The sequence below is a fragment of the Cucurbita moschata genome, unplaced genomic scaffold (genome assembly GCF_002738365.1).
Source record: "Cucurbita moschata cultivar Rifu unplaced genomic scaffold, Cmos_1.0 Cmo_Scf00082, whole genome shotgun sequence".
NCBI classification, from domain to species: domain Eukaryota; kingdom Viridiplantae; phylum Streptophyta; class Magnoliopsida; order Cucurbitales; family Cucurbitaceae; genus Cucurbita; species Cucurbita moschata.
In genome coordinates, this window is record NW_019268598.1 from 47,248 (window position 1) to 113,976 (window position 66,729).

Below are 66,729 nucleotides of genomic sequence, written 5' to 3' on the forward strand. Positions count from 1 at the left end.
TTACATCGTTCATCTTAAATATCATTGTTCCTCCAATGAACAATTTGTTATAATCCAACCATAAACTAAGTCTTCGTGAGGACGTAAGAGGGTGGAACTTCATTGTTCCACTTGTCACAATCGCACTTTGATGGCAGAAGACTTGCGATTGTGCGACACTCACTTCTCAGCAACGAGTGAGTTAAGCCTATTCGTTCTTGCGTCACCTACGGTCAAGCGACGTTTGCTCGAGCCTTTGGCTCCGGTTCAAGAAGAAGGTTTTAGAAAACAGGGTCAGAGAGATTTCGAAAGAGAGTTTTGAAAGCAAGATTTGAGAAATTGAAATTGGTGTTATATGAGAATATAAGCAGAAGACAACAACAACGACTTACTACATATAACTACCGGGGGTGGGGGATATGACTAAGTCACAAAATCAATATTTAAGAGAACTACCTATCTACTTTCCCTATAAGGGAAGAAGTGAATTTCATACGGATTATGTTTCCAACTCCCTGTTTGATCGAATCCTCAAAATGCTAGGCATATCGAATCAGATATAAAAGTTATTCTCACCCATGTTAATCACAGGACAAGCCTTCACAAGCAAGAGATCATAACTCACTTAGGATTAATATCGAGTCGTATATAATTATTGTGTGAAATACTAATTTTCTCACTTAACTAATTTATAAAGAGAGACTAAATATTTTATGGTCCAGTTTTATACAAACTCATTGCATAGAATTCCCAGCACATATGTCTCTATACAAACGATTTGAATTAAATCATTTTAACAAGTATAAGGTTGGCCATATCAATAGTGTTACAAGGATATGACACAAAACCTATCCATATATCATACCTCTTTAGGTTAATATTTGAATATGATTCTCCTATATGTCAGCTACATATTATTCAAAATTACACTAATAACGTTGAATTTTTCATACAATGAATAATTTTATACTGTCAATAAAATAATCAAAATGATTCTTAAAAATTAAATACTATATTGTAAAATTTTAAGGCATAAATTTCAACAAATCTAGACCCTTGACTCAACTGACTCTCCACGATAGTCTAAATTAGTGACTAGAAGGCCTCCTGCGTTGAACTTGTGGTGTCTCTACTAAAGAGTTTATGAAGTTCCTAAAGTTTGTTTCGTTTAATGTTGCCCTGTCACGGCTAGTACGACCAATAATCCTTAGTGTGATAATCTATCATTGTCAAGCCACAAGTCCATCCCCATCTTCCTCGTCATTGGCCAAGAGTCATCCCAACAGCACCTGCTTAAGCATCCACGTAACCTTTGTGTACTCGTGCATTGTCCTAGTCAAAGCAAACTAAAATTTTTCCTTTTCAAAATCAATAGACCCTTCTTCACATAGTATACTACACGATCACAATAAGTTTTGCATAATATCATGTGAGTGTCGTCATCATTCCAAAATTAATCTTAACATTGGCTATCATGTTTGTTATACAATGAAGGTAAGCTAAGGCATGGTTGTCAAGAGACATTGTTGGCTTTTGCATCAAAAGCACGGATTAATTGATAAAACTTTTGAGGTAGCAATATTATGTGAGAAAGATTTTCACCTGACAATTGAAGATCATTAAAGACAACATAAGCATAATATAGAGTAAAAAACTCAACCGATACGAATACAAAGACACGTATACGATGCAATATTAACGTTGCATGTATGTGTATGTTCACTCGATTATGACTATAGCCGACTTGCCTCTACTTTTCCTCTACTCTAGGCCAATGTCCTTCATATGTAATATCACATCTCATTTCGATGTTTTGCTTCTCAACGACACGGACCACATGCTTCATATGTCACCCCAAGTCTCGAGATGTCTTTTAACTTTTATTCCTCACGGGCATACTTATTAAGAATTGTCCCACAAGTTGTAATGCCCAAATGAAATGGAAAAGAAAGAGGAAAGTATGTAGTTTTCTTCCATTTTTAATGAACTTCTTGAATTTTTAATAAATTATAAAGAAAGAATCTCTAGGGCTCAAGAAATAAGAAGTGGCTAAAATAAGGGAAGAAATTTGTAGAAAAATATATTAAAATATTTAAAATAGGGATTTTGAAGACTAGCTTTGAAGGTTTTTTTTTTTTGGAAGAAATTGTTGTAAACCTATAAGGATGGGGCTGACTAATGACTCTAAAAAGACGGATAAATTTTTTCACGAAATAATACAAACTTTATTTTAAACATAACATTCGTTAAAACAAAATACTGCTCATATATGAATAATTAATACACGACATAACATTTAAAACATAAAATAAGGAACGGATACGAAACGTTTTAACACAAAAGGGTTGAAGATGACGGGTGAGGCTTGTCTATGACACCTGCTCTAGAGTCCACTCCCAATCTCGACTAGCTCCTTATTACCTGAAAAAAATGGAAAATAAGGAATGAGTACAAAGACTCAGCAAGTAGCCTACTTGTAGACTCTTAATCGTGTCATTGATATGCTAGGGCACCACACTCTTTCTTGTCTTGTTCTTGTTGTCAGTACTTAGACCCTCTAGTTCTTGTTCGTGACTTGTAGGAGGAAGTGGCACAGATTCAGTTGGCCACTCTCCAATAGTTCACAACCGGGGCAGTCAAAATTTCATCATTCTCTCTCTTCTTATTTTACGCATTTTATTTTCCTTCTAGCACTATCGGTGTATATCATTGCAGAGGAGCCAACCTATCAACAATCAAGTTGAATAGCTCAAGTGGCTAGAGCGTTGACCTAACAACACATAGGTCTCAGGTTCGAGTAGAAGAAAATGCAAAGTGCAAAAATAAAACACATCGTGGGGTCCATCTCGAGCAGGCTTGCTCACTCCTCCATGTCGCCAAGTGTCGGCATCTCCATCACCACCACGAAGAGGCTCCATCACCACCACGAAGAGGCTGTGGCCGATGCCGTGATGACGGGCGTCGAGTTGGCATCTCTCTCCACCAAGCGCACCGCGATCGGCCTGGGAGGGAATCAAATCCCCATCGGCAAGGGAGGCAATCATCACAAGCTGATCGGCGTCTACTTCATCCCGAGACTCAATGCTATTAGGAAGAGGTGAACCATGGAATAATTGGTTAATGGCTATTCTATTAAATATAATATTAATTATAATTCTATAATTAAATAATGCCGTGATGACGGGTCGAGTTGGCATCTCTCTCCACCAAGCGCACCGCGCAATCGGCCTGGGAGGGAATCAAATCCCCGTCGGCAAGGGAGGCAATCATCACAAGCTGACCGGCGTCTACTTCATCCCGAGACTCAATGCTATTAGGAAGAGGTGAACCATGGAATAATTGGTTAATGGCTATTCTATTAATATAATATTAATTATAATTCTATAATTAAATAATTTATCGAATAATCAAGTTATTTTTAGTTATGTTATAGAGGATCTGCCCTAAGGGTAAGAATAAATAAAGAAAAATGAAAAGGTGCAATCCAACCAACTAAATGCTAAATGCAATTCAGATGATAATGAAGCATTTCTCTGTTTTCATTCTGAAAGGTGGAAGCTAAGACGAAAAAAGGAATCGACCGTTTTATTCTAAATTGCACTATAAAAATAATAGAAAGAGGGGCAAATAGATATGTCTATATATCTATCTATATTGAATTGCAGATACAGAAATGATAGAATCATTTTGGATCGGACCAAATACGAATACGGGTCTCCGATAGAGATGAAAGAAGATAGACAAGAAAGAAAATAGGAGGAAACACTTTTCAATAGAGGAATCGGTATTCTAATGACTTCGGTTCCAGCATAATACAAATGAAAGAAAAAGGGGAACAACCACACACGCCGCCTGTGCGTGTATGTTCAATCATCTGCGACACATCCGACTTGCCTCTACGCTAGGCCAACTCATTCGGCTCGACCTTGCCTCTGCTCGGGCCAAGGTCTCTCAATACAACGTCGCATCTCATCTTGCCATCTCGATCCCCATCGACAGAGTCCATATGTCTTGACGCCATCCCGAGTCTCGGGATGTCGTCGCTCATCGTAACTCGTTCGGTCATGCCATCGAGAATGGGCCCGCGTGTCGTTCGTCTCATCGGGACTTCCCGAACATCCATCCATCCGGGTTCTATCGAGGCATAGGCCCTCCCGTGCCCATGCCGAGTCATTTGCGGATACCGTACCGGATAGCGGGTGTATGTAGCAATCTCCAACACGCGGGCTAGGGCGCAATACCGGCACACCCGTGCCGTCCGGTACTATCCTTCAAAAACCCATTTCAAAGGAAGTCGCCCCGAGACACTCGTCTCGGCACGCTCGGTAGATATACCACAGGTTTTAGGAGAAGATTGTTAGATAAAACCTGATTTTTCCTAATTTAGATTCACACGATTACCTTCATTCTCCGTTTTACACGATTACCTTCATTCTCGAAGTGGCTACGTTTTACCATTTGACAAACACTACGGCAATTTAGGAGGAAGTGGCACAGATTCAGTTGGCCACTCTCCAGCCATTTGTAGGATAGGTTCTATTTAAATAGGAAATCTGTTCCAATATTTTCACAACTGGGGCCGTCAAAATTTCATCATTCTCTCTCTTCTTATTTTACGCATTTTATTTTCCTTCTAACAACCTGTTGTCGACAATTTCCTCTCACCGAAAATAAAAGATTTCTCGGCCGATTATTTGAAATCCAACAGATGTTGACTAGCCCTACTATCCATGTCAGTAACTTGAAATGTTACTATATCGACCAAGAAGGCTGCAGGCACAAGGAGGTGGTATGACCTCATTAAACGAAGAAGAGTTGGACCAAAAATAATTTAGGAGAGACTAATAGATAACATGCGAAGAGTTGACGATTTGAGAGTTTGGTAGATTGGAAGAGACTCCTCAATGTGAGATTAGCTGGAAGCATGTTGAAAGACCTAGCCTCACCGAACATTGCTGAGTTCGTGAAGAGTCGATTGACAAAGATGTCAACCAATTGAGTGGGAAGGAAACAACGATCATGCTTGTCCAAGGTGTCTTGCCTATGTTTGTGTGTCGAATGTCTTAGTTATACTTGTCTAAGACATGTTGTCCATGTTGTCCATGTCGTATGCCCATTCTAAACTCATTTTACTTGCTTTTATGTATAGTTAGGTCCTTACTCTTCCTGTCAGGGAGCATATGGTTGTTTACCAAAATCATGTCTACATCTACTAAGACAAAACTGCCCCAAAATGTACATAGGGGATGTGGCTAATAGTCAATTTTTTTTTACCCTGGTTATATGTTATCAATCTTGTGGTTATTTCTTATTCGCTTTTACCCTATAACATTATTTTTTTTCAAATTATTTTCTCGCTCACGTTACATAAAATTTTTTCTACCAAATGTGACTTGAAGCTAGATCATATGTCAAAATTATTCTATAAGTTTGATTTTCACACAATTGACTTGTTCATCAAGCTAGAGCAAGTGTTACACAATCATTATCCCGTTGCCACATAAGTGTAATTGTGACAATACATGCGTGTGGTAAATGCGCGTAAGACCCCTTTTTGACGCGTGTGAGTCCCTTTTTTATCCATTTATCCGTTTAGAGGTTACTTCAGTAAAAAAAGAGCAATCTACAAGTTAGGGTACTTCATCAAACGTACCATCTCAACTAAAGAGGTCTAGAGGTAGAACTCTAAAGAAACAAGAATCCAATAATAATAGGGTTGAAAGTTCAGTAAATTTTGTTTGTATTATCTTTCTAATAAATACTCATCAAATGTATGCTCTATTCACGACAACATAAAAGAATTCTAGTGTTACTGTTCTTAGCCCAAGAAACTCTCCCCTCAAGTCGTTCTTTCTACTTCATTTCTTTTGTTTTAGTATATTACGATCGCCGGTCAAAACCAACATTATCTACATTTTTTATTGCTCTTTTTAGACCATTCAACATAGAAAACTTAAATAAATTAAACTTAAGAAAAAAACAACGAAAAATCCATTATTATTAGCCATAAGAACGGTGAACATGACAAGAAATTTTAGCTTAAATAAGCTAAGCTCAACTCATGTGCATCTTTTACCACATCAATAGTGTCACAGAAATTGGACTACTAACACGATGCTTCCCATCAGACCACACTAGTTTTCCGAATACATGATTTTCAGTTTGATTATTTGGCACCCTCTTCAACACAACTTTGAAATCCTTCTCTTCATCCGATTTAGTGAACTTCAAAGTACTTGGGTCTACTGAAACCAAAATTCCTGGCGGTGCCTCTACTTTAGCAACATACGTGCCTGGACTTCCTACATTTTTCACTCTTCTTTTGATGTTCACTTCCTTTGATCTCAGATCAAATATGGAGATTGATGGGTAGTTCAAATCTGTTACTTTGAATGATTTTGAACAAACAAATGAAGTATCATTAGTGAATAGTCTCATTTGTGTTTTATTATAGCCACGGGCGCATAAGAAGTTCAAGTAGTCTTGGGTGGAGAGGTCGTAAACAAGGCCAGGATTTGCTGCTTTGTTTGGTTGGACATGGCCTGCACCATATGCAAATGGGCCTGCTTTCTCCTCTATTGAGGTTAGTATTGGATTTAAGTCATTAGCTTTCGTTTCAGCTACAAAACAAAACCATAGTCAGCAAGATTTAAGTCAAATGTATCTTAATGCAAATATCATAAATAGCATCTTTTTACTATTCATAGTAATAAATAACTAGTTTAATTAGTTCGTTAACTTTTAAAATGATGAAAGAATTTTGAATAATTAACCTGTGGTCATGATTGCAGATCTGATAGCTGCTGGACTCCATTTTGGATAAAGGGTTTTGAGAAGGCCAACTATGCCAGAAATGTGGGGGCATGACATGGAAGTGCCCGATAAAACATTATATAGAACCCGACGTTTATCAAAATGTGAATGAGTCGGTGGTGCTATGTTAGAGAAAGCCGCTAGTATGTTCACACCTGGTGCTGTTATATCAGGCTGGAAATTAAAAAAAAAAAAATGCAGTACTTAAAATTTGTGATTGTTAGCGGTTGACATATTGAACTTTATACCATAAAATTACTCAACACATCATTCTTAACCAACCTTCAGTATTGTGGGCTCAATTACGTTGGGACCTCTTGACGAGAATGAAGCCATAATTGGTGCTGGTTTGATTCCCAACTCAGTCCTCACGCTAGTCATATAAGCCATTGGAGTTCTGATTCAACCACAAAACATGACATATAAGTTGCAACTTTTGAGAATAAACGTTGGGACTTCTAAATTCATGTTAAGTTTATGTTTAATAGATCATAAAGTTTAAAATACTTCGAGAATAAACGTGGAAGTTGATGGAATAAGATAGAGTAATTACTTAGTAGACTGGATGTATTTGTAGACTGATTCACCATCGGTATAACTTATATGTGAAGCAGGAAGTATGTGTGCTTCAGACAAAAGTGCACGCCCACCAAGCAAATCATTAGCAAGAATCATCCCTACACCACCTGCTTGAGCAACCACGTAACCTTTGTCCACTCTTGAATTGTCTCCTCTGAGGCAAACTACAATTTTTCCTTCTACCTTTTTAGGATCAAGAGTCCCTTCAAGACACAGTCCGCTGCAAGATCACAATAACTTTTGCTTAATATCATGTGCTACTGTCAATTTATTCTAATTATTAGGGTGAAAACATATGATTAAAGTTTATTGTTTATTTCAACTCAAAATGTATCTCGCTTACAAATTTACATTATATGGTTTTAAAAGAAAATTCCTTAAAGGCTCGTTTTTGGATCTATTTCAAAATTCAAGTGTTAATTTTAAAGACTAGGGCGTGATTGAAATGTATCCAACATTTAGAGATGTTTTGTATAATGTAAATAAAAATATACTCACGTTTCATAATCAGAGACATTGTTGAATTTTGCATCTAAAGCACGAATCAACGGATAGAACTTCTTAGCTGGCAATATTTTACCTGAAAGACTTTCACCCTGGTATTGACAATGAAAAATCATTGAAGTCAACATAAACGTAGTACAGAGCCTTAAGTTCAATCGATAAAAATATAGAAACACGTATACGATACAATTTTATATGTCCAATAAAATTTACTATGTTTAAAAATGGTTCGATACTTACCTAACTATTTGTATAAATAGTGTCAAGAACATAACTATATGATACTAACAAGTGTCGAATAGAGTACCTTGAAGTGCCTCTTGTCTCCCAATGTCACGTTTGTGGTAAAAAGCCTATCAATTGTGCTAGCTCCTACCGTTAACATCCATGGTGCAACATTTGAGGCAGTGCCTTCATATGGTCCTGAATTTCCAGCAGAACAAACAACAGTGATGCCGTTCTTCACTGCATGGAAGGACCCTATAGCTAGTATATCGTCATAAAATTCTTGAACACGTCCACCGAGTGAAACCGACAGCACGTCAACTCCATCACTAATGGCAGCTTCAAAGCCAGCTAAAATATCGGCCACAAAACATCCACCATCCTCCACGGGAGGCCAACATACTTTATAGGCAGCAACAAGGGATTTAGGGGAACCCCCTTTTGCAGTGCCATAACCATTCCCAAAAATGCTTACTCCTTCAACAAAATTGCCTCCCGCCGTGGATAAGGTGTGTGTTCCATGCCCATTGTCGTCCCTTGCTGTTTCGTAGCTTGAGTTGAGAGGTCCCGCAACAGATGCATAGCCTTTGTTGAAATACCGTGCTCCAATCAGCTTCCTGCATTTCAAATTGTCATACGTACTGATACAAGCATTTGATACAAAGATTAACGAGAATACAAACACTGGAAAAAGATAAATCTATATCATTTTATGTAAGAAGAAAACTAAAAAGTCTATGAATTTATGCAATTGTATGCTTAAAAAACATGGATTAAACGACAAGTTCCTAATTTTTTTTTATTTGTATTTTTTTTTTATATATGAACTAAAAGAAACCTCTAATAAGTCTCTTAACTTTTATGTATCTACTAAACTATATACCCATTTGACATTTATTTAAAATTCAGAACCTACTAAAAATAAATTGTATATTAAGAGTTTTATTAGAGATAAAATTCAATTTTATACGTAATAGATCAATTAGTTTTTAAATATCTAAATAGATGGAGGAAGTATTAGAATGTTTCATACCTATTACATATTTGAAAGCTTTTTTTAGACGCAAAAACTTAAAGTTCAAATCCTTCTTAGATACTTTTTAAAATACTTTTTAAAGTTCAAAAGATATCTTAAATATAAATCTGAAATTTTGAAACTATACATGTAATTTAACCAAGCAAATGAATTTGATGTAATTTTGCCTTAAAAATTTATGCATTTGCGTGCCTATTTAGTATCATTAACCATGATTTAATATGCTTCTAACAAATTTTAGATTAGCATTCATTATGAACAACTATTCCAAGTGTTTGGTAACGAAAGTGTCCGATCTGTGCTTAACATATTAGTCAAATGAAAGTGTGTGTATTTTTTAGCATAAAAGAATTAAATAGAGGTGAAGTAACAATAAGAAATTTGATGTTAGGGACCTGTTGCAGTTAAAGTTGGATCCACCTTCACAACTTCCCTTCCATCTTGTTGGAATAGGTCCATATTCTTTATCACTAAAGCTTTTTGATTCTGGCCAAACACCTGTATTGATCCCAATTACAAGAAGAATAAGAGGTGCCCAAATTATTACAAAAGCTACCGAATGTCCAAGAACTTATAAAAGGAAAACAAGACCGACCTGTGTCAAGGTTGCCAATGATTGTAGATTCACCAAATCTTGAAAGGTTCCAAAGTGAGTTCGAAGGAATTCCGCCATCATTTTCAACTCCAAGAAAGTTCCATGATCGTGTCGTGTGCAGTTTTAGTCCTTTGTTTTCATATACTGATACAACATCAGGACGCTCTAAAAAAAGAATAAAAACAACATCATTATTAAATTAAAAAAAATGAGTCACACTTGATAACTATTTGACTTTTGAAAATTAAGCTTGTGAATACTTCCTACCTACAAAGTTTTGGAATTTTTATGTCAGAACGTTCCCATAAAAGCATGCAACCCAATAAATTAGGACCAAACGAGTATGATTTTATTAGAAAGAAAATCATTATCAAACAAAAGGATAGCCATAGCCATAGAAACGGATGAATTATTTTACTTGCTACATCTTCTGCAACTTTCTGATCAAGAACAGCTGCAAAACCATTGATATGTCTATTGTACGAGTAAAAGATTGCTTCTTTGGCTGCTTCATTACTGTACTCGGAAACAAAAACATAAGAGCGTAAATGAAGAGTGAGAGTTCAACAAATCTACACTACATGATTTGAAACGAAAAGCTTCACCTTCCTAACACGGATCCAAGTAGATTATAGTGAGTTTGTGTTGCAAGTTGGAGATCAACCGCAGAAGGATTCAAACCATGTGAATGTGATCCCAAGTAAACAATATAAGACTGCACAACATAAACGTTTGAATATGAAAGCCCACTTAATATAAACATTAAAAAGCATTTATAAGTGACGATTGAGTAACCTTCTTGGCTGCAATGGTGGATGTTTGCAAAAGAGCAAAAAGAAAGAATGAGAGAAGTAAAGGAGGAAGATTGAAGGCCTCCATTTCTTTTCCTCTTTGAGAATAATGATTCCTTCCTCATCCTTCTTACTGTATTTATAACGTTGATGAGTGTTTTGTTTGAAGAAATTATTAGAATAATTATGGTAAGAAAATGAAAATTATTTAACAACTCATCCTCCTCCAAAAACATGGAATCAAGAATGAATACGTTATGGTTATATGGTCATGTCCCATTTGACAGCCAAGATCATCCTCTTTAATTTTGTTCATACTACCTTCCAAAATAGATACAACTTTTTAAGCAATGGAATCTCTCCATTTTAAACCCTTTTAATTTTATTACAAATTTTAACTTGACATAAATAATAATATAAAAATATTTTAATTCTATAGAACTTTTGAACATAGTTCAACTGATTCTAATATGTATAACTGAGTACGAACGGGACTCAAATTTTAGTAATCTTATTAAACTCAAAAAAAAATAATAAATTTGTTTTATATATATCTTAGGTTTAAATTTTAGCCGACCTTAAATGACGTCTTATGTTTGAATATATAGTCTTAAATGACTTAAGTTAATTGAACAAAGTACATTGTTTTGTTTGTAAGTTTTCAAGCTCGATATTATAATGTCTTAAGTTTGAATTTGGTAACATGTTAGTCCATGTCGTGACCTGCCTTTAATTCCCGGTTAGTTAATTAATGAAAATTAACTCAAATTTTTACAAAAGTAAAATTTACTATTGAAAAAAATAAAGAAATTTATATTAATTTCATCAATTATGTTTGGTTTTAATTTAATAAAATTAAGACGTTAAGCCTAAATTTGATTGACTAGGCTAGCGTAGAGTAAAAATGAATTATTATTTTTTTAATTATTAGTTTAAATTTTAATAGATTATATGTATATAAAGGAATTTTTTTTTCTAAAAAATTGAGATTTTAAAATAATAATGCAAAAAAAAAAAAAAGGACTTTTATAATCAATTTCATTTCTTTTCATCTATACAATACTATTTATTTTCAACTACTTAATTGAAAATTAACTAATTAATTAAAAATTTGAGAGACATTTAATATTGTGATTATCAATTATTTTATTTAAAAAATAAATAATAATTGTTTTCTTCAAAAGGTTGAATCCAAGAAAGGATCATATTAGATTTGAACAGCAAATTAAGAAGATAAGGTTATATGGAATCTCTCCATCTTTAAACTTTTGGATTTTATTTGATATGTTTTAATTCTTTGTTAATTAATAAATCAGATCAAATTTAACTTTTAGAAACCAAAAAAAGTAATTTAGTTAAAGTTAATTTTAACATGAATACACACTTGAAAAGGAAAAAGTGTTTGAGATCATACCAATCTAATTCATATTAGGAGGTGGAAACTCGACTCGACTTTCTATCAAGTACTCAATTTCTTATTTCTTTAGTATGGCTTGTGCCACCAAGATACATACGACAATGTTAAAGTAATACTAAATGAGTAATCACTTTCATGAGACTCTTAGTTAAACCTTCTTGTGCGGTTGGAAATCAATTGTTGCGACTCTAGACATCCTTGGTAGGTATGTAATGACCCTAGATTTCTATTTACCTAGAGTCACTACCGTCATCATAGCGTAATAATTTCTATGCAGAAATAAGCTTTAAACTTCTTACTTCATCTTAAACACTGTCATAGACTTACGTGATTGAAAACATCTTTAAAATGGCATAATGAAAGACTAAATAAAATAAATAAACATTTAAATTAAAAATATCATATTCTAGTCTAAGTCTTGGAATATAAATGCATCTACCCTAGAGTCCTATCCGATCTCGACCAGCTTCTTATTACGTGAAAAACATGGAAAATAAGGAATGAGTACAAAAATTTAGTAAGTAGCCTACTTGTAGGCTCTTAATCATGTTCTTGATATGCTAGGGTACCACACTCTTTCTTGTCTTGTTATGGTTATTATTGCAAGTATTTAGGCTCCTTAGTTATGTTCTTGATTTGGAGTTCTTTTCATGATCTATCTCGAGGACATTGGTCCTTGGATTCTAAAACCTTAGTTATTCTTTGAGGGCCTAAGTACTATGGTTCCTGTCCTTAAAACTTGGATCTTGATTCATGTTCTAGTCCTTCATCTTTATCTTGTTCTTGGTTATTTTCTAGGTTCTTGTTATGTTCTTGGTTCTTTCTCCAAAACACTCCCCTAGAGTTTATGATATCAGTCATGAACCTAACAACTTGTGTTATAGGGTTCATGTGTACCAAGCAACACAATCTTAACCTACGTCCAAGGTTTCATGTGTTTCAAGTGACGTAGTCTGAACTCGCACCTTAGGGCTTACTTCTTAGGATATAGAAATGACTTTCTTAAGACTCTTGCCCATGCTTAAATCCCTTCATTTCTTTTCTTTAATCCTTTGACATGAGCGGCTTATTCTTATTGAAGCTAAGTTTCTTCATTATAGGGTGTTACAACTTGATTAATGAACCAAGGAGAAGAAGATTGAGTTGTTCGACTTATAGGGACATGAGTGGTTGTCTCGTCTAAAGGAACAAACTTAAAGTTGAGAATAAGATAGAAAGCACAACTTTTGAAGCATAAAAGTGATTGCAAAATGAGAATATTTGCTAGAACGCCACCTAAAGGGTGATGAATGTTCTTTTAGGCTTTAAATGTATATCACTTTTATACATACAACCCTATGTGCCCCACTTTTGTACGCACATAACCAACGGTCTCATTTCTTTTATTAGATATACACATATTTTATATCACTTTCATATAATATCGATCCTATACATACTACATGTAGGAAGGTATCCCATAAGAGTCATGAAAAGAAGGAAACGTTAATAATATTATTTTTGATACTTTCATGAATCACACACATCAATCAGTTCCCATAATTTGAAAGCATCAATTTTAGTACACGATGCAACATCACAAGCATTTCCTTTCAACAATAATTTTCATGATTCACATTAGCATAACATGACATTCAAAAAACATACATAGATAGGCATAATTGACATTATAACCTGATATTCATTGTAAGCATCATGCAAAATAACATACCTCATACAATTTTTAACGACCCTAAATTTTGTACTTAACCTAAAGTTGCTACGGTATACATATCATGAATATTTAATGCAGAAATACTTCATTTTAATGGTTATATATTATCAATATTATGTTATTGTTTATTTTCTTTTACCCTATAAAATTCTTTTCTTTCAAATTGTTTTCAACACATTTTTTCGCTCATGTTTCATAAAAAAAAATTCTACTAAATGTGACTTAAAAGCTCGATCATACGTCAAGATTATCCTCAAGGTTTGATTTTCAAACAATTGACTTGTTCATCGAGCTAGAACAAGTGTTGCATAATCGTTATCTTGTTGATACAAGAGTGCAATTGTGACAATACATACGTGTGTAAACGCGTGTAAGACCCCTCTTTAATACATATGTTGCGCGTGTGAGTCCCTTTTTTATCTGTTCAGCCTCCGTATATCAGTCTTTTATCCCGATTTTGATACTAACCTTATCTTAAAGTGAATTAGGTTCCATAAGAAGAAATTCAAACATTTTGGATACCTCATTTGGGAGAAATCATATTCAAGAAGGCACGCGCAACCAGGTAAGTAACCACATAGATTCTTTGTAAGACTTATAGGGATTGCTTGGAAATGCATTCATGTTAGTAAATCCTACCCTTGGTGGATAGATTCAGTATGATTAGAGCCTAGAGAGATCGATTAAGCACGAGATTTGCCACACATATTGTAGAAATTTAAGAAATGCTCCTTAATTACTGTTATGGATTGTTTACTACTAATATGTTCATAGATATGTTGAAAGGATGATGAGAACTTGTGATCTGTGCTCTAGTTATTTGATGGATGTTATCATTCCGTTGAGCATATGTGGTTGAATTGCATGTCTTATTGTACATTAGCTTCCGGTGCATGAGTGTGTGTTCTCCCTGATAGAAATAATGTAGCTATTAAGAGATAAGACTAGGACATTAGAGATAGGTTGGCTAGACGATTTCTAGAGACCGGACGACTCAAACAGACTGAACACCTTAGGATCATGAGTGGCGATCAATGGGTCTAGACCCTAGTACTCTCAAATCAAGTAAGGGTTAAAGAGCCCGAACAAAGAAACTTGGAGAGGAGAGTCCAAGTCAAAGCCATCAACCCGCCCCAGTAACCTAGAGGACTGACACAACAAACTAAAAAGACTAAGGAAGTGTCCAAGCTTATAACAGTGGGTATGGCATCAAATAGACTTCCACTTTCCTCCATACCAGTACCAGTACTGTTAAATCAGGCCTAGAATTGTTAGGGCTGTGTGACCGACAGGTTAGTTGCTAGGAAGTATAGAGGGGTCACTCCACCAATCTTGGGTGACATGATGGTCCTACGTAGAGTTTGCCAGCTAACCTCTCATGGATAATTAGACTAGGCTAGCACATACCAAGATGTCCCCACTAGGAAGAGAGTTCTATGGGGTAGCGTCTCAACTTAGGAGTTTCCGCTACATTGGCTAAGATAGTTACCTAAGTCCAAGAGAAGCAAAGGTTGCATACCAACAGCCTAGAGAAAACTTCGTGGACACCTACTAGGACATGGATGCGATAAGAGCCTAGAAGTAGATTGCTTACTTAGTATAATTTTATACTCACCACTTGCATCATTTATTTTTTTCAAGTGACTGATTTCATTAGTTGAGGCGAGGGGTGCTCGGGAGCTTTGAAGCCACAGAGGGTATCGACCCAGGGCATCTAGTGTGTCTGCATGTTATAGGATGTCATACTTTATAACTCTTGTATCCCAATCTCGTTCCCAACTTCGTAAACAATCTCATACATTTTCACCTTTAAACGTTCTTATTTCTGTTTTAATGTGAGTTCATTTATTTATGTTAAACCACATAAAATTTTAATTTTCAAATTAATCTTTCATACATGTTTTTTATTGCGTAATTTGCGTAATCCACTTTTCTTGACCTAGCTCAAATTTCATAGTAAATTTGATTTAATTTGTCCCTCTTTGCCACTCTTTGTTATGAAAATATTAATGTACAAATTGATTTCAAGGAAAGGGGGAAACAGAATAATTTTGAGAGAGAAAATATAGTGGCAGTGACCCAAATGACTATTTAATGACAATTGTTTTAATTTATATAAAAATAAGGCATATCTCATCTTCCCTCAGACAAATATGTTGAATGCAGTTGAAGATAGTTGTGATTTATGTCATAAAAACTCGTAATTTATTATTTAATTTTTGTATAGGATGCGTTTTTGATAGCTGTCACCTACCTTAGATCCTTGTGTGAGTCAATAAACTTGACTTAGTAAAAGAACTGTGGGTAGTAAAACAACTTTTAGTAGTTGACAAATTGTGGAGCTAAGTTTGAGAAAATATTTAGTAATTTATTTAGGAGAATTATTAGACGTTTTAACATGAGGAGAATGTTTCGAAAATTTGTTAGTGCTTCCTCCCACATATAAATACTCGTTAAATGTACCCTCTATTCACAACAAAAGAGAACTAAAAAGCATAGGGCTTAAGGTTAGTCCAAGAAACTCTCTCCTCAAGTTGTTTTTTCTCTTCATTTATTTGTTTTTTGTTTTGGTATATTTTGATCGTAGGTCAAAACCAATAATTGTACGATCAAAGGCAAAGGATCCATCTGATTCCAGTGTAAGAACGACGATCAATGTCTATTTTTATTGACCAAGGAATATTACATCCCAAGTTTGAAAAAAAATATTATTAGCTTTGGTCAAATAACAAAAAGTAGAATAATTGAGTTAGTTGACTCGTTCCTCAAGATATTCGACAGAAATGGAGCTCTGTTGAAAAAGGTAAAACAGTTGCAAAATCGCCAGTATAAGATATTAATAAAATACCATCAACATCTTCCAAAAACCTCCCTTAGCATTGAGAGCAAGAAAGAGAAGAAGAAATCAGATAGTCGTGAGAAGAAAGAACGAAAGAACAGAGCTAAGAAGAGGCCACTTTAGTCCGAAATAGCAATCTACAAGTCAAGGTGTTTCATAAAACATATCGTCTTAACCAAAGAGGCCTACTGGCCGACCTAAAAAACAAAAATTCAATAATAATAAGGTTGAAAAAGATGAGTAACTTACCATATGATGTAGTGTAAAAGAGAGGTTGAAGAATTATCCGTAGTTGACAAATTGTGAAGTAACTATTACAGTCAGTGGTTTATTTAGGAGATGGAAAATAGTTAGTGATTTATTTAGGAGGACTTTTTGCCCTAAAAAGTTTAGAAAATTTTGTTAGTACTTCCTCCCAATAAATGTAAAAGGGATTACTTCCTCCCAATAAATATAAAAGGGATCAACCCTCTATTTACAACAATAGATGAGAATTGAAAAACATAGCGTTAAGGTTCTTAGTCTAAGAAACTCTCCCTCATATTGTTATTTCTACTTCATTTATTTTGTTTTAGTATATTTAGATTGTGCGTAACAATCAACTCCCTTTATATTTTTTGACGGCTCTTTTTAAGCCATTCAACATAGAAAACTTAAATAAATTAAACTAAAAAAAAAGCAACTAAAAATTCATTATTAACCGACATGAGAACTGTGAACAAGAAAATAATTTTTCAAAAGATTGAGCTAAAACAAGCTAAACTCAATCCAACTCATGTGCTTGTTTTACTAAATCCCTAATATCACAAAAATCGGGCTACTAACACGATGTTTCCCATCAGACCATACAAGTTTTCCAAACACATGCTCTTCAGTTTGATTATTTGATACCCTCTTTAACACAACTTTGAAATCCTTCTCTTCATCAGTTTTAGTGAACTTCAAAGTATTTGGGTCTACCGAAACAGAAACTCCTGGTGGTGCCTCGACTTGAGCAACATACGTGCCTGGACTTCCCACATTTTTTACTCTTCTTTTGATCTCTACTGCCTCTGATTTCAGATTATTCATTGAGATTGATGGGTAGTTCAAATCTGTTACTTTGAATGACTTTGAACAAACAAATGAAGTATCATTAGTGAATAGTTTCATTTGTGTTTTATTGTAGCCACGGGCACATAAGAAATTCAAGTAGTCTTGAGTGGAGAGGTCGTAAACAAGGCCTGGATTTGATGCTTTGTTTGGTTGGACATGACCTGCACCATATGCCAATGGGTTTGCTTTCTCCTTTTCTGAGCTTAGTATTGGATTTAAGTCATTGGCTTCGGTTCCAGCTACCAAACAAAACCGTTAGTCAACAAGATTTAAGTCAAAAGTTTCTTAATGCAAAATAATGCAAATACCATAAATAACATCTCTTACTATTTATAAATTACTACTTTAATTAGTCCCTTAACTTTTAAAATGATAAAAGAATTTTGAATAACGAACCTGTCGTCATGATTGCAGATCTGATAGCTGCTGGACTCCAATTTGGATAAAGCGTTTTGAGAAGGCCGACGATTCCAGAAATATGGGGGCATGACATGGAAGTGCCCGATAATGTAATAAATTGAGTATGACGCTCATCATAAGGTAAATCAGTTATGGATGCTGCTTCAGAGAAAGCCGCTATTATATCCACCCCTGGTGCTGTTATATCAGGCTGAAATTTAAAAAAAAAAATGCATTACTTAAAATTTTGTGATTGTTAGGGGATGACACATTGAACTTTATACTATACAAGTACTCAACACATCATTCTTAACCAACCTTGAGTATGGAGGGTTCAACTGTGTTGGGACCTCTCGAAGAGAATGAAGCCATAATTGGTGCTGGTTTGATTCCCAACTCAGTCACCTGAGTCATGTAAGCTATTGAGGTTCTGTTTCAACCACAAAACATGAAATATATAACAAATTTTGAGTTTGATAAATTTTTTAACTTAAAAAATATATTTAATAGTCCTATGCTTCTAATTTTATGTTTATTAGATCAAAAAGATCAAAATACTTCGTGAATAAACATGGAAGTTGATGGGATAAGATGGAGTAATTACTTAGTAGATTGGATATATTGGTAGACTGATTCACCATCGGTATAGCTTATATGTGCAGCAGGAAGAAAGTGAGGACTAGCCGAAAGATCATCCCCATATTCCTTGTCATTAGCTAGAATCATCCCAACACCACCTGCTTGAGCAACCACATAACCTTTCTCTCCTCTTGAATTTTCTCCTCTAAGACAAACTACAATTTTTCCTTTTACCTTGTCTGGATTAAGAGACCCTTTACGACATAGTATGCTACAAGATCACAATAAATTTTTCTTAATATCATATGCTATAGTCAATTTATTCTAATTATTACCGTAAAGCTATAGGGATTAAATTATATAAAATACTCTTAAATTTGAAAACATATTTTACCTTTTGAAAAATTTTATTTTAAAACTTTAAAAAAGTGTGAAAGATGCAAATATTCTACAAATTAGAAAAAATTATGATCAACTGATAACTATATATACATAAAAAAAATATGATTAACGTTTATTGTTTATTTCAACTGAAAAGATATAGCTAACATCATTTATAAATTTACATTATAGGGTATAATAGAAAATTTCTTTTATGGAAAATTTTCTAATTTAAAATTCAAGCTTAGGACATGATTGAAATGTATCTAAAATTTAGAGATATTTTGTATAGTTTAGAGAAAAATATACTCACGCTTCGGTACTAGAGGTGTTGTTGGATTTTGCATCTAAAGCACGGATCAGTGGATAGAACTTCTTAGGTGGCAATAATTGACTAGAAAGACTTTCACCCTGGTATGAATAATGAAAAATCATTGAAGAGAATATAAACATAGTAGAGAGCCGTAAACTCAATCGATACAAATATAGATACGTATACATGCAATTTCATATCTAATGCAATTTACTATATTTAAAACTGGTTCCATACTTACCTAAATATGTATAAATAGTGTCAAGAACATAACTATATACTACTAACAAGTGTCGGAAAGAGTACCTTGAATTGCCTCTTGTCTCCCAACACCACGTAACTTGTAAAAAGCCTGTCAATTGTGCTAGCTCCCACAGTTATTATCCATGGTGCGACATTTAAGACAGTACCTTCACTTGGTCCTGAATTTGCAGCTGAACAAACAACAGTGATGCCGTTCTTCACTGCATGGAAGGACCCTATAGCTATAAGATCGTCGGAAAATTCTTGAATACCTCCACCGAGTGAAACCGACAGAACATCAACTCCATCACTAATGGCAGCTTCAAAGCTAGCTAGAATATCGGCCATAAAACACCCATCACCTGTATCTGTAGACCAACATACTTTATAGGCAGCAACAAGGGCTTGAGGAGAACCCCCTTTTGCAGTGCCATAACTATTCCCTAAAATGCTTACTCCTTTAACGAAATTGCCTCCAGCAGTGGATAAGGTGTGTGTTCCGTGCCCATCAACGTCCCTTGCTGTTTCATAACTTGAGTTGAGAGGTCCCGTGTCGGATGCAAAGCCTTTGTTGAAATATCGTGCTCCAATCAGCTTTCTGCGTTTAAAATTGCATACAAACATTTAATACAATGATTAGCTAAAATACAAACACGACAAGTAAAAATCTAATATCATTTGTATATAAGAAGAAAATTCAAAAGTAGTTGAGTTTATGCATTTGCATGGTTAAAAACATAGATTCATCGACAAGTTTAGTTCCTAATTTTTTTTTGTTTATATATATTATATATAGTCTATATATGAACTAAAATAAATGTCTCGTAAGTCTATATAAACTCTTAGCTTTGGATATATTTTATTCCTAAACCTTAAAAAGGCTTAAGTTCCTTACCCCTACAATTTTGTGATAGTCAATAAATCTTGAAATTTTAATTTTGTGTGTACTAAATCATTGATCCATTTGATATTTATTTAAAGTTTACAAACCTACTTAAAAAAATATAATATAAATTGAAAGTTCAGAGTTCTATTAGATATAAAATTTAATTTTATGTCGATTAGAAATTTTTAAATATTTGAATATGTTTAGGACCTATTAAAACATAATTGAATGTTCCAAACATAGTACACAATTGAAAACTTTTTTGGACACAAAAAAAATAAAGTTCAAATCCTTATTAGATAATTTTTAAAGTTGAAAGATATCTTAAACATAAACTTGAAAGTTATGAACTATACTTGTAATTTAAGTAAGAAAATGAATTTGATGTAATTTTGCTCTAAAAATTTATAAGTTTCTTTTTAGTATCATTAATAATGTTTCGATATGCATCTAATAAATTTTAGATTGTGCCTAACATATTAGGCAAATGGAAGTGCATATTTCTAAAAGAATTAAATAGAGGTGAAGTAACACTAAGAGATTATTGTTGGGATTATTGTTAGGAACCTGTTGCAACTAAAGTTGGTGCCACCTTCACAACTTCCCTTCCATCTTGTTGGAATAGGTCCATATCCTTCGTCACTAAAACTCTTTGATTCTGGCCAAACACCTATATGGATTCCAATTTCATATAAAAATTATTACAAAAAAAAAAAATAAAAAAAAAAAACAGAAGTAAGACCAACCAGAGTCAATGTTGCCAATGATGGTAGATTCACCAAATCTTGAAAGGTTCCAAAGTGAGTTCAAAGGAATTCCACCATCATTCTCAACTCCAAGAAAGTTCCATGATCGTGTAGTGTGCAATTTTAGTTTTTTGTTCTCATGTACTGATACCACATCATGATGCTCTAAAAAAGAAAAAGGATAAAAACATCATCATTATTAAATTAAAAAAACAAGGATCGCCTTGATAACTATTTGACTTTTGAAATTAAATGTGAATACTTCGAATCTACAAAATTTGGAAACTAAAAAAGGTTTTTGGAATTTTTTTTATGAGTATGGAAATGTTTCCATAAAAGTATGAAACCAATAAATTAGGAACAAACAAATATAATTTTACCAGAAAATCATTATCAAACAAAATGATAGTCATAGCCATATGAACAAATGAATCATTTTACTTGCTATATCTTCTGCAACTTTCTGATCAAGAACAGCTGCAAAGGCATTGATATGTCTATTGTATGAGTAAAAGATTGCTTCTTTAGCTGCTTCGTTGCTGTACTTAGAAACAGAAACATAAGATCGTAAATTAGGAGTGAGAGGTCAACAAATCTGCACTACATGATTTGAAACTAAAAGATTCACCTTCCTAACATGGATCCAAGTAGATTGTAGTGGGTTTGTGTTGCAAGTTGAAGATCAATTGCGGAAGGATTCAATCCATGTGAATGTGATCCCAAGTAAACAATATAAGACTACACACAATTAAAAAAAAGTTTGAGTGTCTAAAACGCATTTGATATAAACATTAAAAAAGGATTTATAAGTGATCAATGACTAACCTTCTTGGCTGCAATGGTGGATGTTTGCAAAAGAACAAAAAGAAAGAAGGAGAGAAGTAAAGGAGGAAGATTGAAGGCCTCCATTTCTTTTCCTCTTTAAGAATAATGATTCCTTGGTGATCAGTGTTTCATTTGGGCTTCATCTTTCATTTCTCTTTATAGAGTTGGGAATAGTGGAAATTCATGGTTTGTTGAAGCAATTATTAAGATAATTATGGAAGGAATGTAAATTATAAAACAACTCATACTGTTCCAAAAACATTGAATCAATGAGGGATATTATCAAAATGAATATGGTATGGTTAAATGGTTTTGTCCCATTTGACAGCACCACATGAGATTCTGTTCCAATTGCAAGATCATCCTCTTAAATTTTGTTCATGGCACCTGCTATAAATAAATGGAGATTTTTATGCAAAGGAATCTCTCCATTTTAAACCCTTTCATTATTATTAGAAGTTTTAACTTGGAATAAATAATAACAATGCATAAATATCTTTTGTTATTAGAAGTCTTAACCCATTTGTAGAATATATACATAGCAAAATGATATGAGATTGATATGATGTAGGTTATGGTACGGTATATGTGATTATTGATACGTTTATGATATGATATAATGTGAACCAATATGTTAGGGATATGTTATGTGATTTTTATGATACATAAAATGATATAATATGTGCACAATATGGATTGTTATGTCTAAAAGCATAAAAACGTTATGCTATGATTGATATGTGACATGAATGATATGCTATGATTGACATGCAAAACGATGAACTAATATGAAATACAACTCCAGTATACGCATGAGAATTATGATAAATGATATAAGAAATGCTATGAGAAATGATATGATAAGTACGAGACGCTAGCCGGGTTGTATTAATGATAATTAAAATGGAAAAAAGTTGGGACCTCATGCGCTATTGTGTGTTCATCCATTGGGGGATACCTCTATTCCTTGACGGTAGTACAGGTGCGTGAACTACTAGGCTGGGGAACGTTCATTATGTTTATCATAATGCTGCCGTGATGGTCGCTATTCCTAACAGGTGTTCCGCATCAACAACTCTTGGAGAATGCTTGCCCAACTAGAAAGGGGGCCTAGGAGGTGTGCGAACCAATTGGTGGGTTCATATTCGCACGTGTGGACCGTGTGTAGGAAAATTTAGTACACATCCCAACTATCCGGTAGGATAGCCGTCGTAAGAAAATAGACCGTTATGATAGGTCTCATTGATGAGATTGTATGTGTTTGCATTTGACCTTAATAGTGGGTCATTTACGGAATATTTTAAAAAATACTCAGGCCATATACTACTCCTATTTAAGGTAAAGGCAAGACATTCCTATATGGTTCAAGACGACATTGCAACTCAAGACCTTGTCACATACCTAGGGTACTCACATTTATTTTTCTTAGACTTAGGCTAGAATGAGATTTTTTTTTTTAATTTAAATGTTTATTTGTTTAATTTTAGTTTATTATTATGTCGTTTTAAAGATATTTTCGAACATGCAAGTCCATGACTGTATTTTTAGATGAAATTTATGTTTTTGAATACGTAAGTCTATGACTGTTTACTACTAATATGTTCATAAATATGGTGAAAGGATGATGAAAACTTGTGATATGCGCTCGGGTTATTTGATGGATGTTATAACTCCATTGAGCATATGTGGTTGATTGCATGTCTTATTGTACATTAGCTTCAGGTGCGGGAATGTGTATTCTCACTTATAGAAATAATTTAGTTATAAGAAATAAACCTAGGGCGTTAAAAGACAAATTGGCTAGACGATTCATAGAGACCAGGTGACTCCAACAGATTGAGAACCTTAAGCTCCCCGAGTGGCAATCAATGGATCTAGACCCTAGTACTCTCAAACCATGTAAGTGTCAAAGGAGCAAGAACAGAGAATCATGAACAGGAGAGTCCAAGCCACCAACCTGCCCTAGTAACTGCCGCCCTAGTAACCACCACAATAAACTAGAAAGACTAAGGTAGTGTCCAAGCTTATAGAAGTAGGTATGGTATCAAATAGACTTCCACTTTCCTCCATACTAGTACCAATACCGTTAAGTCAAGCCTAGATTTGTTAGAGTTGTGTGACTGACAAGTGAATTGGACTACCCTGCACAACGAATCCATCCTTTGAGAGAACACGTAGGATTATATAGATAGTCTTAGTTGCTAGTTAGCACAGAGGGGTCACTCCACCAATTTTGGGTAACATGATGGTCCTGTAGGTAGGGTTTGCCTCCCATGGATGAGAGCAGGATAGCACATACCACGATGTCCCCATTAGTGAAAGAGTTTTATGAGGTAATGTCTCAACTTGAGAGTAACCACTACTTAGGCTAAGATAGTTACCTAAGTCTGAAAGAAGCAAACGTTGCATACCTTGAGCCTAGAGAAAAGTTTGTAGACACCAACTAAGTAATGAATGTGATGAGAGCCCATAAGTAGGTTGCTTTACTCAGTATAATTCCCTTCCTTCCTTTATTTTTTCTCAAGTGACTAATGTCATTAGTTGAGACAAGAGGTGCTCGGGAGCTTTGAAGTCATAGAGGATGTCGACCCAGAGAATCTAGTATGTTTGCATGTTATAGGATGTCATATTTTATAACTCTTACGTGTTATAGGATGTCATATTTTATAACTCTTCTATCCCAATCTTGTTCCCTACCTTGTAAACAATCTCATACCTTCGCAGTTGTAAACATTCTTACTATTTCTTTTAAATCACGTAAAATTTTATTGTAATTTCTAATGTTATTTTTCATACATGTTTTTATGGCATAATATGCTATTCTTGACCTAGCTAAAATTTTAAGTCGATATAGTAAATGCAATTTAATTTGTCACTCGTTGCCACTCTTTGTTATGACAATATTAATATACAAATTGATATCAAGGAAATAATGAAACTTCAATATATAAGAAATGATTTTGAGAGAGAAAGTATTGTGCTAGTAACCAAAATGGATATTTAATTATCGTCGTTTTTATGTATATAAAAAAAGAACTCTTTGGGCTAAAGTGTTTAAGAGTTACGTAGAATGTCGAGTATTACAAGACATATCTCATATTCTCTAGCTTCAGTTGGAAAGAGCAATCTACCACTTAGAGTGCTTCAGACTTACCCGTCTCAACCAAAGAGACTTAGAGTTAAACTTAAAAAGACCTAGAATTAAACCTAAAAAGAAACAAGAATTCAATAATAATAGGGTTAAAAACAGTGGAGTACCTTAAAACATGATGAAGTTCCTATGCAAAAGAGAGGTTGGAATAGTGGTCAGTAGTTGCTAAATTAGGGAAGCATGTTTTGAAAACAAGTAAGTGATTTTGTGATTTATTTAAGATAATTTTTAGTTGTTTAAATTTGTTAGTGTTTTATCGATAAATACTCCTAATATGTATGTTCTATTTACAACGAGAATCTAAAAGCATAGTTTGAAGGTTGTTAGTATTTTAAGGTTTTTTCTACTTCATTATTTTTTGGCATAGTTTGAAGGTTGTTAGTATTTTAAGGTTTTTTCTACTTCATTTATTTTGTGTAATAGTCCAAAAATAAATAAAGAAATAAACGAATAAAAATAATTATAAAAATAGTTAAAATTATAATAATAAAAAATAAATTAATTAATTAAAAAAAAAAAAAAAAAAAAACCTTTCCCCACTCCTCTCCGCTAACCTCTTATCCCTTCCCACAATTATCTCTCCTTAACCTATCCTTATGCCAGCGAGTAACAGTTACTGCAAAAAAAAAATAGAAAATCAATAATCGTAAGATTTAATTGAGAAAAAAAAAAGAGAATGACCTTTACCTAGTTGAGATTTATGTGAAGATAGATCTGATCATCAAGGTATATATTAAATCTTTATTTTCTTTTATCCTATTTTTTAGAAATCACAACTAGATCTTCATTGAATTATTACAATGATCTGAGTTAGAAACTAAATGTCTGATTCTAGTCAATCACGTCATATTAGTAATGCTATATTAAATTTTTATCAGTAGCCAAGTGAATAGATTAAAGATAGAACGGCGCCCAGAAAACTTTTGAATAGGAAACACTGAGATAAGGAAAGATTTGGAAACAGGGATCACTCGAAATTTGGAAGGCATGACAACAGAATTAAAAGGAAACAGATAAAAAAAAAGGAAGATTAGGGAATTAAAAACCACAAACTAAAACTAAATATGAGGGAAAAAGGTAAACACAGAGGGTAAATACAAAGAATAGTAAAGATCAGACTAACTTGAAAAAACTGTATCTACTTTCTTATAGAACAGTATGAAAAATAAGATTTTTAATAAAAATATAATTATAGATATATAACATTTCAGACTTTTAACAATGGACCAATGTAAATTAGAGAAATAATGTTGTAGAGTTCAAACCTGAAACTAATGTCATGGGCTCATATAGGTTGACTTGGATTTCAAAGGACGGAATCGAACTTTCATTAACGATATATTTGTGACAACGACTTAAGCTAGCCAAGTAAGTGACCTTACTATCGGCATGGTTATATTTGATGTTGACACGTGCCCTGTGGTTCTGCACGTGTCATATATATTGATATGTGTGAATTGTCTGTGGATTAATATGCTTCCTATTTGTTTGTATGATAATAATTATGTGGTTGACGACAATAGCATGTATGGTTGACGACAACAGCAAGACCATGTCATATATATTGATATGTGGTTTGTATGATAATAATTATGGTACGATGTGCTCAATGATACGTTTGAGATAGGGTACGAGAAGGATGCACAAAACGAAATGTAACGATAGGAGTAAGATACGTTCATGAAACGTTAGAGTTAGGTTACATACCGGAGTGCTATGGATAGGAGAGATTGATGAAAGAATACGGTTAGGTTATGGGTAGAAAGGGATAGGTTTGTGATAGGTTGATAGAACGATAGCGTTAGGGTACGTTCTTGTAACGATATGACTAAGGTACGTCACGTAATGATATGTATGTGATAGGTATAAGAACGTTAAGGCTATGGTAAGTTAGAGAACGATATGACTATGAAGTGTTTACGTTATGACTTGGTTATGATATGATACATTGTATGCTAGATTATTGTGCTTACGTACGAAATCATGTGAATGTGAATGTATGTTATTTATGCTGCTTAGTTGATGTGATATGAATGCATGTAACGATGTGTTGTACGATTATGGCTTGTTGTATGAGTATTGAAATGTAACTGAATGAATTGTATGACATGAAATACGGTAAATTGCATGATACATAACCCCGCTAGGAATATGTATGATATGTAACGAAATGAGAATGAGAATGACACGTAAGCATGAAAACGTGACACGAGGTTATGTTCATTAAATGATGACTATAGGACTAGTGGGACCTTATGCATATTGTGTGATCATGCATTTGGGGGATACCCCTATCCCATCACGAGGGTACGGACGCGTACATCCAAATGGCAGGACAACGATCGTTATGTCCTGCATAGCGCTGTCGTGACGGTTTTAGTTTTAACGGGTCCCGGTGGGCCCCCAGAGCATGCCCACCGGCTAGGGACAGTGGCCCAGCAGTGTGCGAACTAGCTGGTGAGCCCATACTCGCACGTATGGGCTGCGTGTAGAGTATATGGTACACGTCCACGATTACCTATTAGGATTACACTGTAGGGAAAACGAAATGAAACGAAATGAAGTGAAACGAAACGAAACGAAATGAAATGAAAGATAGGTCCCATAATTTTATTGCATGTGATTGTTGCATTTAACCCCAATAGTGGGGTCACTTACTGAGAATTTCTTTAAATACTCAAGCCTTGTGCTACTACATTTTTCATATTAAAACAAGACATTTTTGTACGGCTGACGACGGTATCGCAACTCGAGATCATGGCACATGCATAGGATAGTGGCATTTATTTTCTTAGACTTAGGATAGACTAGGATGTTTTAAACTTAAACGTTTATTTATTTTATTTCGAGTCTTTTGTTGTGTCGTTTCAAAGATGTTTTCGAAACACGTAAGTCCATGACTGTGTTTTAAGTTAAAGGTTATGTTTTATGGAATTTAAATGAAGTCTTCCACATTCAATGTTTATGGTATGTATACAGTAGCGACTTTAAATTAAGTAGAAAATTTCGAATTGTTACATTTTGTTTTAGTATATTTCTGATCCTAGGTTAAAACTAACACCCTCAACATTGCTCTTTTTAAGTTATTCAACGTAGAAAACTTAAATAAATTAAACTAGAAAAAAAAAAAAAAAAAAAAAAAAAAAAANTATTAATAGAAAGGAGAACTGTGAATAGGAAAAGAAATTTTCAAAAGATTGAGCTAAAACAAGCTAAACTCAACCTTTTTACTAAATCTCTAATGTCACAAAAATTGGACTACTCACACGATGTTTCCTATCAGACCACACAAGTTTTCCGAACACATGCTTTTCAGTTTGATTACTTTGAATCCTCCTCAACACAACTTGAAAATCCTTCTCTTCGGCAGTTTTAGTGAACTTCAAAGTACTTGGGTCTACCGAAACCAAAACTCCCGGCGGTGCCTCGACTTTAGCAACATAGGTGCCTGGACTTCCTACATTCTTCACTCTTCTTTTGATCTTCACTACCTCTGATTTTAGATTATACATCGAGATTGATGGATAGTTCAAGTCTATTACTTTGAATGACTTTGAACAAACAAATGAAGTATCATTGGAGAATAGTTTCATTTGTTTTTTATTGTAGCCACGAGCACATAAGAAGTTCAAGTAGTCTTGGGTGGAGAGGTCGTAAACAAGGCCTGGATTTGCTGCTTTGTTTGGTTGGACATGACCTGCACCATATGCCAATGGGTTTGCTTTCTCCTTTTCTAAGCTTAGTATTGGATTTAAGTCATTGGCTTCGGTAACCGCTACAAAACAAAACCATTAGTGAGCAAGAATTAAGTCAAAATCTTTCTTAATACAAAATAATGCTACCATAAATAACATCTCCTACTATTCATAAGTTACTAGTTTAATTAGTTCGTTAACTTTTAAAATGTTGGAAGAATTTTGAATAACGAACCTGTGGTCATGATGGCAGATCTGATAGCTGCTGGACTCCATTTTGGATAGAGCGTTTTGAGAAGGCCAACGATGCCAGAAATATGGGGGCATGACATGGAAGTGCCAGATAATTCAGTGAATTGAACCCGACGCTTATCATAAGGTAAACCAGTTATGGATGTTGCTTCAGAGAAAGCCGCTATTATATTCACCCCTGGTGCTGTTATATCAGGCTGAAATTTTTAAAAAAATGCATTACTTAAAATTTTGTGATTGTTAGGGGATGACACATTGAACTTTATACTATACAAGTACTCAACACACCGTTCTTAACCAACCTTGAGTATTAAGGGCTCAACTGTGTTGGGACCTCTCGACGAAAATGGAGCCATAATTGGTGCTGGTTTGATTCCCAACTCAGTCACGTGAGTCATATAAGCCATTGGACTTCTGTTTCAACCACAAAACATGACATATAAATTCTAAATTTTGAGTTTCATAAATTTTTTAACTTAAAAAGTACGTTTAATAGATTCCTAAGCTTCTAAGTTTATGTTTATTAGATCATAAAGTTTAAAATACTTCGTGAATAAACCTGAAATTTCATAGAATAAGATAGAGTAATTACTTAGTAGATTGGATGTATTGGTAGATTGATTCACCGTCGGTATAGCTTATGTGTGCAGCAGGAAGTAAGTGTGCATCAAGCGAAAGTGCATCCCCACTTCCCTTGTCATTAGCAAGAATCATCCCAATACCACCTGCTTGAGCAACCACGTAACCTTTCTCCACTCTTGTATTGTCCCCTCTAAGACAAACTACAATTTTTCCTTTTGCCTTTTCAGGATTAAGAGACCCTTGGTGACATAATATGCTACAAGATCACAATAAATTTTGCTTAATATCATGTATTCTTGTTAATTTATTCTTTATTAGAGTGGTGGATTAAATTATACAAAATAATCTTAAATTTTAAAACACATTTTACATTTTGAAAAGTTTATTTTAACTCAAGATACCAATCAAAGTTAAACATTCTAAACATTAGAAAACTTTTGATTATAACTCAACTTATAACTATATAGAAAAAATATGATACAGTAACATCATTTAATAATTTACATTATATTGTTTCAATAGAAAATTCTTTTTAGATATGTTTCAAAATTGAAGGGTTAATTGTAAGAATTAGGACTCGATTGAAATGTATCCAAAATTTAAAGATATTTTGTATAATTTAAATAAAAATATACTCACGCGTCATTGTCAGAGACATTATTGGATTTTGCATCTAAAGCACGGATCAACGGATAGAGCTTCTTAGCTGGCAATAATTTACTAGAAAGACTTTTACCCTGGTATTGACAATGAAAAATCATTAATGAGAACATAAACGTGGTGCAGAACCATAAACTCTACAATTTCATATGCCCAATGTAATTTACTATGTTTAAAAATTGTTTCGATACTAACCTAAATATTTGTAGAAATATTGTCAAGAACATAACTATATACTAACAAGTGTTGGGTAGAGTACCTTGAAGTGCCTTTTGTCTCCCAACACCACGTTAGTGGTAAAATGCCTGTCAACTGTGCTAGCTCCCACAGTTATCATCCATGGTGCAACATTTGAGGCTGTGCCTTCAAGTGGTCCAAAATTTCCAGCAGAACAAACAACAGTGATGCCGTTCTTCACTGCATGGAAGGACATTATAGCTAGTATGTCTTCAGAAAATTCTCTAGCACCTCCACCGAGTGAAATCGATAGAACGTCAACTCCATCACTAATGGCAGCTTCAAAGCCAGCTAGGATATCAGCCATAAAACATCCACCACTTGCCACCGCAGGCCAACATACTTTATAGGCAGCAACAAGAGCTTTAGGGGAACCCCCTTTTGCAGTGCCATAACCATTTCCAAACATGCTTACTCTTTGAACGAAATTGCCTCCAGCTGTGGATAAGGTGTGTGTTCCATGCCCATCATCGTCCCTTGCCGTTTCATAGCTTGAGTTGAGATGTCCCCCGTTAGATGCATAGCCTTTGTTGAAATATCGTGCTCCAATCAACTTCCTACATTTAAAATTGTCACACGTACTCATACAAGCATTTGATAGAATGACTAGCTAGAATATAAACACGGAAGGACTTATGATGAGTTTATGCATGATTAAATTACCAGTTTAGTTTTTTTTTTTTTTTTTTTTTTAATAATATATTTAAACTAAAAGAAATATTTGATAAGACTATATCTATTTATTCTTAAACCTTAGAAAGTATCTTTTAAGTTTCTTAACTTTATATTTTGTAATTGCCAATAAATCTTGAAACTTTGGTGCTAAATTATTGACTCATTTGACATTTATTCAAAATTCACAAAGTACTAAAAAAAATAAATAGAATATTCACAGTTCTATTAGATATAAAATTTGATCAATTAATTTTTAAATATTTGAATATGTCTCCGAATCTTTTAGATACATAATTAAATGTCCCAAACTTATTACACAGTTGAGAAATTAAATTTCAAATCCTGGTTAGATAGTTTTTCAAGCTCAAAGATATCTTAAACATAAACATGAAAGTTTAGGCACTATATTTATAATTTAACCAAGAAAATGAATTTGATGTTATTTTGCTTTAAAAAGTTATGCATTTACATTATATTTCTATTTAGTAACTCGATATGCATCTAACAAATTTTAGATTAATAAGAGATTTGATGTTAGGTACCTGTTGCAACTAAAGTTAGAGCCACCTTCACAACTTCCCTTCCATCTTGTTGGGATAGGTCCATATCCTTCATCACTAAAACTCTTCGATTCTGGCCAAACACCTATATGGATTCCAAATACATATAAAAAAACATTACAAAAACTCAAAACATAAAATAAATAAATATATATATATATATATATATATATATATATATATATATAAAGGAAAGTAGGACCAACCAGAGTCAAGGTTGCCAATGATGGTAGATTCACCAAATTTTGAAAGGTTCCAAAGCGAGTTTGAAGGAATTCCACCATCATTCTCAACTCCAAGAAAGTTCCATGATCTTGTTGTGTGCAGTTCTAGCCCTTTGTTTTCATATACTGATACTACATCTGGACGCTCTAAAAAAGAAAAATGATAAAAACATTATCATTATTAAATTACAAAAACTAGTCTAGCTTGATAACTATTTGGCTTTTGAAATTAAGCCCGAGAATACTTCCAACCTACAAAATTTTGGAAACTAAAAAGGGTCCTTTTGTTTTTGGAACTTTTTTTAATGAGTATTGTAATGTTTCCATAAAAATATGAAACCCAATAAATTAGGAATAAACTAATATAATTTTAGTAGAAAGAAAATTATTATCAAACAAAAGGATAGTCATAGCCATATAAACAAATGAATCATTTTACTTGCTATATCTTCCGCAACTTTCTGATCCAGAATAGCTGCAAAAGCATTGATATGTCTATTGTATGAGTAAAAGATTGCTTCCTTAGCTGCTTCGTTGCTGTACTTGGAAACAGAAACATAAGACCCTAAATTAGGAGTGAGAGGTCAACAAATCTGCACTACATGATTTGAAACTAAAAGATTCACCTTCCTAACACGGATCCAAGTAGATTGTAGTGGGTTTGTGTTGCAAGTTGAAGATCAATTGCGGAAGGATTCAATCCATGTGAATGTGATCCCAAGTAAACAATATAAGACTGCACATAATTAAAAAAAAATACTTTAGGGTCTAAAACGCATTTGGTATAAACATTAAAAAGGATTTATAAGTGATCAATGACTAACCTTCTTGGCTGCAATGGTGGATGTTTGCAAAAGAACCAAAAGAAAGAAGGACACAAGTAAAGGAGGAAGATTGAAGGCCTCCATTTCTTTTCCTCTTTAAGAATAATGATTCCTTGGTGATCAGTGTTTCATTTGGGCTTCATCTTTCATTTCTCTTTATAGAGTTGGGAATAGTGGAAATTCATGGTTTGTTGAAGAAAATATTAAGATAATTATGGCAGGAATGTAAATCATTTACCAACTCATACTGTTCCAAAAACATTGAATCAATAAGGGATATTATCAAAATGAATGTGGTGTGGTTAAATGGGTATGTCTCATTTGACAGAATCATCCTCTTAAATTTTGTTCATGGCATCTTCCAAAATAGATAGAGCTTTTTAAGCAATGTAATCTCTCCATTTTAAACCCTTTTATTTTTATTAGAAGTTTTAACTTGGAATAAATAATAACAATGCAAAATATCTTTTAATTTTATCGAACTTTGGCATTGTTAATTTCGTTAAAGTATGTATAGCTGATCAAGAGATCAGGGTTCGAATCTGCTCCTCTTATTAAACTAAAAATAATAATAAATTTGTTATCTATACAATCTCTTTTATATGTATATAGTCTTAAATCACTTAAAAGATGATTAAAAAAAATTAAAATAAAATAAAATAGTTCATATTAATTTCATCTAATTTAATGAAATTAAGACTTTAAGCCTAAATTTGATTGACTATGCTAGTTTAGAGTAAAAATGAATTAGTTTTTTAATTATTAGTTTAAAGTTTTTAGTAGATTATATGTATATTCTTTTATAAAGGAATTTTTTTATTCTAAATTTGTTTAAAATTGATTCTAAACCATTCAAACTTTTAATCGATACTCATACTAATTATAGAGTATGTTTTAAGTTAATTGAAAATTGAGATTTTAGAATAATAATGCAAAAAATACGTTTTATAATCTCATTTTATAATAGATTGATAGAACGATATGGTTAGGATACGTTCAAGCAATGGTCTGGCTAAAAAACGTTCATGAAACGATAAGAGTAAGATGCGTTCATGATATAACTAGGATACGTCTGGGAAACGATATGACTAAGTTGTGCTCATGAAATGATACGCCTATGATTGTATAAGAACGTTAAGACTATGATAAATTAGAGAACGTTAAGTCTATGATAAATTAGGGAACGACATGACCACGAAGTATTTACGAAATGATATGATCATAATATGATATGGGAATGACGAATATATATATATATATATAGTAAAATAGTATGTGATTGATATGATTTAGGTTATGGTACGATATATGTGATTATGGACATGTTTATGATATGGTATAATGTGAATCGATATGTTAGGGATATGTTATGCGATTGTTGTGATACACAATATGATATAATATGTGCACGATATGGATTGTTAGGTCTGAAAGCATGAAAACGTTATGATATGATTGATCTGCTATGATTGACATGCAAAACAATGAACTAGTATGAAATACAACCCCGACATACACAAAAAAATTGTGATAAATGATATAAACAATGATATGAGAAATAATATGATAAGTACGAGATGCTAGTGGGGTTGTATTAATGATAATTAAAATGGAAAAATGTTGGGACCTCATGCATTATTGTGTATTCATGCATTGGGGGATATCCCTATTCATAGTAGAGACACCTACACTACTAGGCAGGGAAACGTTCATTATGTTTATCATAATGCTGCAGTGATGGTCGATATTCTTAATGGGTGTCCGGCATCAACAGCTCACGGAGAATGCTCGCTCGACTAGAAAGGGGGCCTAGGAGGTGTGCGAACCGACTAATATGTTCATGCTCGCACGTGTGGACCGTGTGTAGGAAAATTAAGTACACATCTCAATTTCTCGGTAGGATAGCCTTCGTAAGGAAATAGACTGTTATGATCGGCCTCATTCATGAAATTGTATGTGTTTGCATTTAACCCCAATAGTGGGGTCACTTACTGAATATTTCATAAAATATTCAAGTCATCGGCTACTTCTCTTTCAAGTAAAGGCAAGACATTCATGTATGGTTGACGACAACAGCGAGACCATGTCACATACATAGTGTAGTCACATTTATTTTTCTTATACTTAGACGAGAATAGGATGTTTTTAATTTAAATGTTTATTTGTTTCATTTAGTTTATTATTATGTGGATTTAAAGATATTTCAGAGGAAATTTGTGTTTTAGGAAGAAGTTTAACCGTTTATTTCCATACAGAAATAAATATGCTATGATGAAGGTAAGTAGAAATCTATAGTCACACGTTCTAGCATAACATGACATTAAAAAAATCGTACCTAGACAGGCATAATTGACATCATAGCATAATATTCTTTGTAAGCATCATGTCAAAGGATCACAAAATAACATACATTATACAATTTGTAATGACCCTAGATTTTTTACTGAACCTAAAGTCGCTATTATATACCTATCATGAATATTTAATTCGAAAATAATTCATTTTAATGGTTATATGTTATCAATCTTGTAGTTATTGCTTGTTTGCTTTTACGTGTAACATTGTTTTTTTATCAAATTGTTTTCAATACATTTCCTCGCTCACGTTTCATAAAAATTTTCTACCCAAGGTAACTTGAAACTCGATCGTACACAAAGATTATCCTCGATCGTTTGTGTCCCATTTTTATCTATTCAGCCTCCGTATGTCACTCTTTTATCCCAACTTCGATACTAACCTTATCTTAATGTGAATTAGGTTCCATCATGAGAAATTCAAAAATTTTGGACACCTCATTTGGGAGAAATCGTATTCGGGAAGGCACGCATCAACCAAATAAACACACTGATTTTAGGCAAGTAATACTTGTAGGGATTTCTTGAAAATACATTCATGTTAGTAAATCCTATCTTTGGTGGATAGATTCAGTATGATTAGAGCCCAGAGAGATCAATTAAGCAAGAGATTTGTCACAAATATTATAGGAATTTAAGAACGATTGTTAGGGAATGTTTACTACTAATATGTTCATAAATATGGTGAAAGATGATGAAAACTTGTGATATACGCTCTGGTTATTTGATGGATGTCATAACCCCGTTGAGCATATGTGGTTGAATTGCACGTCTTTTTGTACATTAGCTTCAAGTGCATGAATGTGTGTTCTCACTTATAGAAATAATTTAGTTATTAAGAGATAAACCTAGGTCGTTAAAGACAAATTGGCTAGACGATTCATAGAGACCATATGACTCCAACTGATTAAGCACCTTAAGATCACGAGTGACGATCAATAGATCTAGACCCTAGTACTCTCAAACCATGTAAGCGTCAAAGGAGCAACAACAGAGAATCATGGAGAGAGAATCCATGTCAAAGCCACCCACCCACCCCAGTAACCTAGAGTACTGCCACAGCAAACTAGAAAGACTAAAGTAGTGCCCAAGCTTATAGCAGTAGGTATGGTATCAAATAGACTTCCACTTTCTTCCATACCAGTACCAATACCGTTAAGTCATGCCTAGATTTGTTAGGTTGGTGTGACTGACAAGGTAATGCCTAGATTTGTTAGGTTTGTGTGACTGACAAGTTAGTTAGACTACTCTGCACAATAGATCTATCGTGAGAGATGATGTAGGATTGCGTAGGTTGTCTTAATTGCTAGCAAGTATAGAGGAGCCACTCCACCAATCTTGGGTAACATGATGGTATTGTAGGTAGGGTTTGCTAGCTAACCTTCTATATATGATTAGAGCAAGCTAGCACTTACCAGAATGTCTCCATTAGTGAAAGAATTTTATGAGGTAATGTCTCAACCTGAGAGTAACCTCTACTTAGGCTAAGATAGTTACCTAAGTCCGAGAGAAGCAAAGGTTGCATGCCTTGAGCCTAGAGAAAAGTTTGTAGACACCAACTAGATTATGGATGTGATGAGAGCCTACAAGCAGGTTGTTTGCTGAGTATAATTTTATACTCACCCCTTCCTTCTTTTATTTTTTTCTCAAGTGACGATGTCATTGGTTGAGGCTAGAGGTGCTCAGGAGCTTTGAAGCCATAGAGGGTGTCAACCCAAGGCATCTAGTGTGTCCCCATGTTAGAGAATGTCATATTTTATAACTCTACTATCCCAATCCCATTCTCTACTTTGTAAAAAATCTCATACCTTCGTACTTGTATGTTAATGTGAGTTCATTTATTTCTTTTAAATCACATAAAATTTTATTGTAACCTTTAATTTTGTCTTTCATACATGTTTTTATAGCATAATCGGCTATTCTTGACCTAGCCCAAATTTTGAATCTTGACTTTATAGTAAATGCAATTAATTTGTCACTCTTTGCCTATGATAATATTAATATACAAATTAATATCAAGGAAATATAATGAAGGATGAATGTATATAGAATGATTTTAAGAGAGAAAGTATCCGGCTAGTGACCAAAATGACTATTTAATAACCGTATTTTGTCTTTAAAAAAAAAAACTTTGGGCTAAAGTGTTCAAGATTTACATAGAATGTCTAGTATTACAAACATATCTCATCGTTCTCTAAAACAAATATGTTGGGTGCAGAGTCTCTTCTAGAACTCATGCATGTCTCACTGACTATAGTGTATGTAGAAGATTGTTGTGATTTATATCATAAAACAACGTAATTTATTATTTGATTTTGTATAGGACACATTCTTATATAACTATCACTTATCTTAGATCCCTTTGTGATTCAAGCTTGACTTAGTAAAAGAGCGGTTGGTAGTAAAAGAACCGTTAGTCCAAAAGATCCCTTTGTGATTCAATAAGTTTAAAAAGAAAAATTAGTGTCTTCTCCCATATAAATAATTATTAAAGGTATGTTTTATTCATAACAATACAAAAGAACTAAAAAACCAAGTGCTTAAGGTTTTTAGTCCAAGAAATTCTCCTGGTTGTTTTTTCTCCTTCACTTATTTCTTTTGGTATATTTTGATCGCAGGTCAAAACCAATAATTGTACCGATCCAAGGAAAATGATCCATCTTATTTCAATGTAAGAACAACGATCAACGTCTATTGACCAAGGAATATTATATCTCGAGTTTGAAGAGCAATATTATTAATTTTGGTCAAATAAAAGAAGAAGACAACAAAATCGATTAACTGGCTCGTTCCTCAAGATATTCAACAAAAAAGAGCTCTATTGATGAAGATAAAACGGTCCAAAATTGACAGTATGAATACTAATAAAAAACCATCAACGTCTTCTAGAAGCGTCTATTAGCACTGACAAGCAAGAAAGAGGAGAAGAAATCAAGGACTCATGAAAAGAAGGAACCAACGAACACAACTAAGAAGAAGTTGGAGGTCACTTCAATCAGAAAGAGAAATCTACAAGTTAGGGTGCTTCAGACTTACCGTCTCAACCAAAGAGACCTAGAGGCAAACCTAAAAAGAAACAAGAATTTAATAATAATAGGGTTGAAAGATAGAGGAGTACCTTAAAATATGATGAAATTCCTGTTGCAAAAGAGAGGTTGAATAATTGTAGTAGTTGCTTTTGTAACGACCGAGATCCACTGCTAGCAGATATTGTCCTCTTTGGACTTTCCCTCAAGGCTTTAAAACGCGTCTGCTAGTTAGGGAAAGGTCTTTGGGCTTTCCCTCAAGGCTTTAAAACGCGTATGCTAGGGGAAGGTCTTTGGGCTTTCCCTCAAGGCTTTAAAACGCGTCTGCTAGGGGAAGATTGTGGGATATTGTTCTCTTTGATATTGGCTTTAAAACGCGTCTGCTAGGGGAAGGTCTTTGGGCTTTCTCTCAAGGCTTTAAAATGCGTCAGGGAAGGTCTTTGGGCTTTCCCTCAAGGCTTTAAAACGCGTTTGCTAGTGGAAAGTTGTGGGATATTGTCCTCTTTGATATTGGCTTTAAAACGCGTCTGCTAGGGGAAGGTCTTTGGGCTTTCCCTCAAGGCTTTAAAATGCGTCTGCTAGGGAAAGATTGTGGGATATTGTTCTCTTTGATATTGACTTTAAAACGCGTCTGCTAGGGGAAGATTGTGGGATATTGTTCTCTTTGATATTGGCTTTAAAACGCGTCTGCTAGGGGAAGGTCTTTGGGCTTTCCCTCAAGGCTTTAAAACGCGTCTGCTAGGGGAAGGTCTTTGGGCTTTCCCTCAAGGCTTTAAAACGTGTCTGCTAGGGGAAGGTCTTTGGGCTTTCCCTCAAGGCTTTAAAACGTGTCTGCTAGTGGAAGGTCTTTGGGCTTTCCCTCAAGGCTTTAAAACTTGTCATCTTTGATATTGTCTTTAAAAGACGTCTGCTAGGGGAAGGTTGTGGGATATTGTCCTCTTTGGGCTTTCCCTCAGGGCTTTAAAACGCATGTGCTAGGGGAAGGTTTCCACAACCTTATAAATGGTGGTTTGGTCTCCTCTCCCAACGAATGTGGGACATCACAATTGCCAAATTGTAAAACAAGTTTTTGGAAACTAGTTAGTAATTTATTTCGGGAGAACTTTTAGGTGTTTTAACTTGAGTAAGAGTTAAAAAGAAAATTTTGTTAGTGATTTTGTTAATAAATACTCATCAAATTTAGGTTCTATTTACAATAAAATAAGAGAATTGAAAAGGATAGTGTTAAAGAGATTCTTAGTCCTAGACCCTATCCCTCAAGTTGTTTTTTGTACTTCATTTCTTTTGTTTTAGTATACTTCCTTAGTTTGTCAAAACCAACACCCTAGAAAAAATTAGAGCTCTTTTTAAGCCCTTCAACATTGAAAAATTAAATTAATTAAACTAAAAAAAAAGCATGGAATAACTCATTTATTATTCATTATTATTAAACGAAAGAAATTTTCAAAAGATTGAGCTAAAACAAGCTAAACTCAACCCAAACTCATGTGTTTGTTTTACTAAATCTTTAATGTCACAAAAATTGGACTACTAACACGATGTTTCCCATGAGACCACACAAGTTTTCCGAACACATGTTCTTCAGTTTGATTACTTTGCACCCTCCTCAACACAACTTTGAAATTCTTCTCTTCACCCGTTTTAGTGAACTTCAAAGTACTTGGTGCTACCGAAATTGAAACTCCTGATGGTGACTCGACTTTAGCAACATAGGTGCCTGGACTTCCTACATTCTTCACTCTTCTTTTGATATTCACTACCTCTGATTTTAGATTATATATCGAGATTGATGGATAGTTCAAGTCTATTACTTTGAATGATTTTGAACAAACAAATGAAGTATCATTGGTGAATAGTTTCATTTGTGCTTTATTGTACCCACGAGCACATAAGAAGTTCAAGTAGTCTTGGGTGGAGAGATCGTAAACAAGGCCAGGATTTGCTGCTTTGTTTGGTTGGACATGGCCCGCACCATATGCCAATGGGTTTGCTTTCTCCTTTTCTGAGGTTAGTATTGGATTTAAGTCATTGGCTTCGGTTCCCGCTACCAAACAAAATCATTAGTTAGCAAGATTCAAGTCAAAATGTTTCTTAATACAAAATAATGCAAATACCATAAATAACATCTCTTACTATTCATAAATTACTAGTTTATTTAGTCTGTTAACTTTTAAAATGGTTGAAGAATTTTGAATAACGAACCTGTAGTCATGATTGCAGATCTGATAGCTGCTGGACTCCATTTTGGATGAAGGGTTTTGAGAAGACCAACGATGCCAGAAATATGAGGGCATGACATAGAAGTGCCAGATAATTCAGTGAATTGAACCCGACGCTTATCATAAGGTAAACCAGTTATGGATGTTGCTTCCGAGAAAGCCGCTATTATATTCACACCTGGTGCTGTTATGTCAGGCTGGAAAAAAAAAATGCAGTACTTAAAATTTTGTGATTGTTAGCGATGACACATTGAACTTTATACTATACAAGTACTCAACACATCGTTCTTAACCAACCTTGAGTATTGAGGGCTCAATTGTGTTTGGACCTCTCGATGAGAATGAAGCCATAATTGGTGCTGGTTTGATTCCCAACTCAGTCACCTGAGTCACGTAAGCTATTGGAGTTCTGTTTCAACAACAAAACATGACATATAAGTTACAAATTTTGAGTTTAATAAATTTTTTAACTTAAAAAGTACGTTTAATAGATTAATAAACTTCTAAATTTATGTTTATTAGATCATAAAGTTTAAAATATTTTATGAATAAACATGAAAGTTGTGGAATAAAATGGAGAAATTACTTAGTAGACCGGATGTATTGGTAGACTGATTCACCGTCAGTATAGCTTATATGTGAAGTAGGAAGTAAATGCGCATCAGCCTCAAATGCATCCCCATTTTCCTTGTCATTAGCAAGAATCATTCCAACCGCACCTGCTTGAGCAACCACATAACCTTTCTCGATTCTTGCATTGTCCCCTCTAAGGCAAACTACAATTTTTCCTTTTACCTTTTTAGGATCAAGTGACCCTTGGCGACATAGTATGCTACAAGATCACAATATCATGTGCTATTGTCAATTTCTTCTTATTATTATGGTGAAAACCTACTGACTAAATTATATAAAATACTCTTAAATTTTAAAACATATTTTACATTTTGAAAAATTTTATTTTAACTCTTACAAATTTTAAAAAATACCCATCAAATTAAGTTAAACATTCTTAAAAATTAGAAAAATTATGATAATAACACAACTTATAACTATATATAAAAAATATAGAAAAAAAATATGATTAATGTTTATTGCTTAGTTCAACTCAAAAGATATAACATCATTTAATGATTTACATTGTTTAAATAGAAAATGCTTTTTGGATCTGTTTCAAAAATTGAAGTGTTAACGGTGAGGGCAGGATTGAAATGTTTCTAAAATTTAGAGATATTTTGTATAATTTAAATAAAAATATACTCACGCGTCATTATCAGAGACATTGTTGAATTTTGCATCTAAAGCACGGATCAACGGATAGAACTTCTTAGCTAGCAATAATTTACTAGAAAGGCTTTTACCCTGGTATTGACAATGAAAAATCATTGATGAGAACATAAACGTAGTACGGAGCCATAAACTCAATCGATACAAATATAGAGACATGTATATGATATAACTTCATATGCCCAATACAATTTACTATGTTTAAAAATTGTTCGATACTAACTTAAATATTTATATAAATGTTGTCAAGAACACAACTATATAGCAGTAACAAGTGTTGAGTAGAGTACCTTGAAGTGCCTCTTGTCTCCCAACACCACGTGACTTGTAAAAAGCCTGTCAACTGTGCTAGCTCCCACCGTTATCATCCATGGTGCGACATTTGAGACAGTACCTGCAAATGGTCCTGAATTTCCAGCCGAACAAACAACAGTGATGCCGTTCTTCACTGCATGGTAGGACATTATAGCTAGTAGATCTTCAGAAAATTCTATAGCACCTCCACCAAGTGAAATCGATAGAACGTCAACTCCATCGCTAATGGCAGCTTCAAAGCCAGCTAGAATATCGGCCATAAAACACCCACCATTCCCCACGTCAGGCCAACATACTCTATAGGCAGCAACACGAGCTTTAGGGGAACCCCCTTTTGCCGTGCCATAACCATTCCCAAACATGCTTACTCCTTGAACGAAATTGCCTCCAGCTGTGGATAAGGTGTGTGTTCCATGCCCATCATCGTCCCTTGCCGTTTCATAGCTCGAGTTGAGAGGTCCCACGTTGGATGCATAGCCTTTGTTGAAATATCGTGCTCCAATCAGCTTCCTACATTGAAAATTGTCACACGTACTGATACAAGCATTTGATAGAATGACTAACTAGAGTACAAACACGATCAGAAAAAATTTATTCTCATTTTTATATATGAAGAAAATTCAAAAGTCGACGAGTTTATGGGTTTGCATACTTAACAGCATAGATTAAACTACAAGTTTTTTTTTTTTTTTTTTAAACTAAAAGAAATGTATGATAGGTCTATCTATTTTATTCCAAAACTTTAAAAAGACTTTACATTTTGTAATAGCAATAATTAAAATTTCAAACTAATGATTGACCTATTTGACATTTATCCTACTAAAAATAAATAGAAGGCAAAGAGTTTTATTATAAAATTTGATCAATTAATTTTTAAATATCTTAATATATCTCACATCTATTAGACACATAATTGAATGTTCTAAACCTATTACATATTTGAAAAAATTTTTAGACATAACAAATAAAAGTTCAAATCCTTATTAAATAATTTTTGAAATTCAAAGATATCTTATACATAAACGAGGAAATGAGTTTGATGAAATTTTGCTTAAAAATTTATGCATTTACGAGTCTATTTAGTATCACTAATAGTGATTAAATATGCATCTAACAAATTTTACATTAATATTCGCGAATTTTACGTTAATATTCACTTTGACCAACTATGGTTCAAGATTTGTCTATTAGGCTAACAAAAGTATCTAATAGTGCATATTTCTTAGCATAAAAGAATTAAATAGAGGTGAAATAATAATAAGAGATTTGATGGTAAGGACCTGTTGCAACGAAAGTTGGAGCCACCTTCACAACTTCCCTTCCATCTTGTTGGGATAGGTCCATATCCTTCGTCACTAAAACTCTTTGATTCTGGCCAAACACCTATATGAATTCCAATTTCATATAAAAATTATTACAAAAACTCAAAAAAAAATATTTAAAAACTTAAAAAAGGAAGTAAGACCAACCAGAGTCAAGGTTGCCAATGATTGTAGATTCACCAAATCTTGAAAGTTTCCAAAGCGAGTCGGAAGGAATTCCACCATTATTCTCAACTCCAAGAAAGTTCCATGATCGTGTCGTGTGCAGTTTTAGTTCTTTGTTTTCATACACTGATACTACATCAGGATATTCTAAAAAAGAAAAGGATAAAAACATCATTATTATTAAATTAAGATACACTGGATAACTATTTGACTTTTGAAATTAAGCTTGTGAATACTTCCAACGTACAAAGTGATAGAATCTGAAAAGGGTCATTTTTTGTTTTTGGAATTCCATAAAAGTATGAAACTCAATAAATTTGGAACAAACGAGTATGATTTTACTAGGCAGTTTCATTATCAAACAAAATGATAGCCATAGACATAGAAACGGATGAATTATTTTACTCGCTATATCTTCTACAACTTTCTGATCAAGAACAGCTGCAAAGGCATTGATATGTCTATTGTATGAGTAAAAGATTGCTTCCTTAGCTGCTTCATAGCTGTACTTGGAAACAAAAACATAAGAGTGTAAATGAAGAGTGAGAGTTCAACAAATCTACACTACATGATTTGATACTAAAAGATTCACCTTCCTAACACGGATCCAAGTAGATTGTAGTGAGTTTGTGTTGTAAGTTGGAGATCAACCGTAGAAGGATTCAACCCATGCGAATGTGATCCCAAGTAAACAATATAAGACTGCGCAACATAAACAAAATGTTTCAAATGTCTAAAGCCCACTTGATACAAACATTAAAAAGGATTTATAAGCGATGATTGAGTAACCTTATTGGCTGCAATGGTGGATGTTTGTAAAAGAGAAAAAAGAAAGAAGGAGAGAAGTAAAGGAGGAAGATTGAAGGCCTCCATTTCTTTTCCTCCAGGATAATGGCTCCTTCCTCATCCTTACCCGTATTTATAATGTTGATAAGTGTTCTATTTGGACTTTCATTTTTCTTTATAGAAAGTGACAAGGATTATTCCATTTGAAGAGAAGGGAGAAGATGAAGAGTCAAAAATAATGGACGTTCATGGTGTGTTTGAAGAAATTATGAGTATAATTATGATAAGGAAATGAAAATTATTCAATATCAGATTTGAGCCATTTGACAGCACCAAATGAGATTTTGTTCCAATTGCACGATCATCCTCTTTAACTTTGTTCATGGCACCTTCCAAAATAGGTACAACTTTTTATGCAATGGAATCTCTCCATTTTAAACCTTTTCATTTTTATTTCAAGTTTTAACTTCGTATAAATAATAATAATGCAAAAATATATTTTAAATTTATCAAACATAGTTCAACTTGTTAAACTATGTATAATTATTAAGGTTCGTGTAACCACTCAAAATTTTCTACTTAATTTAAGGTCGCTACTATATACATACATAAACATTGAATGCGGAAGAATTCATTTAAATTCCATAAAACATAACCTTTAAATTAAAAACACATCCATGGAGTTACGTGTTTCGAAAATATCTTTAAGACGACACAACCAATGACCCGAAATAAAATAAATAAGCGTTTAAGTTTAAAGCATCCTATTCTATCCTAAGTCTAAGAAAATAAATACCACTATCCTATGTATGTGTCATGATCTCGAGTTGCGATGCCGTCGTCAGCCGTACAGGAATGTCTTGCCTTAACCTGAAAAATGTAGTAGCACATAACTTGAGTATTTAAAGAAATACTCAGTAAGTGACCCCACTATTGGGGTTAAATGCAACAATCACATGCAATGAAATGATGGGACCTATCTTTCGTTTGGTGCATTTCGTTTCGTTTCGTCTCGTTTCATTTCGTTTCGTTTTTCCTACGGTGTAATCCTAACAGGTAATCGTGGACGTGTACCATATACTCTACACGCAGCCCATACGTGCGAGTATGGGCTCACCAGCTAGTTTGCACACCGCTGGGCCACTGTCCCTAGCCGGTGGGCATGCTCTGGGGGCCACCGGGACCCGTTAAAACTAAAACCGTCACGGCAGCGCTATGCAGGGCATAACGATCGTTGTCCTGCCATTTGGATGTACGCGTCTGTACCCTCGTGATGGGATAGGGGTGTTAGGATCGATATCAGTCGTTAGCTCTGATACCAGTTGTTAGGATCGCACAACAACGCACACACTCGATCTAGATGAACACAAAGAAAAGGATAGAGAAAATTGCAAGGAGAACTCTGGCTAAAAGGATTTCTTTGTATTGATGACTTCACGTATGTACAGAGAGAATTACAGAGAAAAGTACCTTTTCAAAGCTCTACCGGACCAGATATATATATGGTATAGTTTACTATATATAGCTTTACCAGATTTAGCCATCTACTATATATATAACTATTTACCATATATAGCTTTACCGGATATAGCTTTACCATATATAGCTTTACTATATATAGCTTACCAAATATAGCTTTACCGGATATAACCGTTGACCAAGCTATAAATAAGTATCAGGCTCCCTAGCCTAACAAGGGTATCCCCCAAATGCATGATCACATAATATGCATGAGGTCCCACTAGTCCTACAGTCATCATTTAATGAACATAACCCCGTGTCACGTTTTCATGCTTACGTGTCATTCTCATTCTCATTTCGTTACATATCATACATATTCCTAGAGGGGTTATGTATCATGCAATTTACCATATTTCATGTCATACAATTCATTCAGTTACATTTCAATACTCATACAACAAGCCATAATCGTACAAGGGCCACACATCGTCACATGCATTCATATCACATCAACTAAGCAGCATAAATAACATACATTCACGTTCACATGATTTCGTACTTAAGCACAATAATCTAGCATACAATGTATCATACCATAACCAAGTCAATAACGTAAACACGTCATAGTCATATCGTTCTCTAACTTACCATAGCCTTAACGTTCTTATACCTATCACAAACATATCATTACGTGACGTACCTTAGTCATATCGTCACAAGAACGTACCCTAATGCTATCGTTCCATCAATCTATCACAAACCTATCCCTTTCTACCCATAACCTAACCGTATTCTTTCATCAATCTCTCCTATCCATAGCACTCCGATATGTAACCTAACTCTAACGTTTCATGAACGTATCTTACTCCTATCGTTACATTTCGTTTTGTGCATCCTTCTCGTATCCTATCTCAAACATCTCCTAGAGCACATCGTACCATAATTATTATCATACAATCCACATATTATAACATAACATAACATATAGGAAGCATATCGATCCACAGACAATTCACATATATCAATATATATGACAAGTGCCGAACCACAGGTCACGTATCAACATCAAATATAACCATGCCGATAGTAAGGTCACTTTCCTGGCTAGCTTAAGTCGTTGTCACAAATATATCTTTAATGAAAGTTCGATTCCGTCCTTTGAAATCCGAGTCAAGCTATATGAGTTCATGACATCAGTTTCAAGTTTGAACTCTATAAAATTATTTCTTTAATTTAGATTGGCCATCGTAAAATTCTGATATTTCGTGTTAGACAAAATTTAAAGGAGCTGACTACACTCTGATATTTACTGTTGTACTGTTAAATCCTTTTCAACAAATCTTTCCTCAATCTTCCCTCTTCTTCTGTAATTATTTTTAAAAAAGTATTATTCAATTTTGTTAATCTATTCCTACTCCAAAATCTTCCCTTTTTTATTTTTATTATTATTTTTATTTTCAGTTAACAGTGTTCTGTATTTCTATCTCTATCTCATTTTTTCTTATTTCCTTTGTTTTCTTTCTGATTTAGTTAATAATTATATTCTTACTTTTAATTTAATCATTCATTTGGTTATATTCTTTTCTTATAATTCATATAAAATTACAACCTGAATTGCAGTTAACAGTGTTCTGTATTTCTATCTCTATCTCATTTTTTCTTATTTCCTTTGTTTTCTTTCTGATTTAGTTAATAATTATATTCTTACTTTTAATTTAATCATTCATTTGGTTATATTCTTTTCTTATAATTCATATAAAATTACAACCTGAATTGCAGTTAACAGTGTTCTGTATTTCTATCTCTATCTCATTTTTTCTTATTTCCTTTGTTTTCTTTCTGATTTAGTTAATAATTATATTCTTACTTTTAATTTAATCATTCATTTGGTTATATTCTTTTCTTATAATTCATATAAAATTACAACCTGAATTGCAGTTAACAGTGTTCTGTATTTCTATCTCTATCTCATTTTTTCTTATTTCCTTTGTTTTCTTTCTGATTTAGTTAATAATTATATTCTTACTTTTAATTTAATCATTCATTTGGTTATATTCTTTTCTTATAATTCATATAAAATTACAACCTAAATCTAACAATTCAGTAGATCTAAATCATTGCAACAATTTAGTAGATCTAAAATATAATTGGTTTTGATTTCCTAAACTCATACACAATTCTTTTCATTTAATCTCTAATTCAAAACTAAATAATTGTAACCAAATTAATATTATTTAATAAAATAAAAGGAAGATTTAACATACTGAACTCTTCAAATGACATATCTCCTCCGGCGGAGCTAGTCTACTTAAACCTTTTGTTTTCTTTTTCTATTTGTTTTTGTAGGAAGGAAGAATTCTGGGTAAATCTGCAATTGTTTTTACATAAAAGAGATTCGTGATTGGTTGCCAGATTTATTTTTGAGGAAGAAGTGGTGAGAGATGGAAGGAAAGAGGAGGGATCAGTTACCAAATATTTTTCTTCTTTTAATTTTTATTTATTTATTTATTATTTTATTATTTTAACTTTTTTTTTTTTTTTTTTTTTTTTTTTTTTTTTTTTTTTTTTTTTTTTTTTTTTTTTTTTTTNTTTTTTTTTTTTTTTTTTTTTTTTTTTTTTTTTTTTTTTTTTTTTTTTTTTTTTTTTGCTATTACAGTTCCAATCTCACTCATCTTACTCAACTCAAAAAAGAATTCAAACCTCATATATATATATAGTCTTAAATGATTTAAGTTAATTGAAAAAAAAAAGTACATTTGATACGAAATATATAACTAATTATATAGTTTGTTTTAAGATAATTAAAAATTGAAATTTTAGAATGATAATGCGAAAAATACATTCCATAGTCTATTTTATATCTAAACGATACTATTTATTTTCGAAGTTAAAATATAAGAAATAAGCTTCATAACTTAAAATAACTTTTTTTTTTCTTTTTTCTATAAGAGCTTGGGCAATATTAATTTCATTTTTTTTTAATTCATAATATATTATACAAAGTAATGAAATTTCCTTCCATTTGAAGAGAACAGAGAAGATTAAGAGGCAAAATGGTGGAAATTATTAGGATAATTATGGTTAGTAAATGAAAATTATTTAATAAGAACTCGGCACTAAAAAGGTAGAATCCAAGAAAGGATCATATTAGATTTGAACAAGAAATTAAGATGATAAGGTTATATGATAAGGTTATAAGAATCTCTATAAGGTTTAAAGATATGTTTTATTTCTCCGTTAATTAATTGAGTGGATAGACCAAAATGCGATCAAATTTAAGTCAAATTAGGAGGTGGAAATCTGCTCTACTTTCTATGATGTAACGACTCTAAATTTCTACTTAATCAGAATTGCTATTAACATCTCATGCTCAACTAATATGCGGAATCTAACTCTTAAATAAAACATCATTTGTATATAAATATCGAAAACATTAAAAACAACTTCATCTCTGGAAAATACGCCATGGTCCTACTTGTTTCAAACGAAATACTAAAATTCAAAAATAAAACAAATACAAAATAATTTAAAATGATGAAATGCAAAACAACCTATTCTAACCTAAGACTAGGAATTTAAATATGCATCTACCCTATGCACGTGTCATGGTCTCTGCACGCAATACCACCGTCATTTGTTCATAGGCGCCTTGCCTTCACTTGAAAAATGATGTGGCACACGATCCGAAGAATACTCAGTAAGTGACCCCACTACAGGGGTCATGTCAATGCAAACACGTGCAATCATACTCTAGGGACCTATCTCTATCTTTCTCATATTAGGATTGGCCTCCAGTTCGGACTACTATGGATGTGTAGTACTTCCCTACACACGATCTACACATGCGAGTGTGAATCCCAAGGCGGCTCACACACCCCCTGGACCCTCTCTAGTCAAGCTAGCTGTCTGTAGCAACGTCTAGAGGTCAGCGGACCCTTGGTGTCATGCTCCACATGAACACCCTCATCATCATATTGTGCTCGTATGCACTCATCATTATAAAGGGGAAGTATCCCCATGTTTATGTACACACAACATGCATGAGGTCCCTCTAATTCTCATCTTAACATCTCTTCTAACACAACCCTAGTCTCATCTCTTTGTTATGCTTAGTAACATGCTCGTTAGATATTTATATTAATATCGTTTTTCATGCTCTTAGGGTAGTGTCCTAGGTCGAACTTTCGACATAATGCAATATGGCAATCATCATCATAAAACATGCTTAATATGGAAAGACATCATCATATTAAGGTACATATCAATGCAAAAACATCATACTCATCATATAGTGCCATTTCATGCATCAAGCATGTCAAGTACATCATACATCATCATAACATCTACGTACATCATCATGCATCATAACTCATACATCATCATATAACTAGAGTACGGCATAATACGATACAACTCAAAAATCATAAATATCGCACACATCATCGTATGTCATCGCAAGTAATCATATAGTATAGCTCATACAATTTCTAGTCTATCCTATAGGAAGGTCACTTACCTGGTTAGCTTAAGTTGGTGTCACGAATTTATCCTTAATGAAAGTTCGACAACCTATGTAAGCTCATGACATCTGTTTCAAATTCAAACTTCTATAAAACTATTTCTCTAATTTACATTGGTTCATGTGTTAAATTTCATGCTAACATTAGACTCTTTGTATGAATAAAGTCGTGAAATGTTTATTTATTTTTGTTACAATATTATTTTCATGCTACTTTAACATTTCTCAGATATTTTCTTTCCTCCAATTTGTTTCCTTTTTTTTTTTTTTTTTCACAATTACATTCTAGCGAAACTAAATCTGAGTGGTGAGAGTTGACAGATGGGAGGAAATCCGTTACCTTTTTCTTTTTTAATAAGGTTGTTACATATCAAGTACTCAATTTCTTATTCCTTTAATATTGTTTGTTTGTGCTAGCCAGATACATAAGACAAAAGCCAAAGTGAGAATGTTTGCTTAATCCACCACACCTACGGTAAGAAAGCAAATATCTAGATATTTTCTTTATAATAAAATATCGTATATGAAATATATGGTAAAATATAATTTAGTATTAAATATTGTTAACACCCCCCACAAGCTGAGGGTCGAATTTGAACGAACTTGAATCTTGGATCTGAAAAATTCAAAGAGAGGTCGAGAAACACTTTTCGTGAAGATGTCAACAACCTGATTTGGAGGAGGCACAGAGAAACACTTTCTTACCCATCAAAAACTGCAGAGGGATCGCTGCTCAGCGGCGATGCTGCCTTGGCTTCGGCGAGAATATGTCTAACCCATGAAGAGGGATCGTCGCTCCTCGACGATATTGCCTTGGCTCTAGCGAGAAATATGTCTAACCCAAGAAGTAGAATGGGAAACCTAGAGCAAGGGACAAAGACAATGTTGAAGCCGGAAGAGTCGCCACATCGGGCGAACGAGCCAATTTTGGTGAGAAGGGCCGCCAAAAGAGTCACCACATTAGGCGAAGGAGCCAATTTTGGCGAGAAGGGCGGTGGCGACTTGGTTGGTGAAGAGGTTAGTGCGGCGCCCAGATTCCAAAGGTAAATCTCTGTAGAAGGTCGATAGGTTTCTCGAGATTCTGTATATTTTCGATAGGAACGCTCATGAGGATTCTAAGGTTAGGGTTTCTGTGAAGGATGAAGGGTTGATTGGGATGAAAATGAGAGAGGCTATGTTGGCCAAGGGAAAACCGATTATGTTGGAGAATGTGAGGTTGTATGTACAAAGTATGGCAAAGGGTGATTTGGTGGTCAAAAGGTTGAGCCGAAGAGTAATCAATCGGCTCCATTTGCGGCAGCCATAGAGACTGTCGTTGCGGCGTCAAAGCCCGCAGAGGTGGTGGAGAAGAAGATGAGTAGGAGATTCAGAAGCTATTGAAAATTAGGGATCAGGGTTGCTAAATCGAGAGGGCTCTCATACCATGAGAATGTTTGCTTAATCCACCACACCTATGGTAAGAAGTCAAATATCTAAATATTTGCCTTATAATAAAACATCAAATATGATATATATGGTAAACTATAATTTAGTATTAAATATCATTAACACAAAGTAATACTAAATGAGTAATCACTCTAATGAGACTATTAGTTAAACTTTCTTGTGCGGTTGGAAACTAATTGTTGTGCGACTCTAGACATCCTTGGTTGATAGCACTTTGAATGGTCTCAAATTTCGACCGAAAGAACTTACTTCTCAAACTGATCTTCTTACATATATAATATAAATGGGTTTATCAACCATATGAAAAAAAAATGTCGTTAATTAATTAAGTAGTAGTGAGGCGTCGACATAAAGTTGCGGTAGACCAATACCATATGACCTTTTGTGCGATAGCATGGAAGAGTTTGGTTTAGAGTGAAGGTGTCAAGTTTTTTTTTTTTATCGGTTCACAAATAAATCTATTATTTAAAGAGAAGTTGTTCATCACTTGACTAATGAACCAAGGTGATGGAACTAAGTTGTTCGATTGATAGGGATAGGAGTCGTTATCTCGCCTAAAGGAACAGACTCGAAGTTTAGAATAAGATCGAAAGCACATCTGAAAATTTTCAACTCGTACCTAAGAAGGGATTTGTTTAAATTGACAATATCCGATGAGCACTCTATCTAGATTAGCATAATCATTCTTGTGATGAACTCATGAGTTTGAGTAGATCGAGGTTGTTCATCAAGTATCTATGAGATTTAGGTTTGACGGTAATACTTGTATTTCGAAAAGGAATTAAATACGATTTTTTCCTAAAATGTTTAAACTTGAATTTTATTTAACATCTTAGAAGCTAAATTTCATGAGGGGAACAAAAAATTAACTTTGAAATGTTATTAACAAATGGCAACTATCAAATTTATTTATTAGAACGTTGATTCAAATTTAAGATCCGAATATCAGAATCTAACGTTAAAAAAATGCAATTATCATAAAGCTCATTAATTGTCCTTTTTCTTTACGGTGGTAACAGAACTCGTAGTCGAGTTTCCCGTTTGAGCAAAATTCATGAGGTTAACCTCGAATTTTTCCACTCTCGTCCTTATTCGCCCTCTCCGACCAGTGACAGACCAGCTCCAACAAGCATCATTCAAAGAGGAGATACAAGCCTTCCATGGGGCCTCCAAATGAAACCTCATATGCACATACAATGCCTTCATGGATGAAAAAACCTCATTGCACCGTCCACATTTGGGCTTCTCCAAGCTATCAGCTGCACTTCTAGTAATGGAGCTATAGCATGCTATATTGCTGTTGGTAGTTTGTGAGTTTTCAGACTTAAACCCTTTTCTTCTAATATTGCAGCTATGGCTAAAAGCTTGTTCGTTCGACCTCGAACATGGAGATGACGAAGATGAAGAAGACGATGCATCTTCATCACCATTTGAAGAAGCAGGGCCATCTTCAAATCTTAGGTTTTGACTATCTTGATGCATCTACAAAATTAGATTTTCCAAATACGTGATTCAATGATTTTGGATTGAAAATTGTATATGAAAAATTAATATTAAAAAGGTTAGATTTATAAAAATAAAACATATCAAATGATCGGTTTGGTTTAGCTCAATTCAATGGGTTCTTTAACCTAAGTTGATATGCATGCATGGTTTGTTTTGTATATATATGAAATGTTTTGTAGGTATAAAATCAAATGATCGGTAAAGAAAAAAGAACTGCGACGATTGTCGTGTCATAAGTTAATTACTGGTGGACTTATGTTTGTGAACAAAAATTGTCTTTGTAATGAGTTATGAATCTGATTGTTTTGGGCTTCACCTCAAGATTTTTAAAACACATCTCTTAGGGAGAGATTTCTACACCGTTATAAATGGTGTTTCGTTCTCCTCCCAATCAATGTAGGATTTCACAATCCACCCCCCTCCCTCCTTGAGTCCCAGCGTCCTCGCGGGCACTCATTTCCTTCTCCAATTAACGTGGATCCCCACCAAATCCACTCCCTTTAGGGCTCAGCCTCCTCGCTGGCACATCGCCCGGTGTCTGATTCTGATACCATTTGTAACAGCCCAAATACACCGCTAACTGATATTGTTCTCTTTGTGCTTTCTCTTTTGAGCTTTCCCTCAAGGTTTTTAAAACAGGGAGAAGTTTTCACACCTTTATAAACAGTGTTTCATTCTCTTCCCTAATCGATATGGGATCTCACATTATATTGCTTTTGGTCAGTCTAGGTTTACAAAGTCGAGTCGCTACATTCTATAAATTTGAATCAATATTGCAATTAATAACTCTTTACAACTAAATTAGAAAATTCAATCAATCATACAAAATTCATAGAAATAACAAGACCCAATTATGAAAATCTTGAAATTTAGCCCTACCAACAAAAGTAAATAAAGAAAATGCTCATCATTGGCAACAAAATACCCTAAATCCAATTAATGAAAAGAATTCCACATAAATATACATAAGAATAAATATTTACATAGTAGTCTTGTTCAATCATAGTTTTCAAAATAAACATTGGAAAAAAATTTACAAAATATTATTTGATTAATTCACTTTTTAATAAAAAATTATATTGAAAAATAAAAATTATCCATTAAATTTTTTTTTGGAAAGAAATACTTTTAATATACATATAAAAAACTGAAAAATTCTACGTGAATTCTTGCCCTGCGAAAATAAGTAAAGAATTTTGTAGGGATGGAGAATTCTTGCCCTGCGAAAATAATTTAAGAATTTTGCAGGGATGGAGATTGAAACAGATGACATAAACGACATAGACAGGAAAGACTTCACCCTCCCCATCTCGGTGAGAAACATACATTCAGATTATGCTATAAGTATTCATTCCAATTCATATCGATAAAAATTTAAGTTAGATGAATCAAAATGAAAAATGGTAAAAATGTTCTCAAATTCTCTCCGAGAAGCGTTTTGAAGTTAAGGTTCTCGACACCTTGTAAGGAGTCTCTAAAAGTTTAGGCAAATCGATGGTGTTGTTTGAGAAGCTTGAAGATAATAGAATGAGGATGAAGAAAGCTTCCCCGTTCTCATCTCTGTCACCCATTTGATACACGAATCTTATACGAGTGGATCTTTAATGCAAGTCATCTCATACCTATTCTTCAGTCTAGTTCGTGTAAATCCACACGTATCAGATTCATACGTCAACTATATATATATACACACTACGAACCAAATCGAATCGAGTAGAAACAAGTAGACATCAAATGGTAAACAAAAAAAAAAAAAAAAAAATTTCACAAAACAAATAAGCAATAATCATCCTAATCACTATTATTTTATTTATTTATTTATGTTTGGAGCCAAGAAGACATAAATTTTACTTACTTGATTCCTCTTTGTTGATTGCTCCATTGAGTTATTGGTTGTGTATGTCATTGTAGCATAAATAACATCCTCAAAAGTTCCCATAATTGTGTGAATGAAGAACATGAAGAACATGAAGATATAGGAAGAGGGTATCCAAAATAAGGTTCTTTTCATGGGCTTCTTGACATCCAAAGTTTTTGTGAATCAAAACTAGATTTTAAAGTTCGAGATAATTGTAGCAAAATTTTAAAATTTTCGATATATCGTTCTATTCTCTCTTATATCTTATATCTTATATCAATCAGATTTTGGTTCGTGTCATTCTTATTAACGATCCTTTTCCTAAATTTCTATCAAATAATTTAAATTAGATTAGGTTATTTTGAATTCTTTAAATCTAGGTCGATTACATTAACATTTTCAAAATAAATAATCTAATATTTACGCAATCTTTACTTGATTTTGTAGATTAAATTATAAGTTAAACTTAAATGTTCCCATTAAAAGCCTTCAAACAAAATAATGAAAAATAATCAATGCAAAAATATAAATAAATCAAAGAAAAGATTAAGACGATGTCTTGATCTAACCTAAGAGATTCAAAATAAATAAAATGTAACTATCCTAACAAAAGTTTCATGGTCTTCAATGCGACGCCGTCGTCGTCATCCGTACAAGGGTGTGTTGCCTTTACGTGAATATAAGAATAGCATAAGGATTGAGTATTTAAGAAATACTAAGTGATTCCATTATTGGGGTCGTGGAATGGAAACACATACGGAATGATGGGACCTATCATTTAAAATCGTCTTCTCTTAAGCAACTTTCCAACCCGGACAAATTGGATGTGTAGTACTTCTCTAAATACGATCCACACATGCGAACATGGGCCTACCAAGCGAGCTCGCACACCCTCTAAGCCTGATGGTCGGGCTAGCTTATCTGGGCTGTTGTCGAAGACCGAGAGGGAATAGCTGTAACAACCCTAGATTTATGGAAGTCTAAAGTCACTGCTGTATACATAACATACTCATTTGTGCATAAATAATCATTTGAAACTTCAACATAAAGCACTGTCATGGACTTAAATGTTCGAAACCGTCTTTAAAATGATATAAAAATTTTCTAAATAAAATAAATAAACATTAAAAATAAAAATACTTTATTCTAACCTAAGTCTAAAAAAATAAATACAACTATTTTATGCATGATATCGTCGTTAGCGGTACAAGAGTGTCTTGCCCTTACCTGAAACAGGAGTGGCCTCATTATTGGGGTTTGATGCACACTTACATTAGTGAATGTGACTTATCCTTTCGGTCTATATTCCCTTTGGCAGCTATCCTAAACAAGCAACTGAATCTGTATTTACTGTTCTACACATGGCCCAGAGTCCGAGTATGAGCCTACCAGTCGGTTCACAACCTTCTGAGTCACTTTCTTGGTCGAGCGAGCATTCTCTGGAGTTGTTGATGTTGAACACTCGTTAGGAATGGTGACCGTCGCAGCATTATGATAAACATAATGATCGTTTTCCTACCTCATAATATACATGATCATACCATTATAATAAAGAGATATTCCCCAATGCATGAATACACAATGATGCACGAGGTCCCTACATTTTCATTCATTATAATGTAAAATAACCCCCTCCCATTTTCCTTCCTATCATATCATATTTTAATATAGCCTTTAAGGCATGTATCGGGGTTGAATCTCGTATCATTCATAACATATTTAGCCTTATGTCATATCATGCACATAACATATCCTTCGACATATCATATCAGTATCATATATCATAAAACACGTCACAACATGTTTTGTATCGTCAAACATGTTACACCATAACATATATCGTATCATCAACACGTCACATCATAACACATATTGTAACATTAACATAACATATCATCCACATTTCATAACATATCTTAGTCATATCATTTCATAAACGTATCACATATATCGTATTATAATCATATCATAGTCATATCCTTTCACAAACATATCATAGTCATATCACTTAGTAAACATATCATAGTCATATCGTTTCATAAACATAACATAGTCATATCATTTTGTAAACATAACATAGTCATATTGTTTCACATAACATAGTCATATCGTTTTGCATATCATAGTCATATCATTTCACAAACATAACATAAGCGTGTCTATTCTAACTTTTTTTATTGTTTATTATTATTTTTATTGTACTTTATGTATTTATGTCCAAAATTTATTTATTTCTGTCAAGGTTAAAATGCATAGCAAAATACGATTAGTCATCAATTTTGTCTACTCGAAGTTATGTGTTATCAATGTCGTTATCTCTTATTTGCCTGCCACGCAATAACGTTGCTTTCCAAAATTACTTTCAAAACATTTTAGAATCTCACAGACCCTTTCTTTCTACATCGCTCGTGCCAGTTGCCTGACTTACTTGTTGGTGGGAGTGAGTGTGCACAATCATTTTGCAAAGCTTCGTAAAAGTGTGTTTGGACTAAAATCGAGCATGAACTATTTCTTTACTTTAAAAAAAAAAAAAGTTCAAACAAAAATAAAACATGCAAAACAACGAAAATGATTGGAAATCACAATGAATTACTGTTGTTTAAACCAGCATTAGCGAATGCAATTTTCTTCCATGAAAAATCAAAATGTAAAAATCAAAAGGTTTACATCATCGCCTACCTGCATATGTAGATCAAAGAGAGAAACCTCTCCATCCACCAAGGTAGAACTCACCCACAACAATATCCCAACCATACATTTCGATTTTTTTGGTACATGCAACTTCAAAATCTCAACTATTTTGAAAATAGTTTAGGCCAATCGATGAGCGAGGAGGTGACGAAGACATGAGAGGGAGGGAACAATTTTGTCAGACGAAGGCAAATGGTATCCGAGGCATGGCTGTTTGGCAAAACCACGATATTAATAAAACCCAAGTCAATCCAAAGAGACCAGTTAACGTGAACGTAGCTCAACTAGTTAAGATGTAGATTCAAAAATTCCAACCACCTGAAAACAATTCAATCTTTTGCAAGAAATACAACGGGATATTTCCCTCCATTATTTTGTCTGCGAAACGTGGCGGGTTTTCAAGACCAATAAGGGATAGTCCATGGGGAATTCCTGTCGGTCACTATTCCCCTAGTAGTATGCCTACAATCTAATCAACCACTCCAAATATTCGAACAGCCAGTAGTATGCCTGCAATCTAATCAACCACTCCAAATATTCAAACAGAAGCAGCTCACCGCTTGCCGATATTGTTTGAATCAAATATTGTAACTAATAATAGAAATACTCTGACAGCCCAAACTCACCACTAGCCGCTACTGTTCTCTTTAGACTTTCGTGTCTGCTATGAAGAGGTTTTCACGCTCTTATAAAGAATGTTTCGTTCTCCTCCCCAACCGAATGGGATCTCACAATCCATACTTTTACAAAGAAGGTTTCGTTCTCCTCCCCAACCGACATAGGATCTCACAATCCACACCCTTATAAAAAAATGTTCCGTTCTCCCCAACCGATGTGGGATCTCACAATTCACACTCCTATAAAGACTATTTCGTTCTCCTCCCCAACCAATATGGGATCTCACAATCCACCCCCTTCGAGACTCAGTGTCCTCACTAGCACTCAATAGGCTTGAGCTGTTACAAATACATCCTAATGAACCCGACCTGACATTCTAGAGACAGCCAATAGCTAGTAATATCAATAATATAAAGTTCATTATTCAAATATGATGCCAGAAATGTATAATCCCAATGAATGAATGCACATGATGCCGGGATGTTAACACAGTATAACAATTCAACCAGCAGTTGCAACCTTTTTAGAAGCTCTATTAGTTGTCTATCAAAAATCACGACTACAACAACAGTTACAAGAAGAAACAAAAAAGAAAAAAAAAACCATTAAACAACTTACAACTGAGATTCCTACTTGTCCCTTCCCCTTTTCCTCCTTTTTTTTGCTTTTTTTTCTATGCAAAATGATAAAAGGGGAACGAAGCCGGTTTAGTTTAAACACTGTTCATCAATTCACAAAATATGTATGTCCTTTTCTAGCCTTAATTATGTTGGTACAACTACTCCAGCAGGTGAAGACATTTGCAAGACAAAAACCCAAAGAACCAAGCTCAAGAGTATCAACTGCAGAAACGCACACGAACTAACCTTGAATACGTCCCCTCGAGTCGTTGAGACCTCCTTTGTATCCAAGATATCACCACAGCATTTCTCCAAACCCTCTGCTCGTTTCTTAAGCGTCGTAGCTTTACTTTCGGCTTCTCTAAATATGTTCATCGTCTCTGCTTTCTCATCAGCCAGTTTTTTTTTAGCATCAACTAATGTTTCACATTGTAAATTCTCAATGGCTCTTACTATTGCCAAATATTCAATTTCTGCTTCAAGTCTTTGCTTAAAAAACCTCTCAAATTCCTTCTCTATTTCCTTGACTTTTTCATCCCTTACTGCTTCCTCCTTGGGTGATTTTCTGGTGCTAATGGAGGATTCCAGTTCAGCGACTCGGGATTCCTTCGATTTGAGTATGGCCATCGTCTCTTCTAACTTGTTCTCCAGAAATTTAACCTTTCCTGTCAAGCCAAGAACTGTGGCTTCGAAGGAACTCGAAACAGCCTTCCCAGAGCCCATTTGGAAAGAACAACTTGATTTATGTGCTTCTAGGTTGTCATACCCAAAACTTGAAGGTTCGGTATTGTCGATTATGCTGGAAGATGGTATCTCGTCCCTTCCTATCTCCCCTAGCTTCTTGATTTCTGGGAAGTGTAGAACAGCATTATTAGATATCACATTGTTAGCTCAACTCAAAATAACAAAGTGCAGAAAAAACCAGCAAGAAACAACCAGATCTGATGGATAAAAACCAAACTCCATGTGTGTAATGGCAACATACAACAATCAGGTTTGTAGGAAACTTTAAAAACGCCGTATCCAAACTGGAATGATGAGCTAATCGACCTCATGAACGTCCAGACCAATTTGTGGACACCTCGAATAAACTCATGAGACAAATGTTTGAGCCTACTACATTTGGTTGCCAAGGAAAGTATGATATTAAATCCTTGGTAGGTGTTCCCAGCAAAATGTACATATAACTCAGCAAAATATAAACGAGTACGAGGTACTCTCAACTATTTCCACGAGACAACTATTTGAGCCTACTTCATTCGATTGTCAAAGAAACTCATATGATATTAAATCCTACGTAGGTATACACCATAGCCACCATGTCGTATATTCAAGTCAACGAAAACGTTCTAGCTACGTGTCCAACGATACAAAGCTTCCCCACCCTTCTACATATACATAAGTGATCAGCCTATATGACTTCTAACTCAACAAAATGTAGATGAGTACGAGGTACTAGCGTAATAAATCGTACGGTCTATTCACAAGCGCGTCACTTAAAGATTCCCCAATAATCGTAATGGAATATGTCACAAAGAACGCTTTAGAACTATTGTCCAAACGAGAGAAAATTTGTATCCAATATCAACTAACAGCCAAAGCAAATGGAAAACAATAGGAGATTGGAATATCTACAAGCTTTCTAAGAAAGCCATGATGGATGATAAATCATTACTTCATTCTCAGTTCATGATTAGAAAGAGTGCATAATAATCTCATCTCTAAAGCAACAAAACTATAGAGAAAAATATTCCACAAATTTAAAAAGAAAGGTATATGAACCTTTTTCAAGAGCGTGTTGAGCTGACTGGAGGCTGAGAATAGACTCTTCCATGGGATCCTTATTCAAAGGTGACCAATGATTCCTATCCTTTTCATCCTTAACTTCCCAAGACAAGTCAGCAGCTAAATTATCTTCAGCTTCGACCTCGTCGTCTTTCCTATATGCAGTTTCAACTTCTTCACTAAACTGTTGATCACCTGCATAAGCTCCATCGCTGTTGTCTCCATCGTCGGTAACAGACCTTTCATTTTGGTTTCCATTGCTAGCAGTAGCAATCATGCCCTGCCTAAAGACAAAGCACGAGCTCCTCGAGTCAGATTCAATGCTAGACTGAGAATTCTCCTTCTCAACTTTGATTCTTTCTCCTCTCGCCTTTTTACTTCCTTCAGCACGTCCCTTTCCCTGATGACCCTTTTGACCAGAACCACCTGGATTTTTCCCACTCACGTTCTTTATCCTGTTCTTTTCACGCACATGTCCTAAGACGGTATTCAGATCATACCTTGCCTTCGGAGCACTCGCTGCAGTGGAAGATTTGCTACTCCGATCTTCGCTGTTTTCCGAATCTGTTCCATGGTTAAAGGCAGACCCCGCAGCAAACCTCGAATTGGAACTCGAACCATGGAATTGGCTATCAACATTTCCGATATTCCTCAACGGGGTTAAACCTTCGTTATTTTGCTTATTCCCGGTCGGAGAATGTTGAGGTTTAAGCGGATTCCCAGAAGTGGACAGTGCCCGCTTCAAAATTTTACTATTATCGTCGCTAGAATTCATATCCTTCACAAAATCTCTAGGGATACGCTTCCATTTCTTCAATCCATAACCTTTTGCTACAGGAGAAGAAGTGTTGGGAGGAGGAGATTGTGAATTCATAGCTTTTCCACTTGAATCATTTCCCTTCGAAGCCGGTGAAATGGATACCATCGGGTCAGCATCATTAGCACAACTCCCATTGGTTCTGGTTCGGTTGATATCATCAAAAGGAATAGTTTCGTGGTTCACTTCATTGTCTTCCCCAGATTCAAGAGCCGAAGATTCGCTTTCAAAATCCATGAGAGAAATCCAGTGAGATCTCAAACAGCCCGAATGCTCAAAATGCAAGTCCGATCAAGACAACAACAATCCTTCCTATCAGCAGCACTAAATCTACAGAAAAACAAAAAAAACAAAAAACAAGACAGAAACAATCAATCAACAACCCACGTAATGAAAAACAAATTATAATAGAAACCAAAACAGAACCAACCCAGATAACAAAAACAAACACAAAACGGAAACCAAAAAGAAATCGAAAGTGGGTGTTCGATCGTGAGTAAAACAAGCAAAACAGGGACAGAAAATTGCAAAGCGGAAGAAGCTTAAAAACAGTCCAAATTCATGAAATAATTAACAAACTAATCGCGGGTTAGTGAAGAGAGTAGGCGAAAGAAATGGGAACGTACCTTGAATTTCAAAGCCCCCCACCTCCCACCAAGAGTAGAAGGTTTAGAAGAGGGGGATTGAAAGGACAGAGCGAAAGAGAGGGGAAATTAAAGGGAATTGGAAACCCTAGATCGTTGAGGAAGTGGGAAATTAATAGAAATAAAGAGGAATTGAAAGAATCAAAACCATGGGGGAAGAACTTAGAAGAGAAAAATCAAAATATGGGAAGGAGAAAAACAGAGAAAGGGGAAACAAAAAAGGGGAAATTTGTTCGAAAGAAGAACGAGCAAGAACGTGGAGGAGAACCATGGGGGCCACATGGCGCACTGTGGGTTACTTAATCACCACCCACTACGCAGCCACACCCGTCGCCCTCTCTCCGCCGTCTGATCCATCTCTGCCCCTCTCATCAACATTCCCCTTGTGATGTACTTATAATTCGAGCAATTCGAATATAACCCAATTTTTTAAGCTTTGGCCACGTAATTCAAGTTGGTCGGATTCTCATATCAAGGATACTTCCTGACCCGGGTGGATATAGATTTGAATTCGAAGTTTCGAGCTTATTAGGTTGATCACTCGAGCAACTTGAATAAAACCCAATACTTGCAAATTTTGAATTTGTTAGGTTGATGATCCCAGCAACTTGAATAGAATCCAATTTTTACCGTTTCAGTTAGGTAGTTCAAGTTAGGCCGATTCTCAAATGATATGAACACCTCACCATTTTATTCCTCTATTTTTAAGCTTAGATTTTTTTAAGTTTAAATTTTTTTAATAAATTTTAAGTATATTAAACAAAGAAAAACTAATTGATATATTAAATGCAAAATTAAATATTATGTCTGACATTAAATTTTTAATTTTATATTTAATAGATTTGTGAATTAAAAAAAATTAAATAGCTAGAATCTTTGAATTTAAGAATATATTAAATATTTTAGTTTACAAAATTTAAAAATTAATTGATAATTAATAACAGTATTAAAATTTGACTAATTATTAGATATTTTTAGAATTTTTAGAAGTTTGAAGTATAAAAATTCACTTAAATTTGTAATATTATATTTTTAAAAATTATTTTTCAGATTATTTGATCCTAATTGCAAATCTTGAAAATAATATTTATAAGTTTTGAATTTAAAATTTAAAATGTATAATTATATGAAAAGAAAAATAAAAGTAATTTTAGAAAATCCCTTTATAGGATAAACGTTTAAAATATGTTTTATTTTATTTTAAAAATTACTTCGAAAAACATTTTGTGTTGTTTGTTTTTTCATATAATTAATATTAATATATATATTAATTTAAACATATAAGAAAATATATTTTTTTAAAAAATTTCGGAAAAAGAAAATATTCAGAAAATATTGTTTTTAATTTTTTAAAATTAAGTGAATTTGCTTATTTAGGGTCAATCTAAAAACTATTTTAATTTTTATTTTCAGTTTTTATTTGTGTTTAATACCTAAATATTTCCGAAAATATGTTTGCCAGCTGAAAAATTCAAATTTGATTTTTTAAATAGCAAAAAAAAAAGTTAAAAATCCAATCAGACTAAAACGAAATTAAATATATTTTCCGATTTTTTATTCACTTCTGAAATCTCAATTAATATTTAAAACACTTTTGAGATCTCAATTAAATTTAAAAATAAGAAATATATTTCTGACAACTACTTTTTTTTTTTTTTTTGTAGAATTTAATATTATTTTTAAAGGTAGATTTACAACACATGCGACGTTGTCAGTTGATACAGATGAAAAATTTTGGAAAAAAAAAAACATTATTTTTCGCCATTATTAAAAGGGCTTTTAACTATATTTTTTTTATTTTTTAATTAAATAATTAAAAATAAATAAATAAATATTTTATTTTGTGGTATTATTTAAATTTAAAAAAAATTACAACTGAGTTTACCATTAAAATATAATTATAGTTTTTAATTTAATGTAACCTCGATTATCTCATTTATCATATATGTGACTTAAACACATTGCTATATAACATCTCTAACTGCGCTTGAGATTAAAGAATGTCTTATTAGAATTTGTGACTTATTCAATATTTTCTCATTTATTAATAAATTAATTTGTTATTTTATATTAGGTATAATATTATTCAATATTGTGTAAAATCTAGGGTTATTTTAGTAAACTTGACAAGTATGCAGTTGACATATAAAAGAATAATGTTTCAGTAATAATTTAAAAGGTATATAGTATATAGATAAGATTGGGTGTCTGATAAGATAAGGAATCACTACAAGGGGAGTAAGATTCGGATTACCTTGTTGATCGAATATCTCAAGACAATAACATTGTTTGAGATTCGAATCACTCCTACAAGCAAGATCGATCATGTCTAGCTTGAATGATTCTTGTTGATCAAATATCTTAAGACAAAAACACTTGATTGAGATTCGAATCACTCCACAAGCAAGATTGATCATGTCGAGCTTGAATGATTCTACATGCAACCTAAACTACGTAGAATTGCAAAGAAACTTAGCCATTGGCTAAAGAAAAGCACAAATGCTTCTTTTAATATATTTTCCAAGTCTACCTACAATCTAACATACATGGCTCTATATAGCCTAAAAAATGAAACTATAGTTGTAACATTCATACTTAATCGCCATAATTAGTCATTAGGTAATTGTAACTAAATGAAATAAAAAGTCTTAAAATACAATAACTCTAAATTATTCTAAATTGTAACCCACCCAAAATTTATAACAGTCAAACTTCATTCTTCTTCAATGTGGCATGAATTGAAACATCTTTGGATAATTTTGACAACTTTTTCTTCACATCTTCATTGAAGTATATTGTATGATTGATGTCTTTTGGTTCATATCAGTGTCTTATCTTGTTAATAGTATTAATACAACCCCTTTTGTAATTGTTATACAATGAGTTTATATAAATTGACCATGAAACACATCTCCTTATAAATTCGTTAATTGAGAATATTAATATTTTATAAGATGATCATATCCAACTCAATCTTAATCGGGAGTAAGTTACGAACTCCTATTTCTAAGGGCTTGTTCTTTGATTTGCAATGACTTTTGTAGCTGATTTAATATGCCTACCATTTTGGTGACTTGACCCAATAGAGTGATAAAAACATATGGAATTTGTTCCTCGTTAGGAAAGCAGGTGAGTAATGGGGTTCCTCCCTCTCACTCGCTTGTGAGAAACTTGATTTATGGTTGGATCATAAATAAATTGTTTATTAAAGAATTAGTAGTACTTAAGATGAAAGATATAATTATAAGTGACATGTAATTTGAATAATTAGTGAATCATCACTTTATACAACTTAACCTAGAGTGCATAAAAGTTGGACTGGACTATTGAATCATTTAATGAATGAAAATTAATTAATTAATTTTTGACAAAATTTAGTTTAAAGTTTAAAGAAATTTTTTAAATGTTCAAATTAATATTTAATATATTTGATATGACTGGACGTGTTAAAATTAATACTTTAGAGAAAAATATTTTTAATAAGACTCTCCAAAAGGAGTCAGGTATGATGTGTCGGATATGATGTAGATGTGTGATTATCTTAGTCACGGGTATTTAAACGTTCTTAGTGCTTATATGTTTTGTGGCAACGAAGTTGAATCTTGAGACCCATTATTTTAACTGCCCCTTTATTCGGGTTATTTGGAAATATGTTTGTGTGGGATGACCGACTCCTGTTAGATTATTAAACTTGACTGAATTTGTAATTTTAGCATAGATTATCACACGTGAGCATTCGCCTTAAGTGATTATTCATATCATTCGATTCAATGCATTTCTTTATTGTTCTATTTTGTTTAGGGTTTTCAAAAACTAAATCACAAGCTTCTGATAAAAAAACGAGTGTTTCGATCCACTTACTAGCAAAGACGGCAGTCTTGAGGACTTACAAGTGTTACGAATGATTGAAAGGATAAACCCGATGTCCGACTTTTTTATGGTTGGTGGAACATTAGGATATGTTTCTTGAATTGTATTATTCGAAGATTTTTAGGTAAATTTGGTTGTTTTGTTGCCTGTCGGTAACTTTTGTAGTTGTTTTTTTGTCTGTACTTTGACTTTAAGTTGTGAGGTCTTCTTTTTTCTTATAATTCAATATCTTTATAAAGAAAGACTTAAAAATTAAAATATTGTAATGACCGTCTTTTTATATCTGAACTGAAAATTTGAAATTAATTTTAAAATTAATTCAGTCTCATATTTACCTTGTCATCCCACGTATATTACCATTAATAATATCAATTAGCAACCATCGTAGTCATATTTATTTAATCTTAATTTCTCAAAATAGTGGTTGACTAACTCAAAAGTCTTTTCCAATTGTCAACATCAATAATATATTTTATTCCTTTATTAAAATAATATTTTATAAATAAAAATTTGAGTAAGTCGAATGTGACGAATTAGTCTAGAAAAATTTTAACGGATAAAATTTAGAGATATAAATTGATTTTTTTTTTTTTTTTTTTTTTTT

General features: G+C 33.6%; 3 protein-coding genes across 6 annotated transcripts; all 3 read right to left on the minus strand.

Annotated features, from left to right (window-relative positions):
• Positions 1-5,954: 5,954 nt before the first annotated feature.
• LOC111438753 (subtilisin-like protease SBT5.3) lies at positions 5,955-32,929 on the minus strand. Of its 4 annotated transcripts, none has more exons than XM_023076616.1 (12): positions 32,820-32,929; positions 32,622-32,731; positions 21,576-21,673; positions 9,732-9,896; positions 9,532-9,634; positions 8,183-8,717; positions 7,870-7,967; positions 7,346-7,591; positions 7,075-7,189; positions 6,753-6,966; positions 6,056-6,599; positions 5,955-6,017 (listed from the first exon to the last, which is right to left on the minus strand). In XM_023076616.1, exons 1-12 carry the CDS (start codon positions 32,901-32,903, stop codon positions 6,014-6,016), a joined length of 2,316 nt encoding a protein of 771 aa, XP_022932384.1. In that variant the 5' UTR covers positions 32,904-32,929; the 3' UTR covers positions 5,955-6,013. The 4 variants fall into 4 exon arrangements, with proteins under 4 accessions (XP_022932384.1, XP_022932383.1, XP_022932386.1 ...); XM_023076615.1 differs by lacking the exons at positions 32,622-32,731; positions 32,820-32,929 and adding exons at positions 21,763-21,872; positions 21,960-22,069; XM_023076618.1 differs by lacking the exons at positions 21,576-21,673; positions 32,622-32,731; positions 32,820-32,929 and adding exons at positions 10,150-10,247; positions 10,337-10,446; positions 10,527-10,826.
• Positions 32,930-39,663: 6,734 nt separating this feature from the next.
• LOC111438754 (subtilisin-like protease SBT5.4) lies at positions 39,664-44,399 on the minus strand. The gene is made up of 11 exons (XM_023076619.1): positions 44,294-44,399; positions 44,097-44,206; positions 43,910-44,007; positions 43,487-43,651; positions 43,298-43,400; positions 41,993-42,527; positions 41,680-41,777; positions 41,005-41,250; positions 40,716-40,827; positions 40,402-40,615; positions 39,664-40,243 (listed from the first exon to the last, which is right to left on the minus strand). Exons 1-11 carry the CDS (start codon positions 44,375-44,377, stop codon positions 39,699-39,701), a joined length of 2,310 nt encoding a protein of 769 aa, XP_022932387.1. The 5' UTR covers positions 44,378-44,399; the 3' UTR covers positions 39,664-39,698.
• A 14,484-nt stretch (positions 44,400-58,883) lies between these two features.
• Positions 58,884-62,577, minus strand: LOC111438748 (WPP domain-interacting protein 2-like). Its single transcript, XM_023076608.1, has 3 exons — positions 62,238-62,577; positions 60,792-61,941; positions 58,884-59,857 (listed from the first exon to the last, which is right to left on the minus strand). Exons 2-3 carry the CDS (start codon positions 61,846-61,848, stop codon positions 59,154-59,156), a joined length of 1,761 nt encoding a protein of 586 aa, XP_022932376.1. The 5' UTR covers positions 61,849-61,941; positions 62,238-62,577; the 3' UTR covers positions 58,884-59,153.
• Between the last annotated feature and the right edge of the window lie 4,152 nt (positions 62,578-66,729).

Excerpts from the sequence above, each read along its gene's own strand:
- LOC111438753 (XM_023076616.1), bottom strand. The coding sequence starts at position 32,903 with ATGGAGGCCTTCAATCTTCCTCCTTTACTTGTGTCCTTCTTTCTTTTG. Across the intron at positions 7,592-7,869 it reads AATGTCTCTGATTATGAAAC|CGGACTGTGTCTTGAAGGGA; the intron begins GTGAGTATATTT and ends GTGATCTTGCAG. Across the intron at positions 7,190-7,345 it reads AAATACATCCAGTCTACTAA|AACTCCAATGGCTTATATGA; the intron begins GTAATTACTCTA and ends TGGTTGAATCAG.
- LOC111438754 (XM_023076619.1), bottom strand. The coding sequence starts at position 44,377 with ATGGAGGCCTTCAATCTTCCTCCTTTACTTCTCTCCTTCTTTCTTTTT. Across the intron at positions 42,528-43,297 it reads TCCAACTTTCGTTGCAACAG|GAAGCTGATTGGAGCACGAT; the intron begins GTCCTTACCATC and ends TTTTCAATGTAG. Across the intron at positions 40,828-41,004 it reads CAATACATCCGGTCTACTAA|AACTCCAATAGCTTACGTGA; the intron begins GTAATTTCTCCA and ends TTGTTGAAACAG.
- LOC111438748 (XM_023076608.1), bottom strand. The coding sequence starts at position 61,848 with ATGGATTTTGAAAGCGAATCTTCGGCTCTTGAATCTGGGGAAGACAAT. Across the intron at positions 59,858-60,791 it reads TCAACACGCTCTTGAAAAAG|AAATCAAGAAGCTAGGGGAG; the intron begins GTTCATATACCT and ends TACACTTCCCAG.